The sequence below is a fragment of the Gobio gobio genome (assembly GCF_949357685.1).
Source record: "Gobio gobio genome assembly, chromosome: 6".
NCBI classification, from domain to species: Eukaryota; Metazoa; Chordata; class Actinopteri; order Cypriniformes; family Gobionidae; genus Gobio; species Gobio gobio.
Window position 1 is genome coordinate 22470681 of NC_137102.1, and position 72089 is coordinate 22542769.

Consider the following 72089-nt stretch of genomic DNA (forward strand, 5'->3'; position numbering starts at 1 on the left):
TTTGTTATGCAAGAAAACAAGTGTGCATCTATTCGATCCCATCACTGCAAGTGAGCTCCAACAAGCAGAGTTAGCCATTCTCATTTACACACAAATTGCATCTTTCGGTTCTTCTCAAGCCAAAACCACTTCCCTTCTCAAGCTTAAACCCTTCAAGGATGAAAACCAAGTCCTTCGTGTGGGAGACAGACTAATAAATGCCCCCTTTCGAGCCAAAACATCCAGTGATCCTACCTAACAATCATCACATCACCCATCTGATTATCAGTCACTACCATCTTCGTTTGGGCCATGCAGGTCCAGAGCAAGTACTTGCAGAAATTCGTCAGCGTTTCTGGATACTGAAGGGACGTGCTATCATTAACCGAACTCTCAAGTCATGTCTACAGTGCGCAAGTTAAGAGCTAAGCCACAAACTCAGCAAATGGCAGACTTACCTGACTCTAGAGTGACACCAGGTGAGCCTCCATTCACTCGTGTGGGCATAGACTACTTCGTGCCATTCTTGCTTAAGAAGGCACTCAGTGAGCTCAAGAGGTATGGATGTTTGTTTACATGTCTCACTATGAGAGCCATCCACTTGGAAGTTGTGCACACTCTCGATACTGACTCTTTTATCAATGCCTTACAGCGATTTATCGCTAGGAGAGGCCCACCCACAGAAATACGATCGGATAATGGGACTAATTTCATCAGTGGTTTATGAGAGTTGCTGAAAGCCATCAGTGAATGGAATCAACAAAGGATTTCTGATTACCTGCTACAGAACAATGTAAATGGATCTTCAATCCACCTACTGCCTCTCACATGGGTGGTGTTTGGGGGGCACACATTTTGCACCGTTCGTTCCATTTTAAACACTGTCCTGTCACAGCAGGCACAAGATGACGAGGGTTTTAACACTGTTTTGTTTTGTTGAGTCTATTGTCAATGGTAGACCAATTACTAAACTCTCAGACGACCCATCAGATCCTCTTCCACTCACACCAAATCATCTGTTGTTGCTCCGTTCCAGTCCAACTCTACCTCCGGGAGCCTATGTAAAACAAGACCAGGCCGGGTGCAATATTTGGCAGATGTCTTTTGGTGCAGATGGCTCAAGGAATACTCACCTGCACTGCAACAACGCCAAAAATGGCTGCAACCAAAAATAAATCTTCAAGTAGGAGACCTTGTACTCATTTTGCATGAAAATACACCACACAATCACCGGCCATTAGGTCTGCTTGCTCAAGTCTATCCAGGTGCAGACGGACCTGTGCGTACTGTGGAGGTGAAAACAGACAGGGGTCTTCATACGTCCTGCAGACAAAATCTGCCTCCCGGAAGCCAGTCTTTTCAGTTAAATTAGTTTAAATTAGCTTTTCTAAGAAGACATCACCCTTCCTTTGTTCGAATGACCTGTTTGGGTCATTGGGGGCCGGGATGTTGGGTGCTGCCCCTTTAAGGACATTGTTTCATCAATCGCCTAGGAAGAAACAAACGGAACTGAGAGAGCCATGTTGATCTCAAATGCAGATTTGAACTTTAACAATTCTAAAACTATAATCTAACAATCTATTCCCAGCATGGTGAGTAATGTTATGTTTAAGTGTTGTGATGGTTTGTGTACCACTATGTAGATCGCTATTTGCGATTAGCGCCTAAATGCCTAATGTTATATATTTGTTTTGTCTTAGACATTTACTGTTTATATTGCCTGTTAAATATGTTGCATTTAGTGTATAAACAAAGTTTAATGCTTAGTACACAAAATCTGATGTCACAAAAGTATTTGGCAATATGAACATTACTAGATTTTAATTGTGAATTGTTTTTGTGTTTGCAGTTTGACCACACACACACACACACACACACACACACACACACACACACACACACACACACACACACACACACACACACACACACACACACACACACACACACACACACACACACACACACACACACACACACACACACACACATAAATACTCAACTAAAAGTAAACTACAATTACAAAGACCAAATGTGTACTGTGTGAGTTATGCACAAGAGGAATAAAAGTTAAAAACAATATCTTAATGAATGTTATCATTTCATGGCTAACAGGACAGTTTGAGATTTTTAGTTGTGTGTGGGTTTTGGACCCTGCAGTACACTTTATTGTAGGCTACATGCTATATATGTGGTACTGATGTTTCCAGTGTGGAATGGAACAAACCATTTGGTTTGACTCGCACATGGAAACTGATATGCATCTTGAATTACATGACTTTCATGTAAAGAACACTAAGATGTCCTTAAAATCTACACATCATGCTAGATATCTGAGTCAGTCACCACCACATTTTTGCTATAAAATGCAAGACAAGATTTTCTTGTAAACATGCATAATATAAGCAATAATCATTGTTTGGGAAATTTTGAAAAGTTGTCATACCCTTTACCCTTTGTCATACCCTCTCACAATTTACATCCTAATGCTTGCACAGTCATTTCCTCTCATGCACCGCTATAATCAAGAATGAGAGCTGACAAAAAAATGAGTAAAAATGAGAGTGTCAGACAGGAAACTGCAACTGCAACTCCATTTGACATGGATTTAGGCTTACATTATCGGGGTGACCTGTTCATGCCCTCTTAAATATAATTTATTGATTATTTCTCACAAAAATTTCAATGACTGTATCATCTTGGAACAAACTATATGAGCAGATAGAGCCAGATCTGGTATTGGATTCCATTTGCATAATTCTGTCCATCACAGTATCAGACAGTTTCACGTGACAGTGTTCTTGCCTAAGGGGTGCACATGCCTGGAAATGTTCTTTGTACTCGATGCAAAGCAGCAGTCTCTGTACATTTGAGAAAATTGTGCCACGAACTGCATGTGTGTATTTGGGGCAGGCATCTCTATTACTATTGTTCAGTGTTTAGAGGTTTGTTAGAATATAAAATGTATCCTACAAAAATAGAGTTTTAGCCTGGTAGTAGACAATAAAGAAACGAATGAATAAATACATTATAAAAATATAATAAATTCCATAGACCAGTGGTGAGGCCAAAAAAATCAGTGGACCTTTATTCTATGGCTCTATCAAATAATATTATTCGTAATGGACCTTGTTCAGGATTCTGGGGTTCTCAGATGTGGAAGTCCTCATATTTAGATAAATATAGTGGTGGTGAATAGAACTAAAACAAATATGATTTTTGCATTTCCCATTTGATCCAATAATAAAAGAAAAGAAAAATCCAGGATAGTGTTTCTATGACTTTACAAAATAGTAAAGAAAATAGAGAGAGCTTAATTACAGAGGTCAGAAGAGAGAAATTTTCCATCACTACCACAGCCGTGGTGTTAAGAACTTATGCAGCAGCGTTAATTAGTTCCCATTCGAGGGAACTCGACGCTGCGTCATGGTGAAAAAAAAGTCCATGTCTTTAATATGAAATATGAGCCGTTTATGCATCCACTGTGGAAAAAAACTAACCAAAAAACTCCTGTACACTTCTGTAGGCTACACTGGAGAAAAACATATGGAATATCATATACATTTATTTAGAAAGAAGTATTATTTTTACCCAAAATTTAATGGAGTGATAATTAAAGCGCTAAACAAATGTCTGTTTCATTCACACTGGAAGCCGGAGGGCTCCCTCGTGCAGAAATGCCAACAATTCCTCACATGAGTAATATAACTTATGACATTAAAGGAAATCCCAAATGTGGACAAAGATATCAAGTTACCGTAGATGAATAAAAAGGAGATAGTAACGCTTTGACTTATTAAACAAGAAGACAATAAATACACGACTGCCGCAATATACAGTGAGTTCTTCAAGTATTCAAGTATTTTTATAATTTTGAAATATATTTATAATGCAATGCTAATCGACATAGCCTTTATCACTGTATACTATAAAATAATATATAGTCTACCTCATTCTATGATAAGAAGCCACATTAGCTAACAAAAGGAAGTTGTTTCAAACACTCAACTGACTGAGTTTGGAGTAAAAATATTATTAAATGTTGTCTTTTGTTGGACAACAGGTTTATGCACAGGTTTATGCTTTGCATTACAAGTTACGCAGCACATTTGAGCTTTCGCAAGAACCAATGAGGTTCATTCTCGTGTGTTACGCAGCACGTTTGAGTTTCAGCAAGAACCAATGAGATTCATTCTCGTGTGTTAGGCAGCACGTTTGACCTTCCTCAAGAACCATTGAGGTTCATTCTCGTGTTACGCAGCAATTCTGAGCTTCAGCAAGAACCAATGAGGTTCATTCTTGTGTGTTACACAGCACGTTTGACATTCCTCAAGAACCAATGAGGTTCATTCTCGTGTGTTACGCAGGACGTTTGAGCTTCCTCAAGAACCAATGAGGTTCATTCTCATATGTTACGCAGCACAAAACTCCATCAGGTCACAAAATGAAGAAAAACCATTGGGAGGCCAGTTCTCCTCTGGCCAAACGAACATAATGTGATTTATGATTCCAGGCTGCATCACAAGTCAGATTTGTGGACTCATATTATTCAAACTTTTTGCATTCAGCTCTTTCTGCTCAAAGGTCTAAATTAGGTGGACAAATGCAATTAGATTTCCATTTTTGACTTTCCAACACTATATATATGAGAGAGAGAGAGAGAGAGAGAGAGAGAGAGAGAGAGAGAGAGAGAGAGAGAGAGAGAGAGAAAGAGATATGCTAAGACAAAGCAATTCACTAGAATAAACCAAACTTTCCAATATGAAAGAAGGAGGACCGTTGAAGACTATGCGATTCACTAGAATGAATCTGATTTGCCAGATGTGCCTACATGTGAGAGAGATCCAAAAAGTATGGTCTGAATATCAGAAAACCTTAGCAAATACATTGCAACGGCCTGGCAACTATCCACAACACCCTAGCACTGTGGTAAAACAATGTGTTAACTTAGTCTAAAAATGTAGTTTAATGTGTCACTGCCAAAAAGACAATGCTATAGTGAATATTACTGGTAAAAAAGGTCCTAAGGTAAAAGCAAGCATGACATCATGTCTATCGAAACAGTCTTGTTCTTGTGACGATGAAGCGAACGTTTCCTCTTTGGATATGAATGCACTCAAAAAAAAAAAAAAAAACATAAGTGCAGAAGAGGAAGTCACCGTGGTACACAGGAGGATGCACACACACAAGCAGAAGGACATGGACACGTCTGTCTGTTACCATGTCAACCGCTGAGGCAAAGACATCCAAATATAAAAAGACCAAACAAAGTTCAGTGAAAGTGTGAAAACCAAAACCGACTTAGCGGTCGGACTACCCTTACCTTTAACGGTCTGTCTTTGTCAGTCCCGCCACTGGCTGTTTTGATACCGCGCGATTACTTTATGATGCCTGCAATTTTGTAGAGCTAAACGGGGGGAGGGGGGTTGGGGTAGAGAGAGCATTTCCTTGTGGTGCCCCCCTGAGCAGTTGGTGCCCTACGTGCAGCACGTGATGTGCGTAGTGGGAGCACTGGTCTTTGTTGTCTTAGACTTTAATCTTGAAACGTAAAACCATTTAAAAGCATGTTGACTAGCCTATTAAGCCTAAGAATAAAAAAACGAGCCACCTAATGCATCACTGACTTAAACTATACAGGCCTATTTACTGTAAGCAAGCAGGTATTGTTTTGGACATTTCTGATAAGACTCTGCTTCCTTTTTAACTTCAAACCTAGCAAGTTGTAAATGATGCAGCAGATACTTGGACCTAATTTAGATGCATTGACGGTGGTGTTCTCTTTTTAGGTTGAAAGTACATGACGTTGTTACTGGTTTCACATGAGACTGTTCCGCAGTCTTTAGGTGTGCTGATGTAAAAACAGCCACATATTTTGCATATCAATGTCTTGTAACCAATGCAAATATTTCTTAACAATTTGTACGTAGACAGGCACGTGTTTTCTCCAAAAATACTTTTGAAAAGGGAAGTTTGATAACTTTGTGTACATTGTTCTTGAGTATATTCAATTGTCCTCATGCCTTTTATTAATACAAGTCTTCTGTAAATTAAAACGAACAAGTTAAATTTAGGCCTATACTTACGAACCAGGGCCTTCATTTATCACCAGTGCACAGAAAAGGTTCTATATTTCGTCCTACGACTGAAATTTAGAATGTTTCTATATGTAGATTGCTTAATGCATACTATGACACTCTTAAATGCTTTTTATGTGTAGTATTGCTATTCTACCACTAGATTCTCTGCTTATGCATGCTCAGAGGTGTGCTTATACATTTCTACATACAAGTATAAGTTGGTAAATCCCACACTTTGCGTGAAACTGTTCTTACGCACTCACTACGCACAGATCTGTGCATATGCACCGTTGATTAATGAGGCCCCAGGTCTATCGTCCCAACGGGGCATCACCACTTGAAATATTTATAATAGAATTTTAAAAGTCCAAGGGAATATGAAACTACAATTTGACTGCTGGAATGTTAGTGTTTTAACCCCAAAACGTCTCGGGTTATGACTATAACCCTTGTTCCCCGAGAAGGGAACGAGACACTGCGTCGTCGAGTGAAATCAAGTGAAATGAAACCAAGCCAATCTGATTGGTGGTGCGTCGTGACGTAGTAGATGACGGCATACCCGGAAGATACAAAAAGGAAGCTGATGCAAACACACACTAGCTCTTTTGCGATGAAGCAAGCGCTCTAGCCGTGATAGGTGTGGCGACGAGACGCAGTGTCTCGTTCCCTTCTCGGGGAACAAGGGTTATAGTCATAACCCGAGACGTTCCCCTTCGAGGGAACTCGCACTGCGTCGTCGAGTGACAACACTCTGGGAACGTTAATACCCACTAGGCCACACCAAATCACCCTACGTCCCAGTGTGAAGCTGGGTACCCAGGCACACTTAGGACGCAAGAACTCCAGCACCAGGCATCACCGGGAGGTGCAGACTGTAGAATCTTATGAAGGTGTGCGGGGTGGCCCACCCGGCCACCTCGCATACTTCTTGAAGCGAGACGCCAGAAAGGAGGGCCACTGAGGAAGCCATGCTCCTGGTGGAATGGGCCCTCATGGCCATGGGTGAAGGCAAATTGCGCACCCAATAAGCCGTGGCTATAGCCTGGACGATCCAGTTACTGATCGTCTGAGTTGACGCAGGTAGCCCCTTCTTGGGTGAGCCAAAGCACACCAACAACTGGTCTGACCTTCTCCAATGGGAAGACTTCTCTAGATAAATACTCAGAGCTCTGACCGGGCAGAGCAGATGAAGTCTCCCCTCTTCCGCCGTCAGGTGGGGAGGGGGATGGAAAGCCTGAAGAACCAGGGACCAGGCTCCCTGAGATGGAACCTTGGGAATGTAACCCGGTCTAGGGTGAAGAACGGCCCTTACTCTGCCGGGGGCAAACTCCAGGCAGGTTGGCGTGACCGCCAAGGCCTGGAGATCTCCCACTCTCCTCAGCTCCAGTGGCTCAAAGGGGGCCTAAGCCAACCCTTCCAGAACCACCGCCAGGTCCCAGGTTGGGACTCTGGAGCGAGCTACCGGCCTCATCCTCCGAGCCCCACGGAGGAACTGTACAGCCAGGTGGTGCTTCCCCAAAGGTCCATCACCTAGAGGTGCGTGGAAAGCCCCAAGGGCAGCCACGTACACCTTTAGGGTGGACGGGGTAAGACGAGCGGAGAAGCGATCTTGGAGGAACTCCAGCAATGAAGCCACTGGGCAGTTAACTGGATCCACCTCACGCTCTCTACACCAAGTGGAAAATACATTCCACTTGAGGCTGTACAGTCTCCTGGTAGAAGGAGCCCTGGAGCTGAGTAAGGTCTCGACTACCTCTGCTGACAGGCCCGCCTCTAGGTACTGAGCCCCCTCAGGGGCCAGACCCAGAGGCTCCACAACTCTGGCCGGGGGTGATGTATTGTGCCCCCTGCCTGAGAGAGCAGATCCCTCCTCAGAGGAACCTGCCATGGAAGGCCGTCTAGCAGAGCTATGATATCCGAGAACCATACTCGAGTGGGCCACCGGGGTGCTACTAAGAGCAGGCTGATGCCCTCCCGGCGGACCTGCTCCAGAACTCCTGGGAGCAGAGCGATCGGGGGAAATGTGTACAGACGCAGCCTCGGCCACGTCTGCATCATGGCATCCAGCCCTAACGGAGCTGGATGCCTGAGAGAAAACCACAGTGGACAGTGGGACGTCTCTCGAGACGTGAAAAGGTCCACTTCCACTGGGCCGAATCTCTCGCACATGGCCTCCACCACCTCTGGGTGGAGTCGCCACTCCCCGGGCCTCAGCCCCTGCCTCGACAGGATGTCTGCTCCCTGATTTTGGTCCCCGGGAATGTACATCGCCCTGAGGGACGATAACTTCCCCTGGGACCACAGGAGGATTTGATGCGCCAGTCTGCATAGAGGGCGTGACCTCAAACCCCCCTGGTGATTCAGATACGCGACAACCGAAGTGTTGTCTGAGCGTATCAGGACATGGTGGCCGCGGAGGTCCGGGTTAAAGCTCCTCAGAGCTTTGTAGACCGCCAGCATCTCCAGGCAGTTGATGTGCCATGAAGAATGCCGGGTCTCCCACAGACCTCTCGCAAACCGCGAGAGGCATCTGTTGAAACGGCTTTCCGGCAACATAATGCTCCCAGCACTGGTCCTTGGGACAGGAACCAAGGTTTCCGCCTTATGACGAGGGAACGAAGGCATTTGCGCGTTACCCTGATCATACGAAACGGATTTCCCCGTGGGGAAAACCCCTTGGCCCTCAGCCACCACTGTAGGGATCTCATGTGCAGCAGGCCAAAAGGTATCACGTTGGACGCTGCTGCCATGAGCCCCAGCAGTCTCTGGAACTGCTTCACAGTGAGGCTGCGGCCTGGCTTCACTCTGGAGACCGACGCCAGTATGGATTCCACGCGCGCGGGGGACATTTGTGCTCGCATCGACGTGGAATCCCATACAACTCCCAGGAACGTAGTCCGCTGGGAGGGCGTCAACACGCTCTTTTTCGTGTTGAGTCTCAGCCCCAAGCACCTTATGTGGGCTAGAACGACATCTCGATGCCGAACCGCCACATCGCGCGACCTGGCCAGAATGAGCCAGTCGTCGATGTAATTTAGTATACGGATGCCCTGGAGTCTCAGTGGAGCCAGTGCTGCATCCATACACTTGGTGAAGGTGCGAGGGGAGAGTGCCAGGCCGAAGGGAAGAACCCGATATTGGTACGCTTCGCCCCCGAAAGCGAACCTCAGGAACTTCCTGTGGGTTGGAAGGATGGAAATGTGGAAGTATGCGTCCTTTAGATCTATCGTGACGAACCAGTCCTCGGACTGGATCTGACTCATGATGGCTGGAATTGTGAGTATCCTGAACCTGAATCTCCTCAGAGACCGATTCAGGAGCCTGAGATCTATTATCGGACGCAACCCACCATCCTTCTTGGGAACTATGAAGTACCGGCTGTAGAACCCGGAGTCCCTGTCCGCCAAAGGAACCCGCTCTATGGCTTCCTTGGCTAACAGGGCTTGTACTTCTTGTTCCATAACCCGAACCTGCTCTGGGCGGACCACAGTCCGGACCACCCCGTTGAAACTCGGGGGAGGAGAACCGAACTGCAGCCTGTAACCCAGCTCTACAGTCTGCAGGACCCATGTAGATACACTCGGAAGGCATTTCCATGCGCCAAGATAATCTACTAAGGGAACCAGCCTCTCGAGGCTGGCCTCGGGTGTCAACCGACCCCCTGAAGCGGCTGACCGGCAGGGAGAAGTCGGGAACGATTTTCGGTGGGTGCACACGTTTGCTGTCCAGCCGCAAGTCCTGTTGGAGGCAGCGAAGACAGCACGCGCGTGCGGGAGATCAGTGAGGCCCGAAGCGTCAGTGACGGCGGGAACACAGCACTGATCTCCCGAGAGCTCCAGGGGGAGAACGACCTCGGTCGTTCCGCCCCTGGGGGGGCAGCTCTCAGCGATCCAGCCGCAGCTAGGACCACTTGGTGGCAGCCTTCTTCGCCTGAAGGACGGTCCTCAGATCGGCCTTAGGCTTGGAAGGCTTGCCACGAGAGCGCCGCCTCTTTTGCCAAGCTCCCTCAGGAGGGGCGCGAGAAGCAACGCTCTCTTTCTGCACCTGCCGGTGCGAGGAGCTAGTAGACGGCCGAGACTTTCCCCTTGAGACAGCCTTCCCCGAGGAGCTGGACCGACGAGGGAGGTATTGCTGGAAGGCCGCCGCCTGTTTTCTCACCTCCTGGAACCTCTCGACGACGGTGTTAACCGCGCCGCCGAAAAGTCCAGAAGGCGAGACCGGGGAGTCTAGGAGAAAGTGTTTCTCTCTCTCCTTCATCCCCGACAGGTCCTTCCTTAATTCGAGGACATCGTCCGGAGACGGGCCCTCGCCCTCATCGAGCTCCTTGAGGAGGTCGGCCTGGTAGGGCTGCAACACCGCCATAGTGTGCAGGCAGCTACCAGCCCGCCCAGCCGCCATATATGCCCTACCCACCAGCGCAGATGTATCGCGCGCTTGTTTGGTAGACAACACCGGGGCCTTCAGGGAGGAAGCGGCCTAGGGAGAGAGGTAGCTCGCGAGAGACTCCTCTACCCTTGGCAGCGTCCCATAACCCTGTTCGGCCGCCCCCAGTACGTTACCGTAGTCGAGTACTGTAGGGCTGGTAAGTCTGGCCGAATAGGGTTTGTCCCAAGACCTACACAACTTATTGTGTAGGTCCGGGAAAAAAGGCAGACCCCGGCGTGGAGGTTGAGACCTGCGCCTGAAGAACCGTTCATCCAGCTTGGTGGCTGGATTTCAGGTTCTTCTTGTGGCCAATCGATGTTCAACTTGGCCACAGCGCGGGTCAAAACCTCCACTAGCTCCTCTGGAGCGGGTGTGTGAAGCGATGGCTCAGGCTCCACATCACCCGCCTCGACACTTAGCACATCCGACTCCTCGGAGCCAGATAGCTGCAGCATCGGGTTCTCCACCCCGCGGGAAGAAGCCGCCTCGCGGGAGAACATCGGACTCCTCGGACGAGGATGGGGAAAGTGCCTCAGCAGTCCCGTATCCTGTCACGAGGTCCCGTTGCGAGCCCCATGATCTACGGCGCCGCTGTGCCTCAGCAACAGCGGGCCCAGAACCCTGGGGCTCGCGGGCTTGGCCGGCCTCATTGAACACGGCCAGCCGTGAGCGCAACACTTTGAGCGGCAGCCCTCGAGAGCCGCCCTAGCGTGCTGCACACCCAGGCATTGCACACACAAAAGGTGTGTGTCCGTGCCCGAAAGGAATCGCGGACACGGATGCACACACCTCGTGAACTGTTGCCCACTAGCCATACTTTCTGTGATATATTTTGTGACAAACAACATGACATATAGCGCTTCGCTGAAGAGCAAAAAGCTAGTGTGTGTTTGCATCAGCTTCCTTTTTGTTTCTTCCAGGTATGCCGTCATCTACTACGTCACGACGCACCACCAATCAGATTGGCTTGATTTCATTCATGCTTCAGATGCGTAACCCTGAGGGCGTTCCCAGAGTGTTGTCACTCGACGACGCAGTGCGAGTTCCCTCGAAGGGGAACTCCACATGCTCGTTCAATGTATGTGGTCAGGTAAATGTGTTGACCTGTTTCCTTTACAGAGTAAATTCATAACCGTCTAAAGCATAAACCGATCGACACAGCTATATTTGTGCCCCTTTTTTGTAAACACACCTGCATTCTGTCGGTTTATTGAAGTATGCATGTGTGTGAAATGTAACAGGAATTGACCATATGGAACGTTCTTAAGGACTTCAGAGCTTAAAGGGTTAGTTCACCCAAAAATGAAAATTCTGTCATTAATTACTTACCCTCATGTCGTTCGACACCCGTAAGACCTCCGTTCGTCTTCGGAACACAAATGAAGATATTTTAGTTGAAATCTGATGGCTCTGAAAGGCCTCCATTGGCACAATGCACGGTTCACTCTCAAGACCCTTAAAAGGTACTAAAGACGTTGTTACAAAGTCCATCTCACTGCAGTGGTCATAGCAAGCGGACTCCCCGGAAGCAGGGAGGAGCCTGCGTGAACTGAATCGCGTAGCCGCGCCTGATTGTCTTCGCGACCCAGCAGGACAGCCCTGGAATCTGAAGCCAGGCTCCCAGGAACTGCACCAGCGGGGTCATTCGGACTATAGACGTACCTGGTGTGGGGCAGCGATGCAGCGTTACCGACCCGGACTAGGGAGGCTGTTGGGCGTCCGGCGTGGGGGTGCGGTTAACGGCTGCGTCCTGACAGAGGAGACCAGGGAAGGACGCGCGTTCCACTGGGGTCTGCTCTGCCAGGAGGCTGGCGACAGAGAGGGATGCGAGTGGCGGGACCCGTGGGTGGCGCACACCGTCATCACCGGTCTCTGGGTCTTCAGAGACAGGAACATGAGTTCTTCCCAAGCGCTGCTAGCCCGGGGGTGGTAAGCGGGCTGCTAACCCTCGGCGGTAAGCGGGCTGAGGTGACTGAGCCGGCGGCTGGTGCAGCAGCTGGCCGCCGGGGCAGTACGTGTTACAGCCTCAGTCTGCTTTCGGGCGGCTGAGAACCGTTGGGCGCGGTTCCCAGCCGTACCGCCGAAGAGGCCAGCCTGGGATATGGGTGAGTTGAGGAGGCGGGCCCGCTCAACGTCCTCCACATCACCAGGTGAGGCCAGGTGTTCTCCCGGACCACAGCTGTGGACATCGCCCGACCCAGGGAGCGTGTGGCAACCTTCACCGCCCGGGGGCGGGATCAGTTGCGGCATGCAGCTCATTGAAGAGCCCTGGGTCGGCTCCACCCTTGTGCATGTGCAAAGGGGCGGCGGCCTGCCCGTAGCTCTGCAGGACCACGCCACCGAAGTAGACGAGCCCACAGGCTTTGGGAGGGTGCTTAGGACAGCCACACCACGCCACGTCAAAGCCCTCTGTGGACACCGTAGTGCGCAACAGAGAGTTCAACAGTGGGGGAGAGGGGGCCCCAGTGTACCCTTAGGCTGCGGCCCCATCAAGGGCAGAGAAGGCGGAGGAGGCCACCAAACGATCGCGGGAAGCACGGGGACTTCCGGGACCGCGTGATCTCCTCATGCACCTCGGGAGCGAAAGGTATTGGGGGCGGGGCCCAACAGCTGTCGGGTGCCGCCCCAAAACCAATCGCGCAACCACGAGCACTCGCGACTGGGCGGAGTTCCACACCAGCGCGAGACTCGCAGCTGCCCGAGATAACATGGCTGTCAACTTTAGGTCGGATCAGGCAGCGCTGACACACCCGGAGGCGGAGCACAACCTGATTGTCATCCCCAAAGGACTCCAGCCCACCTTGGGATGCGGCGATCGACATCTCACTGCTATCTGGAGCGTGAACGAAACGAACGAGGCGTCAGAGACGGGCCGCTGTTTCAGTCCAGCACTCGCAGGAAACGATGTGCGAGAGGGGGGCGTGGCCCGAGGAATGATCGTCGGGGTTCTTAATACCACGGCACCGCCCTCAGGTCACCCTGGCCACCAGCCAAAGTACCACCTCTCTCGGAGACGGTAGATTGGGGTGTTCCTCACGGAGATCACTGAGTCTCGACCGCGACATCGCGATGGTCACGTTCCCGCAGTGGGAACATGACGTATCCACAAACACTGCCCGAACGTGCTGAAGCCCAAACACATCGAGCAGTGAATGTGCCCATAGCAACGGAGATCGATCGCACCCGGTGCATGGGCGGACCGTCTTGAAAAAGACGTGCCACGCGCAAGCTCTTTTTGTGAGAGGAAAGCTCTGCAGAGTGCCGAAGCGCCCAGGGAAACACACACACAGCTGTTGCAGATCACTGCACAGATCAGCAGGCAGGCAGCATGAGATTGCTGGAACGCGCCGTCACACCAACACCCTGGAGAACCGCTGGTCTCGAAGACTGAAGAGAAGACTTCAGAATTCAGGCTTGTAGGAGTGAAGAGATGTTCTTGGCTCCAAAGTAGAAACATAATGCGATGTTGCCAGCGTACTTCCTTATATACCCACACGGTGGGGCGGAGTTACGCATGCAAATTCCGCATGCCCATGGCATTGTCACGCCATTGGGCGCTGTTAAATTCTCGAAGATGATTGGCTTCTAAGCGAAACCCCCATTCGTTAGTCACTAACGTACGTCGTAGTGACTGAACGAAAGGGAAGGGTGAAAACTGATTGTTGATTTTAATTTTGCTGACGAGGAACACTGAGGACGCATCTTATTTATGTTGTCTTAAGTTTGAATAACTAAATTATGCTAGGACTGATTATTTAAGTGACTATTCTGATAAGAAATACACTATTGATGCTGCTAAAGCTCCCCAGGACATTAAAGATACTGACACATCATCATGTGACATTTCACCGGAAGTTTTCCAGCTGGCTTATCCTCCCAAGACCCGGGAAAACAAAATCTTTTGAATGTAGTATTTGTCAATACATTGTTTAAAGCATAAGAAACAAATGGATTTTTTTTTTTTTTTAAATTAGATTTTATTCAAATGTTATGCTATGTCCTCGTCCGTAGGTGCGGACACTGGGACTCAGTTGTTTTAAAAAAATAAAATGACATGAAATTACATGAAATGTAGTATTTTTCATGTCATTACATTGTTTAGAGCAGGGGTTTTCAAACTGGGGTCCGGGGACCCCCAGGGGTCCTCCAGAAGGTTCTAAGGGGTCCCCAGAAAATTTCAGAGAATAAAAAGACAAAGCAAAAATGGTTAAAGTTTGCCAAACATTCTAACTGTTTCATTTCTAAATGTTTCTCTCCTTTCTTGCAGTATATATACTTTCCGGAATTGTATGTTTGCTTTGTATCCATCTAGTAAGTTTTTCTCACTATAGTCTCTTTATCTTGCTCACTGGAGTAAGGCAGTTTGATGTTGCTGTACTACAGAAAATGTTTAATTGTAAAACTGTGTCGCCACCAAGTGGTGAAATTTATGCATTAAGTTTGCAAAATAAACAAATACATTGCTGCTGTAACCTCTCAGACCTCTTACAGTCCATTAACTTACCGTAGCTGTGTCCAGGTCACTCCCAGCTTCATCCATGTAATATAGAGCTCCTTGTGTAAAATCTATGAACACTTGCTTAAGTTATATAATGCAATGTGGACGGGACTGTGTAGATACACACTAGTTTAAATAAGGCTATAGGCTAATTTAACTAGCCATTAACTTTATTATCCACACAAGTTCATGACTATGTCAAACCAATCTCTGGGTGTAGAAAAACTTCCCAGCTTGGATGGGAGAGTTCAATGATAGCCTGTTAAAAAATAATGTATATTATTTATAATCATACCATCCATGAAACCACAAAGCTGAATAGTTAATATAGCCTATTTAATAGCTAAGGGATATTCTTTGATATCATTACCATTTTAATAAGATAAAGTACATGTGCAGTTGTTTCACAACTTTCCAGAGCCCTCTCTGGATCATTCACTCCTTCACAGTGCACTACAGTAGCCTACTGTATGTGGCATGATATACTAAAATAAAAATAAAATAAAAGTTTGTGTTTACATAATATATGTGTGTGTACTGTCTATAATTATTATGTATATATAAATACACACTCATTCATGTATATATTTAAGAAATATTTGCATGTATACCGGTATATTGTGTATATATATATATATATATATATATTCATTTTAAATATCATTTTTTTATATATAAATATAACATATCTTCTTAAATATATACATGATGTGTGTGTATTTATATACACATAATGATTATACACAGTACACATGAATATACTATGTAATCACAAACTTTTATTTTGGATGTGATTAATTACGATTAATCGCAATTCATTGATTGCCCAGCACTAAAATATATATATATATATATATACTAAAAACAATCTATATAAAGTACTCACACAGTTTTTCATGTTTTATGTTCATTTATTTAAATGTTATATATATACATATTTTTTTAAATTTTTTATATAAGCAATCCAGGGTGTTCCTGTGTAAAGGTGTCATATTTAAATGGATCTTTAAATTCATATTACAAATTTCCTCCTGACGGTCATAGCATCAATCATAAGAAAACCTAAACAAAAAATCTTTTAATAAAAAAAAAAAAAGATTTACATCATCAACATCATCATTAATGATAATAATAATAATAATAATAATAATAATTATAATAATAGTAAATTGTTTGAAAAAAAAAAAGTCTGACCGATAGTTTGCACTATTATATAAATGAATTGTAGATGAATCGGCTGTACAAGTTGAGTTAAAAAAGCAGCATTCAAATTCTCATTTTGTTATTATTCTTGATTTATCAACAGTATGCTGAAAACCAGGAAATTACTGAATTAGTTCAGGCCCATAACAGATCCTTTGAATTCCATATGGGATGATTCCTAAGATTTTTTTGCGATGCATGACTTTTTTTCTGTTAGTGTTTAATATGAGTTAAATGGTTTGATTTTCTGTGATGAGGGAAAATAAAACAAAAGGCAACAGTGCTTGAAATATATCAGAATATATCCTAATGTGACACTGTAAACATGTTTCTCCTTCAAAAAACTTGGGATGGCAACATCATGATGGAAATAAAGCTATTTCAGTGCAGTCCAAAACTAAAAACGTCTTGCTTACCAAATATAAAATCTTAAATAAAAAAAAAGTTGCTGGCAATAGTTAAACTCAATGTACCATTAGTCTTTATGCAGTCAACTCATTCCATGCTTTTGCAGAATGGACTGGTAGACGTCAGACTTCAGAAACCTGGGATAGCAGTCTCTCGCCATTAGACTGAAGATCATCTTCTGTGCAGTATCAAATGAGTTCAGGGTCGGCTCCGAGATGTTGTTTGTAATATTCGTGCGAGTCCCAGAATCAATGTTGACCTGAAAATAATGGCAATAGATTTTTTTCTTTTTTCCCCTCTTTCCTTTTACTTAAAACATAAATAAAAAATAATGAACAAATTAATAAATAACACATAAATAAATAAAAAATATCTATATAATTAACTAAACAAACAAGCAAGCAAACAAACAAATAAATAATTGTGTATTGTTTAATTTTAGCCATTTCAATGACATAGCTGGAGTTTAAGGTGTCAAGATGGGGTTAAAAATGTTTAATCATTATTTGAGAATGTTAATATATCAAACTATAATATTAAAATTTGTGATAATTTTTGTTGTTGTTGTTGTTGTGGACAATGTTGGGATAACGCATTAAAAGTAATGCAAGTTACATAAACAGATTACTTTTTTCCAAGTAACTAGTAACACATTACTCTTAAATTTACAACAAAATATCTGCAAATGTACAACTCAATAGTGTAACTTTCCCCAACACTGTTTGTGGATATAATGGGACTTAAGTAGTTAAAGGGACAGTAAGGCATTACTTTCCATAAAAAGTAACTGACACAATTAATTACCTGTTTAATGGAGTAACGCAATATTGTAACACATTACTTTTAAAAGTAACTTTTCCCAACACTGGTTGTGGATATAATGGGACTTATTTAGTTAAAGGGATAGTAAAGCAGTACTTTCCATAAAAAGTAACTGACACAATTAATTACCTGTTTAATGGAGTCACGCAATATTGTAACACATTACTTTTAAAAGTAACTTTTCCCAACACTGGTTGTGGATATAATTTGACTTACATAGCTAGTTAAAGGAAAAGTAACGCATTACTTTTAAAATAACTTTCCACAACTCTGGTTGTGGAGATAATGGGACTTATCTAGTTAAAAGAATAGTAACGCATTACTTTTCATAAAAAGTAACTGATACAATTTGTTAACTTTTTAAGGGAGTAACGCAATATTGTAACACATTACTTTTAAAAGTAACTTTCTCTGACATTGGTTGTGGATATAATGGGACTTACTTTTTAGAGAGTAGGCTAATGCATTATTGTAACATATTTGTAAGAGCCATTATGCTCTATTTAAATATCGGTTGTAGTTCCACTGTTAGACACCAGATGGAGTGTGGGTTTAATGGATATATAGGTAGCCAGAGAGGAAGTGAGGTCATGTGTAATGAGGGAAGCAAAAAATTTTGACCGTGTCAGGAGTGGGTATGAGGATTACTATGTGTTTGAGCATTGGAACTGTGACAAATAAAGGTGATAAATGCACTGCAGTACTGGACTGGAAGCGTCTTGTTTTGGATCCCATACGTCAGATAACCCTACAACACCTCTAGCCTAAGAGACAAGATGGTCCTTTGTCACTTCAATATTACTTTTAAAAGTAACTTTCATTATAACCACAACTCTGGTTATGGATATAATGGGACTTATGTAGTTAAAGGGATAGTAATGCTACTTTCCATAAAAAGTAACTAAGTAACTCAATTAGTTACTATTTTAAGGGAGTAATGCAATATTGTAACAAATTACTTTTAAAAGTAACTTTTCCCAACACTTTTTGTGGATTTAATGGGACTTATGTAGTTAAAGGAATAGTAACCCATTACTTTTCATAAAAAGTAACTGACACAATTAGGGAACTTTTTAAGGGAGTAACGTAATATTGTAACACATTACTTTTAAAAGTAACTTTCCCCAACTCTGGTTGTGGATATAATGGGACTAATGTAGTTAAGGGGATAGTAACGCATTACTTTCCATAAAAAGTAACTAAGCAACACAATTAGTTACCTTTTTAATGGAGTAACGCAACATTCTAACACATTACTTTTAAAAGTAACCCTTCCCGACACTGGTTGTGGATATAATGGGACTTATGTAGCTAGTTAAAGGAAAAGTAACGCATTACTTTTAAAAGTAACTTTCTCTTACACTGGTTGTGGATAAAATGGGACTTATTAAGTTAAAGGGATAGTAATGCATTAATTTTATAAGTACATTTCCCCAACTCTGGTTGTGGATATAATGGGACTAATGTAGTTAAAGGGATAGTAACATTACTTTCCATAAAAAGTAACTAAGCAACACAATTAGTTACTTTTTTAATGGAGTAATGCAATATTGTAACACATTAGTTTCAAAAGTAACTTTTCCCAACACTGGTTGTGGAGATAATGGGACTTATGTAGCTAGTTAAAGGAAAAGTAACGCATTACTTTTAAAAGTAACTTTCTTTAACACTGGTTGTGGATATAATGGGACTTATGGTGTTAAATGGATAGTAATGCATTACTTCACATAAAAAGTAACTAAGCAACGCAATTAGTTACTATTTTAAGGGAGTAATGCAATATTGTAACAAATTACTTTTAAAAGTAACTTTCTCTAACACTGGTTGTGGATATAAAGGGACTTTTTAAGTTAAAGGGATAGTAACGCATTACTTTTATAAGTACATTTCCCCAACTCTGGTTGTGGATATAATGGGACTAACGTAGTTAAAGGGATAGTAACGCATTACTTTCCATAAAAAGTAACTAAGCAACACAATTAGTTACTTTTTTAATGGAGTAATGCATTATTGTAACACATTAGTTTCAAAAGTTACTTTTCCCAATACTGGTTGTGAATATAATGGGACTTATGTAGCTAGTTAAATGAAAAGTAACGCATTACTTTTAAAAGTAACTTTATTTAACACTGGTTGTGGATATAATGGGACTTATGTAGTTAAAGGGATAGTAATGCATTACTTCACATAAAAAGTAACTAAGCAACGCAGTTAGTTACTATTTTAAGGGAGTAATGCAATATTGTAAAAAATTACTTTTAAAAGTAACTTTCTCTAACACTGGTTGTGGATATAATGGGACTTATTAAGTTAAAGGGATAGTAACGCATTACTTTTATAAGTACATTTCCCCAACTCTGGTTGTGGAAATAATGGGACTTATTTAGTTAAAGAGATAGTAACTCATTACTTTCCATAAAAAGTAACTAAGCAAAGCAATTAGTTACTTTTTTTTTTGGGAGTAACACAATATTGTAACACATTACTTTTAAAAGTAACTTCCCCAACTCTGGGTGTGGATATAATGGGACTTATGTAGTTAAAGTAAAATTTTAAATAAATAAAGAAATACAAATTCTGTCATCATTTACTCTCCCTCAGGTTGTTCTAAACCTGCATGTGTTTCTTTTTTCTGCTGAACACAAAAGAATGAAACCTGTAACATGTAACCAAACAGTTTCTGGTCCTCATTGACTTCCATAGTATTTTTTTTTTTTTTCATAAAATGGAAGTCAATGGGGACTAGCAACTACTTGATTACCCAAATTCTTCATAATATCTTCTTTTGTGTTTAACAGAAAATAGAAACTCGAAAAAAGGTTTAAAACAACTTGAGTGAAAATGATGACAGAATTTTTTATTTTTGGGTGAAGTATCCCTTTAAGACTGAACTAATATCTGATTTCTATCTTAAAATGCTGAATTATTTCACTTCCCCAAGGATGAAAGTGAAGCTCGCTAACACACTATTGAGCAGAAGGACCTACTAATAGATTTCCTCAGTATGACATTACAGGAGTTCAGCACAGTTCAGTCGGAGGGCTGTATTCACCTGTCTGGGTGATTCCGTTTGCACAAACTCAGTGTAGATTTGGTTCGCCATGCTGATCATCTCTGGTGTACTCGTTATCTTTTTGTATTCCTCACATGCCAGCCAGAACAGAATATTTTCCTCACTGTATTCCGACTTCAAGAAGTCCTGGAAAGCCATCTGTCCCGCTGCAGCATGACACCATTGTTAGAATATATTGTGGCAAATAGTTAAGTATTCGTTCTCCAATATGACGAAACTGACATTTTAAAAGTTTGAGCATTTGAATATAATTCAAGCAGCTAAATGTCATATAACTTACAATTATTTGATACATCTTTATACAGGAAGCAGATTGAGAGGACTTCACTTTAACATGAACCACTGACTTTAGTCAAAAATAATTTGGCTAGTGTTTACAATCGACAGACTCTTAATTTATTTGCATTATGCAACTAAACACCTGATAATCCTCAAGTCTCAAATCTTATCCTTTCTGTACAGACAATAAACACAACATAATAAATCTTTAAATGATTCTATAAGGGGCCGTTTACATGACACTGTTTTCAACTGTTTGTTTTGGTCGTTCATTTACATGACACAAATGTGAACACTTTTTTTTTTTTATTGCTGATAAAGATTGTCAAAATCTTTAAGAATAATATTTCAGATTTTTCTTAAACAGATCTCTAGTGAATGCAGCAGAATATATTATCCATTATATTGAACTGAATCCAGAACTGAATTTTCTCACCTTTACAGGACAGAAGCTTCTCGATGGACTCACCCCAGGAGTCCACATCATCAACAGGTTCCTGAGGAAAGCAACAAAATCTACCCTTGAAAATTACATGGAGATCCTTCACTGGTGAAGCTGATTGTGATATAGATTTCAAATATATTGATTACAAAACGCCTAGCATTTCAAACCAGTTGCATTCTGCCAATAATATTCCTAACTTCAAATCTTGAATATCATTTAAGAATATCATTAATAAGCAGGGACTCACTTTATGGCCATCTCTGTCAGCAGTGTCCTCTGCATGGAGTCTCCTTCACTCTCTGACTCTTTCTGGCTCTGGAGTGTCTATACACATTTACTGGCATGAATGGAACACATGGAAATCAGCATGCAAAGCTTTGGGCAGGGTCACCTCCTCAGTCTGTAAGGTCATGTAGAAAACATCTTCACCACGGAGGTGATGGCCTGCTCGTCAGTGAAAAAAGTAACTTTGATAAAATGCAAGTAAAATAGAGATGCTTATGAGAAAGTATCATATTATTTTGATACCTGCTTTCATTTGAAAATTTGTGAAAATGCAATCAAAAACAAAATGGCTTCACCATTTTTCGGTGAGGCAGTTCTTACAAATAATACATAGGTCAAATACTTAAAATTACATATCTTTATGTGTCTAGATGAGGTAGGAAAAATTCTAGGTGGATGCAGATGCTAAAATTTAAACAAGCGACATTCTTCAAAATTTCTTCTTTCATCTTCCACAGAACAAAGTCATTCAGGTTTGGAACGACACAAGGGTAAATAATGACATAATTTAAATTTTTGTGTGAACTATCGGAATGCGAAGGTCATAAGCCCTCCATAAAGTAATGTGTAGATAACAAAAATAAAAAAGTATTTTAGTGTATTGTTGTTATAGTTGATGTTTCAAGCTTCTTTTGCTTTACAAACAGTAAATGTCAATGGTAATAAATACATTTTTGTAATATATTAGATATATAATATGTTAATATTTTAAATAGTATATTTAAATATGCAAATAATAAATATTCAGTAACTGTACCCAAAATTAGTCGGGGGCAATTAATGCATTTTAATACTTCAAGATAGAAAAAAAAATGTATTAAATAGTATATTTAACTATGCAAATAATAGACATTGTTCAGTAATTGTATCTCAAATAAACCGGGGGCAATTAATGCATTTTAATACTTCAAGTTGGAAAAGAATAAATAATAAACAATATATTAAATGCTATATTTAAATATGCAAATAATAATTATTATTTAGTAACTGTATCTAAAATTAGTCAGGGACAATTAATGCATTTAATACTTCAAGATGGAAAATAATAAACAATATATTAAATACTATATTTAAATATGCAAATAATAATAATTATTTAGTAACTGTATCTAAAATTAGTCGGGGACAATTAATGCATTTAATACTTCAAGATATATATAATATATAATATATATAATATTACATGTCAAAGTATATTTAAATATGAAAATACTAACTATTCAGTATCTGTATGTCAAATTAGTCAGGGGCAATTACTGCATTTTAAAACTTCAAGTTGGACAATTTTATATAATATAATTATTTCAATTTTCAGATAGTAAATGTTCTAACACTTTTATTATATATATATATATATATATATATATATATATATATATATATATATATATATATATATATATATATATATATATATATATATATATATATATATATAATAAAAGTGTTAGAACATTAACTATCTGAAAATTTATATATATATATATTGGTTGATTATCTTGAAACCTGCTATGCAAAAGTTGCACAGTATGACACACATGGGAAAGAGCAGTTTAGGTAAGTTTTGTGCTAGATAGCCACTAAGAATTTTTCCGCATAATATTCTCTGCATTTGACTGCAAATTTCAACTTATAAAGTATTGGTCACAAAAAGCTCATTATTGTAATACATTCATATTTTTAAACATTGGGTAATGTTTCAAATAAATTTAGTTGTGCACAAATACTTAGTAGTGCTACTAGTGCATGTTTGAACTTGGCCACCCCTGGATCTGGTTGGTACCACACCAACACCTGCCTCTGTGATGGTCCAGGTGGGTCTTCAACATCACCACAAATATCCACAATATTGAAATGACAGAATGGAAATCCTGCCATAACCAAATAGCATGTGGTTGAATTAGACCTAAATTGATGCATTTGCCTATTTATGATCTAATCCTGTCAATGATGTCAATAATACCGGAATACAGGATCTCCCATGTTCAATTTTCCATCATTGCCCATAGTCAAAGCACCAAACGTATATCTCAAATATCATATCATATAACACACATGCCAAAAAGTATTTGGATGCTTTAGAAGCACTTCTGAAAGTCATTGCATTAGATACAAAACACCAAACAAAGAGGCATCTGCAAACAAATGATGCTGATGCCTTTTTGCAATGATTTGGTGATGACAAGCTGATTTTAGTGGAAGTCAGCTCTCCTTAAGTTCACACAGGTTCACACGTTCATCACATTACTTCATAATTTTTAACAGTATATCTATTGTTTAATCATTTAAAACGTAACAATCTTATTTTTTATAATGCTTTAGTGCTTAATAATGCAGAAATGTGTTTGTTTTGTTCATGACACACAAAACACAATTTAAAAAAAAGTAATTGTGGCTTATGAATCCAACTACGTCGTCTTTATCTGATTGTGCCAAAAATCAGTCCAATAATCCTTTGATTTTGTGGTTGTCTATTTGGTTTAATAGATAATGAGCTGTGATTTTGAATACTGTGGGATCAGGGGTTGCTACAGTCCTTTTTCAGGAAAAGTGGAGTGATGGTCATGGGCGGCCAGTGGAAAAGTGGTATTTAAACTTCCTACCACAGGTTATGGGTTGATTCATGGGTAATACTACATTTGAAGGTTATGGAACAGATGAATGTCCTTTTTTCCCGCACCTTTTTTGACCCCTTTTTTTCTATTTTTCGGACATAGTGCCCAAACTGCAAACGATTCACCTAACCTTTATTTTTATCTCATATAAAAAAAGAACAATTTCTATTGGATCCCCTCTGAGCTTTCCTTTATTATTGTCTCAGTCTGTCAGTGGCCATGTAAATCTCTAGAAGCAATGGAAAATCCTCTGGCAGATTTGCATGCATAATGACTTACACATGGCCAGGAGAATTTGGTTTCCAAAAAAGCTGGCAAGAGTGAGGACATGCTCACCTGTGTTGACTGCTGAAATCAAGGATATTCATTCACTCTGACGCACAAGAACACACACATTCAGCTTTATTTGTCCCTTTGCATTGTATTCAGGCTACTTTGTGCTCCTCTCATTTTTGTTCATATTGTTCATACTCTGGTTCATCCTCAAATTTGAAAGTGGAGATGTGCACAGTTTCAGAAATGGTATAACAAGATTATTAATTCATATTTTTAGATTTCCAGACTGGGTAGAATTGACTGTAATGTATCATACGTTTACACTGGGCTGTGAAGTGAACTCAGAGCTGAAAACATGTCTTTGGGACTGACTGATTTGTCTATGTCATTTGTTTGTAGCACCTGTGTAAGCTCATGTGTGTGTGCCTGACGTCTGTGTGTTTTTTGTGTTCGACAGGGTCAGTGAGATCAGGCATTCCCTTTGTCAAGCTTGAAAACAAGAAACTAAATTTAGAATTCTCTTCGGGAGAATCCAGATAGAAATCAAGCTGTGCCTGCCAAACGTTGGGTGGTAATAAGAAGTAAAGTCGGGCTGATTTGGTATCATGAAATGTTCAGTCTGCCCATATATAGTTCAGTCTGTCTAAAAACTCCTGATCAAACAAAAATGCATATAAATTTATAATTGAACATTTGCGCATTGTTCAATATATTATATAAAAGTTCAGGCGATGTATACCATAAAGCAATTTTGCAGGATTTCTAACCAAGTATTCATTAAATGTTCTTTCAGACAATGGGATTGTATTGGAGTCCTAGGCAGATTAGTTTCAATGGATGCCAGCACAGAAACACTGTCAAAAAGAAAAAAAAAAGAGAGAAAGAAAAAAAGAAAGAACCATACCTGACAAACGCATAGACTTTGGTAATATTTTTATCTTTACAGTATTTGCTTGTAATTTTTTTGTTGTTGTTAAATTAAATATATACATTTTGTTACATTTTATACATCGATCAGGCATAACCTAATATTGTGTTGGTCCCTCTTTTGCTGCCAAAACAGCCCTGACTTGTCGAGGCATGGACTCCAGTAGACCCCTGAAGGTGTGCTGTGGTATCTGGCACCAAGATGTTAGCAGCAGATCCTCTAAGTTCTGTAAGTTGCAAGGTTGGGCCTCCATGGATCAGGCTTGTTTGTTTAGCACATCCCAGAGATGCTCGATTGGATTGAGATCTGGAGAATTTGGAGGCCAAGTCAACACCTCAAACTCGTTGTGCTCCTCAAACCATTCCTGAACCATTTTTGCTTTGTGGCAGGGCGCATTATCCTGCTGAAAGAGGCCACAGCCACTAGGGAATACCGTTTCCATGAAAGGGTGTACATGGTCTGCAGTAATGCTTAGGAAGGTGGTACGTGTCAAAGTAACATCCACATGGATGACAGGTCCCAAGGTTTCCCAGCAGAACATTGCCCAAAGCATCACTCTGCCTCCGCCGGCTTGCTTTCTTCCCATAGTACATCCTGGTGCCATGTTTTCCCCAGTTAAGCGATGCACCCGGCCATCCACGTGATGTCAAAGAAAATGTGATTCATCAGACCAGGCCACCTTCTTCCATTGCTCCGTGGTCCAGTTCTGATGCTCACGTGCCCACTGTTGGTGCTTTCAGCGGTGGACAGGGATCAGCATGGGCATCCTGACTGGTCTGCGACTATGCAGCCCCACATGCAACAAACTGCGATGCACAGTGTATTCTGACACCTTTCTATCAGAACAAGCATTAACTTCTTGAGCAATTTGAGCTACAGTAGCTCGTCTGTTTGACCGGACCACACAGGACAGCCTTCGCTCCCCACGGGCATCAGCCTTGGCCACCCATGACCCTGTCACCAGTTCACCACTGTTCCTTCCTTGGAGCACTTTTGATAGATACTGACCACTGCAGACCGGGAACACTCCACAAGAGATACAGTTTTGGAGATTCTCTGACCCAGTCTTCTAGCCATCACAATTTGGCCCTTGTCAAACTCGCACAAAATGTTCACTTGCTTCCTAATATATCCCACCCACTAACAGGTGCTGTGATGAAGACATAATCAGTGTTATTCACTTCACCTGTCACACATAGTGTATTATGCCTGATACACTACCATTCAAAAGTTTGGGGTGAGTAAGATTATTCTTTTGAAGGAAATTTATACTTTTATTCAGCAAAGATGCATTAAATTGGTCAAAACGTGACAGTTAAGAGTCAAGACATTTATAACGTTACAATACATTTCTATTTAAATAAAATGTAATGTTTTTAAATTGTCTACTAATCAAAGAATCCTGAAAAAATGTATCATGGTTTCCACAAAATATTGATCAGGAATAAATTACATTTAACATTTAAAAATATAGTTTTTACTTATTTTTTTTAAATTAAATTAATGCAGCCGTAGCGGGCATAAGATTTTTATTTCAAAAACATTAGAAAATCGAAAGTATTCCAAACTATTCACTGGTAGTTTTTCATAATTCATAATTCATTCATAATGACACTTGGCCTAACTCATTATTATGTAACTTGTTGCACTCAGCACTGCCTATAGATTTGTTCTGGATATTATAACCAACCAGGGGTGCGATTCCCGTACAACGATGTAACTCACTGCTCAACTACGATGCATCGTTGAAAAAATCAAATAGCTACTGACGACTGTTTCGCGAAACCGTATTGTCGCAAATTTGTCGTTCAACCACGTGGGTTAATGACGTCACACATGTGGTGGAGTAATAACTTCCTTTAATGGATCTGTTTAAGGTTGAATTAATGCTAGATTTTTTACTATAAATTATGAACATGGCATCTGAGGACTAATTCTAATTTTTCTCAGTTATTTTGCTTTATTTCCAGATTCAATCATTGGCTCGTCCTTACGTACTAGAGCACGTATGCACATGTGCACTCTTTAAAAACGGTGCTTTAAATCTCTTGACGAACTAAAAAACGTAAATTACATTTGTATGTATTCTAAATAAAATATACAGATTGTACTGAATGTCAGCTTGATTATTTTGCTTAAGATAAGGATTTATTAAGTCTACAAGTCATGCAAACAAGAAACTATGCTTCTAACAACAGGTCGAGAGCTGTCGTTCCAACCACACGAGTTTGCGATACTGTTTGCGAATGTTTGTCGGAACTATGGTTTCGAGAAACACAGACTTGTTGAACTATGTTGATAATGACGGAACTTGCGACCATAGTTGGCTAACAACGCTCACGGGAAACGCAGCCCTGTTTGATTTTCTATGTCTCCCTATGTCTGTCTCTGCACAATATTTTGTCTTTCAGAATAAGATACTGTCTGCTGATACTATTTGCACTGACAGCACTTCCTGCTGTGAATTGTATTGAAAAAAAAAATTGCTCTGGGTTCAGGCTAAATTCTGAGCTTGGAGCCCTCTCCTCGGACAGCATGTCAAATACTCATATTTTATATTATATCTGATTATAAGTGTGAACTTGTGAAATCGAAGTTAAACTGTTTTGAAACAGCCCACGTTTAGCAGGTCAATTAGTAATAGGTGAGCGTATCATGATTGGGTATAAAAGGAGCATCCACCAAAGCAAAGATGGGTCATGGCTCACCTCTTTGTGCTAAATTTGAGGAGAGAATTCAACGATTCATAAATCACTGATCTCAATGCAATATTGCAAAGTATTTAGCTCTTTCACCATATATAATATTGAGAAAAGATTCAGGAATCCAGAGATTGCCTGTGTCAGAATGTTGAATGTGGTGACCTTTGACCCCTCAGATGGCATTGCATGAGAAACTATCATGCTGCTGTGTTAAAAAATAGCAACATGGGCTCGGGAATACTTGAAAAACCGACTGTCACTGAACACAGTCAGCCTCTGCATCAAGGAATGCCACTTGAATTACACAAGGAGTAAAGCTTTACACCTGTTCAATGCAGAGATGCTGCCATGTTCCCTGCGTCCGAAATGTAGCCATTGGAAATGTGTGCTGTGGTCAGATGAGTCCATGTTTCAGCTTGTTTTTGGGAAAAACTGACATTGAGTTCTCAGTCCCAAAAACGAAAGGGAGCATACAGACATTCATCTGTGACAGGTACAAAAGCAAACATGTGTCATAGGGATGCATCAGTGCAGACGGTATGGGTGACTTGCATGTGTGTGAAGGTACCATTGATGTGGAGACATATTGCCATCAACATGTTTCCTGGGAAGCAAGACAATGCCAAGCCTTATATTGCCTTCTAAGACTATACAAAGTAGAGTGGATATGCTTAGATGTACCAGAGGAACGTTTTCATAGTTCCCATAACTATTGGCGGAAGAACATGCTTTTTGCCGTCTTCATGCCACAGGAGGCTAGGAACGATTTTAGTTCTAGAAATTTGGAGGGACTAATTTAGCTCCTACTTCAGAGTAGGGTCCAACACAGGCAGCACAATAGGAACTACAAGTGACGTAAGTGTACATTCATTAGCTGAACACATGCCATACGAAACAATACCCACCATTTTTAAAAAGCGGCATAAACACACAGTTCACATTATATTTACTCCACTAACAAACTCCACAAACATGGACAAAAAGCAATAGCCATATTCCAGGCACTTCTCAACCTTTACGCTACAGAGTTGTTGGCGTTGTTGAATGCCATGCTTAAATGATGTTGCTGTCACCTGGCTCATGCCACCTCAGAGTTCCTACTGGCGGTGTGAATGCAATCAGGAAAATGGGGGTCTAAAACGTTTTGAGCTTGTCCACTTTTGACCACTTCCAGAGGAAACCGGATTGATTTCATAGTGTAAACACTTATGTGGTCAAATGTGTTCGAACAGCCACAAAAGACGCCTACTCTCTGCCTACTGCCCTAATGCGTAACCATTATGGGAAGCGTGCTAGCCAGACGGGATTTAAACTCTGAATTCCTAAAGCCTCACTTTACTGGCCTGATCTGTCTCCTATTGAAAATGTAAAGACAACGATGACCACAGACTGTCTTGTATCAGGTGAGATTGGGCAAAAATTCCACTTGCAAAACTGCAACAATTAGCATCCTCAGTTCCCAAACAATTAAAAAGTGTAATTAAATGGATGTGACACAGTGGTAAAAATGCCTTTGTCCCAAGAGAGTGGAGAGTGGAGTTTTGGAGAGTGTGGCAGCTGTCAAAATCTAAATTTGTTTATATTTACAAAATACAATTAAGTTGTTCAGTGAAAACATTGGATTTCTTTTCTTTGTACTCGTGTCAGGTAAATAAAGTTGAAAGAGAATTAACAATTCATAGATTCTTCTTTTATTGCATTTTACAAAATGTCCCAACTTTTCTGGAAATGGGATTGTATAAACCACCACCAGAATAAAGTATTTCCCCAACTCCAAAATCACATTTAACCATTTGACCAAAAACTGTTTATGGCACTACAGTCTAGCATTTGCTAACTTGAACTACCTTCATGTCCTGTGTCCAAGTGTACATACTCTGTTATCCAGCTGGGGGAGCTGTGGTTCCTAAATGAACTTCCCCTCATCTCTGTTCCTCTTGGCCTGCTGCGCAGTAAGCATCCACGTGCACAACACCCCACCCCTCCACTCTTACAAGCATCAACAGAGATTAATTTGTGTTATCAGTGCATCACACATAAAAAAGCAAAAGCATCACACACTGCCATGCCATCTGTCTGGTAATGTTACACAAACAAACATAAGGTTGAAGTTCTTGTGTGTTGATTTTCTGTTAGCGTCAGCTAAAATATATCATTAACTGCCTATATTCTGCTGCATAACTATATAATGGTGGTGGAGAGATGATGTGCCGTAAGTGTTTATTAGTCTGCTCCAGGGTGACAGCAAAAACACCCATAACCCTTTCTACATTTTTTCATTTGTGTAGCTTAGCAATATGATGGTGGTATAAACTTCATATAGAGGAGTAAATAGCCTACTTATGCTTTCATTTCACAAAGCAGAGAGGATATGACTCAATTTTTTTTATTTATTTTTATATTTATTGCTTATTTATAAATGTTTAATTGTGTCATCATTTACTCACCCTCATGCCATACATGTTTGACTCTCTTCTGTGGAACACAAAATAAGTAGTGTTTCAACATTTTATTTTAATGCAGTGAAAGTCAATGGGGTCCAAACAACATTCAACACAATTGACTTTCATTGTATGGACAAAGAAAAAATCCACTAAGATATTTTTCATTTTCCAAGGAAAAAATAATGTCAAACAGGTTTGGAACGACATGAGGGAGAGTAAATGACAGAATTTTTATTTTTGGGTGAACTATCTCTTTAAGCTTTTCTTTCCCGTCAGGGTCAAATGCTTTTGCAGAAACATCTGGTGTATCTAAAAGTAGCACTGTGGGGTGTTAAACACAACAACACATTTGATCATATCACTGTAACACTTGTCTCTATTACACTTCCCACAATTAAAGTTTTGCCACTCTCAAATGCAAAAAAAGCTTTGTTTTTAATATGTAGAGCAAACATCCATTTAGGTTACCTTATGGTAAGACATATTCTGTACAGTCTGAGCTATAATCAGTCTTCTGTGTTTGTACTGATGACACATTTCTGCCCGATCTCACACAGCTCATGAAACAGTTCATTAGTCAACATCCATTTATGATTCATGAAACCTCAGTTCTTTCACTTTAATAGCTATTAAAAAAATCGCTCGATTTTAGGGCTAATTATGATGATTACGATTTTATGGTGTTAGTCTAATTAACTTTAAGATTGATAATGCTTAAGGCTTTATTAATGATTTATAGACTGCATCCTTAAGCTTCTAATGGGGGACAAGAAATTGTACATGCAGTTCAACAATTTGTGGTTAACACGTTTTTTGTAACCCGAAAATGTTAGTTAATGTTATCGCATTGGACTAAAAATGTTTGGATATTTTTTTACTTTTGTGGTATTTTCCCCCCACCTTGTTACACTTGTGGGGCCCAATTTTAATGATCTGAGCACATGGTCTGAAGTGCACGGCCCAGGTGCATTTAGGGCATGTCTGAATCCGTTTGTGCTAGTTTAACAACGGAAAAAACGGTCGGTGTGCCAGGCGCATGATCCAAAAGGGTTGTACCTAGTGTCTTAATGAGTCATGGGTGTGTTTTGTGTGTAACGTGCAATAAACCAATCAGAGTCTCATCTCCCATTCCCTTTAAAAGCCAGTTGCGCTTGCACCATGGCGGATTCGCTATTTACATGGCAGAATTTGCGAGCTGAAAGACTGAACGCTTCTCCAGAGAGGAATCCTTTTATTTTTAATATTAAAAAAATTGGAGTGCTGCTGTGCGGACCTGTGTGTGTAATAAGCAGAGTGTACGCGTATTGTGCACCCGCCTTTTGGCGCATATTACTAACTCGCCCTTTAAATAACACAAAAATACAGCGCTATTGACTTTACCAGGTTTGTTGGTCAATGGCGCAGTCGTTTACAGTTGCCTCAAAATTGCAATGCGCCAACAATACGCTTGAACACACCTCGTTTTCAGACCAGCACGCCCATGGGTGAACAGATGTATATGTGCAGATGTGCATTTGCTATTTAAACAACGGGGCGCTGGACATGATAATAATAACTGCGCCGGGCTGAAACTAGCAAAAAACGTATGATGGTGTATGATGACCCCATGGTGTTCCCGGTCAAAAATGACCAGCCTAAAAAAATATATATATAGCCTATAAATCTCTCGCTATGCTATATTATCACCAAATATCGGAATTTTTGTCAACTTGATTTCTTTCAATTAGGACAGGTTTTGTATTTATTTTTAAAACTGACTGATTGGAGGCCTCATTGATCTGCGCTTATATTGGTAAAAAATGACTATCCATTGAAAACGAATGGGGGAGATTGAAAATTAGAGAAACATTTAGTGTTCAGGAGCATGTTCATTATCTTCGTTCACGTGTGCTTGCAAACATATTGGCCTCAGACCTGTGTGCATGCATGGATATATGCACACTCATGTGACACACACACACACACACACACACACACACACACACACACTCATGTGACACACACACACACACACACACACACACACACACACACACACACACACACACACACACACACACACACACACACACACACACACACACACACACACACACACACACACACACACACATTTGAATGCTTTTATTTGGATCTGAAAGACATTGCAAAGAAAACAAGATCCAAATACTCTGGGAAGAGTCATTGACAAGGTGACAGGTCTATAATTCATAGCTCACATACTTTTACAGGTCCTTCCATTTACAATACTTAACACATTAAGGATAAACAAAACATCTCCGTCTCCATATTTGCATGCTCCCTATGGTGGCTGAAACGGAGCAACATTTTGCAAGCCTTTTTGCCTCCTTTTTTTGCAGCCCCCCTAACTGCATCCCCCTGACCACATTCTTATGAACATGGCCTAAACTTCCAAACACCAGAGTTATTAATTTACAGTTGTATCCAAATCGGTGAATGAGATCTACCAGTGGTTGATATTTCAATAGTTTGGAATAGTAACAAGTATCCATATACAGGTCAAAACAGCAGCCCACCTCAAAGATACATACAGATTTCATAACCTCTTTTACAATTACAATGTCAGGAGTATTTGGAATGTTTTTAAAGTAGTCACTGTCAGATGTATTCTGATGAAACCAGTAAACCTGTACGGTGCTATGCTTGTAAATCTTACTATCATGTCCATAAATTATCTTTCGCAAGTCCTTTGCAACCAGATCAACCAGACGGTCATGTCTGGCCACATAAAGTCCTTTATAATTGTAGCATCTGTTTAGTATGTGAGCAACCATTTCATTTTCCTGCTGAGTTGGGTGTAATATACAGTATTACACACACACACACACACACACACACACACACACACACACACACACACACACACACACACACACACACACACACACACACACACACACACACACACACACACACACACACACACACACACACACACACACACACACACACACACACACACACACACACACACACACACACACACACACACACACACACACACTAATTTGAGTATTACAGGCTTTCTTTTTCACGGAGATGAACTTTATCCTAAGATCAATAAGGCCTAGAAACACAAAGAAATACAAAACCTGTCCTAATTAAAAGAAAACAAGTTTGATTAAAAGATTGAATCCAATATTTGGTGATAATATAGCAGAACGAGCGATTTACAAGCAATTAATTTTTAAGAGGCCAGTCAGTTTTTACTGGGAACATCAAATGTGTTTTCAACACATCATAAGGGTTAAATGTATGAATTTGTGTGATTTCATTCATTTCATGAGTTCGCACTTATATAAAATTAAATAGAGTAAAGGTTATGGGTATTTGGTGTGCTGTCTGAGGGGAGGGATCAGAGCTTGGAAATTGGCCCGAACCCCCATACAGGTTGAGATAGGAATAGTTAGAAGTGAGGAGATGGGTGGTAGAAGAATGCTGGAAAACTGTCATGGAACAGAGTCAAGTCTGCTATTTATTCCTCTTTTCTTGTTAATTGAGATGATTAACTGAATGTGCTCCTTGCGTGTTAATGAGGTTAATTATGTGAACGTTCTCCTCCCGAACTTTGTTAATAAAACATAATTTCTCTACAATCTGCTTATGCCTCCATGACGGGGTTAGGGACGGGTCTTGCTGCTTATTTATTTTCTAAAAAAATGTCATATATATTTTCATATCATATGAATTCATATGAAACTGCCACTGTGTAAAAGTAACGTTTTCCTGTGAGATCGGGTTGGTACTATTTGGTATTCACCTTTTACTTGAGACCATACACTTTTTCAAAATAAATGGTTCGCAAAATTATTCTGCAGATTCATGCTGCAAATAGAAACTGAGCAATATGATGAATTTAAATATTTTTTTAATTCCAATCTGCTTGGTGGAACCCAAAGTGAGACATTATGCATTCCAGTAGTCTGTCTGCGCATGCATAATTGATGTCTGCTATGAGACACTAGCAGTCTGATTTGATAGGATGACAGTGGAGCAGACGTGGGACTCGCTGAAGACAGCTGGAAGCCTGACATGAGCTCTAATGATTCACATCAGGAGGTATATGTGGCTATCTCCAAGAAAGTGATTTGTAGGGAAGAAAGAATAAATCACTGGAAATGGGTTGAAATCTTGACAAATTGCAAACATTGAGTACCTGTTTGTCATGTTTGCACAGCACAACTAGTCGCAGCCTCAGGCGGCACACCTGCACTGCCGAAAACCGACTAGACACAAAACCACTGCGAGCTCCAATCAGATTTCGTTCATTGGTAAAAGTGGCCGGTTCGTGGCAAAAATGAGCTGCAGTAGAGTACAGCAGGGATGATGTATCTTTCTAGGCCAATGAGTTAGCATTTTAGCATTGTCCCAAAGTCAATGGGTTTTTTGAATGGGAATGCCTGAAATAAGGTCTGTGGTAAAGCTTTTTTAAAGGATTATGATTTCCCTTTTTAAACTTTAGTTTGTGTGTAATGTTGCTGTTTGAGTGTAAACAACATCTGCAAAGTTACGACGCTCAAAGTTCAAAGCAAAGGGAGATATTTTCTTTTACATAAACCCTGCCCCCGGGAAAACGCAACAAAGGGGGTGAGGCCATGTTGGGCTGCTTTAGAGAAGAGGAAGAGTTGTTGTAGTAGAGCACATTTGGGAGTCTGCTCAAGCTGTCGCATCCGTCTTTTCACATTTATTGCAATACAGTATGTAACATAAGTGCAATAGCATGTCATAAAAGCAAGATGACAACATAAGTTATAACCTTAATTAAACTAAAATATACCTGTTCTGTCTTACAACAGTTCCCATACAAGCAATTTATAGATTATAATGACAGAATATGCTAATCGATGACTTAGTTAACCACATCAGCTACATAAATTCATCAACTAACCATTCAGAAACATCCTGTTGCATTCATGTTGTCACTTCTTTAGTGAGTCTCTCCATTATTGTCCGACTCCGGTTTGAACATAAAAGGCTGAACAGTTTCTGACCTTTTCAGTACGTGTCATTAAACGTCATCACAGCGACTCACTAGTCTACTTTCACAGCCTCATTGTGTTCATAATTGTGCTCTAGCAAACTATTCTAACTCAAACTTTTAGGGAAAATGTTTTTATATAAAGTTGACGGAAGCCTAATGGTGGTGTTGTTGAAGTCATGTGACAGTGGTGTACTAATTCGTTTATAGTGTACGTTTAGCTTTTTACTTCTGGTTATTTTAAGCTTCAAAATTCTTAATGAACATTATCATGATGAACAAAACCTATAATAATCATTTTGTTGGTTACAGAGCTAATTTTCTGCAATAATCCAAAATCCAATGGAAAATCCTATTGGGAACTATTTTTGTTGAGGGAACCAAGGTGATGCTAACTTCCGGGTTGGCCTACAAAAACACATCATCACTGCAGTTCTCTGGAGTGCATTATTGTCCGCCCCCTTTAACAGCAGTGCTATTCTGATGCTTTTGATTGGTTCTCTTGTTTGAATTTGCAGCGAATCACATCTGCCACTCACATCAAACCACATTGCCACTGAACGCTTTAGGCTACAAACTAAAAAAAGAGTTTCCACCATGGTGAGTGATTAAAAAGGATTAAAGGGGTCATGAACTGGCTTTTAAAAAAAAATGCATACTGTTGTCTGAGGTCAACTTAAGACGTTTGCGTGGTTTTTACATTCAAAAACATCATAATGAATAAGTAATAGGAAATATTCTGCCTTGGTTTTGAGGCTCTCTGAAAAAACGTTCGGTTTCTATGAGCGTGCCGCATTGAAGACTTGGAAGTAAACACCCACGGCTAGGATTGGATAAGATTTGCATATTTAATGAGCTTCAGCTCCCCTCAGTACATGTGGGGATTGTTTTGAAAGCGTCTGGGGAAACGCTCACAGGACTTGCAAAATATCTTTATCAAACAAACACAATGATTCATCTCTCATCCACCCGCGATTTATTGGAATGTTATTTTTTTATTGCTTGTCCGGCCTGATCAGTGAATATAACCGCGAACCGTACACACACACATACACACACACACACACTAGCACGGAAGAAAGGAATGTTATTTTACTATTTAAGATAGCCCGTTGGCAGGCCGGTGATACGGTTTGGTAGCCTGTCTGAAAAACACATAGGCCCGGGACGTTGGGCTTTGCGAGCCCTGGCCCATAATGTTATAAGTCAGAGTCTGATCACGAATTAACCAATAACACCTCAAATCAAGGAGCCTGTGACAGCGTGATAAGGTATGTAATCAGTACATATCAAACGATCTGTAACAATGCAATACTAACACATATAAAAAACATGTTTTACTCACATAAGTGTGGCACAGCATTGTGTTTTAATCTCAATATGTCTGCAAATCCAGTCTCGACCTGTATCTTGTTTACAATTGATTTCGCCGTGAAATGAAGCGAACAAACGCGCAATGGCTTACGCATGTGAGCTGGAACCGGCATGTTTATTGCTCGGTAGCTTAGCTCCGTTTAGCTCCACGAGTCGGTGGGCGGGCTTGAGGCGGCGCTTCTGCATTCTAAAGGCCTGTTCACACCGGGACGATTTTTGCGCACGTTTAACGCCGACGTTTAATGCCTCGTGACTAAACAAAGGGCGCCAATGTGAGTGTGCACACCAACACGCAAAACGCCAGGCATAAAAGCATAATTTTAAAAAAAAACGCCTCAGGTTAGTTTTTTTATTTTGCCGCGGCGCGTTAAAAACTGGCCGACCAATGAGATCATCGCTTTTGTTCATGTGCCTGGAGCTGCTGAAGTGACAGTAAAACACGACTTGGTGGCGCTCAAGCACAAAACAGTCTTGCGGAGCCCACATTGATATGACGAAGAAGTAGTAAGTAGACAAAGAAGAAGATGAGCTGCTAATGCTGCCTGCCAGTTAGCAAAAAGTGTGTGAATGGTTTTGGCCATAGACATTATATATCTGTGGTTTTGGCAAGCACATAAATACTGTCTCTCTTCTTCTTCTGTGTGACAAGCGAGTGTCAGAAGCGTAAAGTGCCGCAGCATCACCTTGTGTACCGGGAGCGCTATCTACTGAATGTGCACGTTCACTCGGCGCATCGCCAGTGAAAATCGCTTGGGTGTGAACACTCAAGACGCGCCGAAAAACGTCACGAAAAACGCTGGCGATAAGCGCGCGCGATGTTCGTCCCTGTGTGATATTCGTCCCGGCCTTAAAGGGTTAGTTCACCCAAAAATGAAAATTCTGTCATTAATTACTCACCCTCATGTCTTTGGACACCCGTAAGACCTCCGTTCATATTCGGAACACAAATGAAGATATTTTAGTTGAAAGCTGATGGCTGAGAAAGGCTTCAGACAGGCCTCCGTTTTCATTCAGTACATTGACACTTCCAAGATCCATGAAAGGCACTTAAAACGTCGTTACAAAGTCCATTTCACCACAGTGGCTCTACAATAATTTTACGATGCGACGACAATAGTTTTTGTGCGAAAAAAAAATCAAAATAACACCTTTATCCAACTTGTTCTCGACTTCCGTGTATGCCTCCACGACGCATGCGCGAGAATATGACGCAGATCCGGCTTTCGGACATATGACCCAGAAGCGATTTGTCACCCTTTAAGATGTCACTGGTCGACATATTCTGAGATCTCTCGTTTTCTGGGCCTGGTGTCAATAAAAGCTTTTCTTTGACTAACAAGGAAGTTTTCAGCTCCGAAACTTACAGGATATTCTTATATCACGATTAACTTTTATATATCAAAGGCTCAAAGGAAAGTTGATTTCTTAATTCACCACCCCTTTAAAAATCATTTAATCCAGGAATTAGAAAAGGGCGCAACTATAACAGTTCAGTGCAAAATATGTTTGCCAACTATTAAAATTCTATCGACATCGAAGGTTTCAATGTCGAAACTGAGGACGCATCTCCTATGATGAATGTTAACCTGAAGCGCCACCTAGTGGACAAATCTCTCTATTAGTTTGTCCCATTTTGACTAGCAAAATAGAGCCATTTAACTACACAACAATTGGTAATTGAGTCTAAACAATATTGTAGGTGGAATATAACTTTATTAAAAAAAAAAAAAAATACCATTCTATGACAGCTACACTTAGTCTTTTTGGGTTGCCAGTGAATAAGAAAATATAATCTAATCTTACTTTGTTAGTGAGAAATCAATATCAGGCCATACATGGTATAATGTTTTCCCTTCACGCACACACATAGTGGTAAAAAAGAATAGTAAGATTTTTTAAAATTTTTATATCATTTTTTTTTTATATCAGTAGGAAGAAAAACATTGTGTTTTTACTACAGTATAATGATCTAGAATTGTGTTTTCTCTTAAATATAATCTAAATATAACAGTTTTTTTTTAGAGGTTAAATGTTTGAAAATGATCAGTTGAAAACATTCTTTAGAAAAGTAATCAAAAAGTAATCAAATGTAATCAGTTAGCCTACATTACTTTAATAAAGTAATTGAAATAGTTACACTATTACATTTTCAATATAACTTCCAAAACTTTCCAAAGTAACCTTCCCAACATGAACCAAGTCAGGCGAGGTGAATCACAACACTACAAATGTTGATTTGAAGCAACAAACTTTTTGAAAACCGGACAAAAAGACAGATGTACAACATTGCTTTAGTGAGGGAAAGAACTACAATCCCATTAAGCATTATGAACAGCATAATCGAGTTAAAAAAGATATATAAAACTGCTCATGTACAAATGTTGATTATATAAAAACAATATACTGTAAGTTCATTGCAAAATATGCATATGTGTATATATATACACACACATTTAAGTATTTTGAGAGCGTATAGAGATTGACTCGATTACCCCATTTGCAGTGCTTCATGGAAGTTGGCTCGTGCTGCTTTTTCCACTCTCTGATTGGTGTAATTTTCTGTACAGGATCATGGGTAATGTAGTTTTTCACAAGGAATTCCACTGCTAAACATGATTATTTAAAAAATAAAAAAGCTGAAATAATGCAGGCTAGCATATTCAAAAGATGCAAACATCATCGATTAACAACCTCTTGGCTCTCAGGTCTGTCTTTAAAGGTTTATAAGAGATTGTTCAAAATCAATTTCCCTATTGAGAAAATGAATGGAGTTTTTACTTCTGGAACCTGACTGTTGCACTCTATTGGACCAGATTTTATAATCAAAAGTCTGGCAACGATCAAACTTCATTGAGTTCCACCTCACATTTTCCTCTGAAATCTGGTTTTACTTTTCAATTTTTCTAAGTTATTGCTCTTTACTGTCTTTGATACTGACACAATTAGCTTTAGGCCTATAATGAAATGGCATTTATATACAGTTTATTATACACACCATTATCATTAAACATTTATTTACAGTGTTTAGGCATTTTAATCATATAGATTAAATTAAGATTTGCATAAAATCCTTCAAGCAGAACCAAATGTTTCAATAATAACAGAATGATTAGTATTTAAATACCAGCCCACAGGAAATATGTTAATAAATAGCTATAATGTGTCACTTGATCAAGTGCTATTGACAACATAAAAAAAAAACTAGCATTACAGTACAAATCTACCAGGCAGCTGTGCCTTCGGGGCGCTCATTGAAAACGAAGGAGCGGGACCTTCTCCTGGTCATACTGGGTGGGCCTGTCCTCTTTGTCAGGGTCAAGTAGATGTCGGAGGTGAGGAAACGTGGGTAGCAGTCTCTTTTCATCAAGCTGTAGATTTTATCTTGTGCTGCGTCAAAGCAGGACGTAGTTGGCTGGAGGAAGTTCTTCTCAATGGCGGCCTTGGTTGCGTGGTCGATGTTGATCTGAAGGGTTAAAGTGCAAAACGTAAAACACGAGGCCATCAAAAATTCAATTTTCAGGAATTGCACACTGTGATGAAAGACAACATATTTGGAGTTATGCAAGAATTTTTGTGGGTCAACTATGATTTCGCCATATTGCTGACCTGTGTTTTCTTCTGCTTAATGAAAATGTTATGAGCAGGAGATTCTCAGTGTTTTGTCTTTCAGTCCTTTAAGTCAGATTGTTTTCATGTGAAAAAAAAAAAAAAAACTACTGTAAAAGTCTGAGACAACACTAAAAAACTGGTTCCCTTTCGAAAGGGAACTCTCGCTGCGTCAGCTGACGCTATGGGGGGAACGCCTCCAGCGTGACAGGTGTCTGAAGCTACTATCGAATCACGTCAATCCTATTGACCGGTGACAGCCCATGATGTCATCAATGTGCGACCCGGAAGTATATAAGGGCACCTTGCAAACACATACACAACTTTCTCGTCTTCAGGGACTGTCTGTTTGAAGTGCTATACGAGTTAAGGTAATACAAATTCATTATTTAATACACACGAGTGTCCCGCTCATGCCGAGGCTGAGCGCTGGCATACATCATGGGTTTTCTCAGATGCAGCTCGCCGATCGTCGCGAGAGGTTATATTCCTCTCAGACGATCTGGCGGCTAACGAGACTTATCAGCAAGTGCTCTTAGCGATGGCTGGTGAGAGTGGTATGAATCCTTTCCGCCACCCTGACCGTGTATGCTGAGCTGATGAATGTTATGGAACGTGCTGCAGGCAGGCTGCGGCTGCCATGTTGGCGCTTTAGAGGAGAGATCGCTCGTGATAAATTGCACGATCGATTTCTCCTTGGCCATAAACCATCAGCTCAGAGGAGCCTTCCATTCCTTCCTGATCTTCTGACAGAGATCGAGAGGGCATGGAAGAATCCATATTCGACCCAATATTATCATATTCATCAACATCAGCGTTTTAACTTCGCTGATGTCGAGGGGATAGGGGAATATGGATATGTGTTGATGCTACAGATTGACGAGGAACGTTTGCGAACTTTTCTCGCATTTTGTTGGGCATCAACACTGAGAGCTCAAACTCTGCCATCTACCTCTCTAAATCATGTTGTGCTTTAATGGCAGGGCATACACGGCAGCTGGTCAGGCTGGTGCTGCTTTTCACACCATGGCTGTGTTTCAGGCATACCAGGCAGATCTGCTGGGGGATCTCGATCAGGGGTAGGTTTTTAACCCCTGATGCGGTGGTCGAACTGCGCCACACCACAGGTCTAGCTCTCTGTGCCACCAAGCAAAACAGCTGCCGCGATCGGCTGATCGTGGGCGGCGATGGTGGCCTCGGAGAGACATCTGTGGTCGAACTCGGCGGATATCGTGGAGAAAAGAAAGAGCTTTCTCCACGATTCGCCAGTTTTGCCTTGCAAACTTTTCAATAAAAGTTTGGAGAGGCGAAGGCACGTTCGGCAGCGTTTAACCTGCGTACCGCTGAGATCCGGATCCGCGCCCAGGCAGGCGGGAGGGCCTGGTCCATCATGGCCTGAGGGCTGGAGACAGGGCCAGAGTACCAGTATTGCCTTTCGTGTGCCCCCTCATAGGAGTAAGTCGCAGAAGAGGCTGGTCTCCCGTAGGATGAAGGATCCCTCATAGTTTTTCTTCATAGAGCATTTCTCCAGGTGCTTCTTACATCAGGCCTGGGGCGGCCCGCCTTGGCTTGATCAGTGAGAGCGCCCCTTTCAGGCACGCAAGGGCGGTAGAACACCGCGGTCATATGAGAACTGTGTGGTGAGTCTTCGCTCTACATGCCGCAGGTGAGAGTGGTCTATTTTGTGTGATAACACTAAAATATTTATTTCTTACAGACCTTTGTTCTCTGTATAAAGTGTGGGTTTACGCAACCATTAGGAAGGAGGAGTTAACTGAAGTTTCCCCCTGTAGGTGGCTTATTGCAGCACCAGGAGCTGGGCTGTGGAGGTGAGCGTGTGTTGGCTTTCCCTTGGCGGTCAAGATATCGCAAGGCAGGCCACCACTCATGGTATCATATGGTGAGAGTTGTGTTGAGGCCGCCGCTCATTTCTACTGAAATGTTAGCGGAGTACTAAGCGGTAGGACGTCCTTCTGGGAGAATGCTACCACTTAGGGTTTTTACTATGTGTCTTCAGTTCCCCTAAGCCACCGCAGGTTAGAGTAGTTTGTCTCTTCTAGAGTGTGTTTACTAGAGACTGACGCTGGAGCTTCAGTTGGGTATATTTATATGGATGTTGGAGGTGCGTTGCTAAGGCACTGTCACCTCTGGCTGTTCACTATGTGAATCTGAGCCTTTATACCATCCCTGTGTTTTCAGCCTCCTCTCATGTGAGAGTCGCTCGGTCAGAGCCAGCCCGTTTTTGCTACTGTCTGGGTTCATAGTAGCTGTGACCAGGTAGCTGCCTAAGAGGCATCCTGTGGGCGGCCCCAGTTTGTGTGAATTGGTGTGGTATGCTTCCCAGATATGTTGACTATTGTGAAGACTCGTTACCAGCTTCTAGGCTTTACAAAGCCTCCCTGAGGGCGAGTCCCCATAGCAGTGCAATGGGTAGTTATTAGTCAACCAGTAGTCTAACTGTCAAGGGTTTCATGGCAGTCAGTTGTAACTTGCTATCATGTGGTAGGCCTCACCAGGCCTCCTTGAGGGCGAGTTATGATATTTGACATCGGTACGGCTAGCCTGATTGGCTATCAGCTGGTAGGCCTCATCAGGCCTCCGTGAAGACGAGCCCCCACGGTCTCTTTTGTTACTCTGACAATTTTCATAATGGTTGTCAGTTGGCAGGCCTCTCTAGGCCTCTCTGGAGGAGTGCTCTGAGTCTCAGTCACTTGACGATTAGCATGGTAAATGCTAGCAGGTGGTAGGCCTCACCAGGCCTCCCTAGTAGGCTTGCTATCAGATAGAAGGCCTCGCTAGGCCTCTTTTTGAAGGTGAGCTCCCGAGGTAGGATGCTCGGGCAGCTAGCATGACTTGCTATTAGGGTAGGCCTCACCAGGCCTCCCTGAAGGCTAGTACCGATGTATGGCATCAGGGTAACTAGCCCGGCTGGCTATCAGGGTATAGGCCCCATTGAGCCTCCCTGAAAGTTGGCTGTCAGGTGGAAGGCCTCACCAGGCCTCCCTGAAGGCAGGTACCGATGTTCGGCATCGGGAAGAATTGCCTGCTGACCATCAGGTTTTAGGCCCCATCAAGCCTCCCTGAAGGTCGGCTGTCAAGTGGAAGACCTCACCAGGCCTCCCTAAAAGGCATGCTATCAGTTAGAAGGCCTCACCAGGCCTCACTGAAGGTAAGTACCGATGTTGGCATCTGGTTAAATAGCCTGGCAGGCTGGGGGGTGGTAGGCCTCATTAGGCCTCCCTGAAGCCTTGCTATCAGGTAGGAAGCCTCATTAGGCTTCCCTGAAGGCAAGTACCGATGTTCTTCAAATCCGGACAGCTAGCCTGCCGGATATTAGGTTGTAGGCCTCATCAGGCCTCCCTGAAGGCCTAAGGCTGTCAGTTGGAAGGCCTTGACCAGGCCTCCCTGAAGGCGAGCACTGGCGTCCGGGTATGCGGCCTAGCAGGTTATCAGGTGGAAGGCCTTATTAGGCCTCCCTGAGGGCGAGCTCCCAGGTCGCGGTCACTTGAACAGTTAGCATGAGTTGCTATCCGACAGTAGGCCCGCACCGGGCCTCCCTAGAGGTGACCTCAGCTATTAGCATGCTTCGCTGGCAGGTAGTAGGCCTTACCAGGCCTCCCTGGAGGTGAGCTTGAACGCTCTAGAAGCCGGCATAAATTGCTATCAGGTGGTAGACCTCTCCAGGCCTCCCTGAGGGTGGATTCCCGAGTAAAGATGCTCTGGTAGCTAGCATAGCGTGCTATCAGGTAGTAGGCCTCTGTAGGCCTCCATGAGAAACTGGCTATGAGGTAGTAGACCCCGCGGGGCCTCCTTGAGGGCGAAGTTCCCAAGTTTTAGGCACTTCCCTGTTACCAGTTCTATGTGAGTAGAACCTATGGTAGCTTAGCCTACAGCTGGGGGTTACCCGCCAGGCAGGTTCAGCTGTGAGCACACAGCCGCCTGAGCCTGGTCAGACGGTCGCAGGCCTCTCGTGAGGCCTCCCTGTTAGATCATTCCGTAGGCCTCTCCGGCCTCCCTACTGCTTTGAAACACAAGTACTTGGTAGATCCTTGATTTGAGCAGGCAGACTCCCCTCGCTAGCAAGGGTTGTAAAGCGCTACCCTGAGTGTTGCTCTCTGGGATAACCCATCTCTGTGTTCCGGGCTAAGTAGGACTGCCAGTTTTTCAGTCCCTTAGTCTGGATGCCTTCTGGGGCACCATCTGGAGGCTCTGTTTCTGAACAGACAGGGTTGGCTAAACTGAAGTGTCCATAACACTTAGGGCACCAGGTCAGGCCTCCCTGGTGGCACTCGGGAGAATTTGTTTCCCGAGTAGTGACTAGCTGGGGCTCCTTCGGGTCCCCTAGCCACATTCCCATAAAGGGACCACTTCTGTTGAAGTAGTGGTCCCGGGCCTTTGAGCAGTCTAGATAGGACCTCATGCAGTTGCATTAAGGTCCCGGTCTTAGGCGTATAGCTTGGGCTATGACTGTAGGGGATGCTGTCACTGACAGCCCAGTGTGACCTGAGGGGGAGTGGCTCAGGTTTTTCAGTTGAATTTACTTGTGCTGACAGTTGTCACTGCCAGTGGGCAGACACTCCCCTCAGCATGGTGGCGTGGGTATATCGTTCCCCATAGCGTCAGCTGACGCAGCGAGAGTTCCCTTTCGAAAGGGAACATCTCAGGTTACATATGTAACCTCTGTTCCCTGAGAACAGGGAACGAAACGCTGCGTCTCGTTGCCATGCCTCGGGGCCTGTCTGCCGAACAGTCCCTTCAGACGAGAGGATGTGTATGTGTTGGCAAGGTGCCCTTATATACTTCCGGGTCACACATTGATGACATCATGGGCTGTCACCGGTCAATAGGATTGACGTGATTCGACAGTAGCTTCAGACACCTGTCACGCTGGAGGCGTTTCCCCCATAGCGTCAGCTGACGCAGCGTTTCGTTCCCTGTTCTCAGGGAACAGAGGTTACATACGTAACCTGAGACGATTTTTTAAATATCTGAACCTCGCAATAGACAAAGTTTTAGTATTTTAAAAACAAAACAAAGAAAGTATTGATAACCCTTTAGTTAATGATGAACTAATAATTTACAAAACATGACTATACATTCATAAATAATTAATAAGTGGTATGCTAACAATTTATAAATGTTTTGTTAATTTAGTTATAAGTCATTTATTAATTATTAGTAATTGATGAACTAATCATTTTGAAAGCATGACTATATAAATATAACTTATTAATAAGTGGTATGCTAATGATATACAAATGCGCTGTTAGTTATCTTAAAAATTGTGTAAATCATAAAATAAATCAAACAGATCAATAGTAGATGGTTGATGAGTTGTTAGTTGATACACTATTTATCACTTATAAATAATTGAAGTATTTATGTCAATAAACAATAAAACAACGGTTAATCTTGAACAAACTATGAACAGACCATTAGTTAATGATCAGTATAAACTGGTCTGTGTTCAAAAGCACAAACATGCAGGATGCTAAAACAGCATTTTGTAAGAAGAGTAATTTATTGTTTTCAAGGGGGTAAACATTTATAAATGGCTTACAGTCAGGGGCTTCCAGTGGGTTTAATAAATACTTTGATCTAGTGATAATGGGAACCAGTTCCACCATCCACTGAAGATCACATCAGCTGCACAGTGTTTCAGGACTCCATTCGTGTCAGAGAAGACAGTCATTCCCTCACCAGTCAGCACTTACACTGCAGTACACACTGCAATGTTCAACGCCTGTTATAAATGATGTGTAAATCATTTACAAAGCTTTCTGCATCCCCTAATCTAAAGCGTAAACCATTCATCACTTGTAAATGTGTTACATTTGTAGATCTTGCTTACAGTGGCGGCTGGTCAATAGAGGGCGCTGGGGCGCCGCCCCCATCACAATTCCAGAAATATACATGTATACAAAAATGATATAAAAGTGAAATAAAAATAAAATAGTTTACTCATACGATGTGCTGGCTGTTAGTAAGAGCCTCAGCATTTAATAAAAACTGGCTTTGATGGGTTAACTATTTTATATGTTCTTCAATATGTTTCATGCGTGAGGGACGCCGGACAAATGGACGTCGATCTGAGTCTAAAAATATACGGGCATCATGTGACCTGAAGCTGGTCTCTAATTGGTTCTTAAAGATCCTCCTCCGGACGCAGGTCATTGCGTCCCTGGCGAATCAGAATTGGATGCGTGTTATTTTATCCAATCTGATTGGTTCTCGTCACCTGTCATTCAACTTTACACTCTTGGCCACTAAAGCGAAAGTGCGCGGGGGCGACACAGTCACTCCGACACCGCCAAAACCTTATTAGGATGATCAGTTTCGTAGAGATGGCAGCAGTTAAACCAAATTCTTTCACAAGGCGTTCGGACCAACGGGATTTATAAATCCAGCAGCCGGCCAGTGACAGAGGATGAAGCTGCACTCGGAGCGCCACGCGCTTGTCATGAGAAACGTAAGTTAGGTGGCTGGCTGGATGTGTTGTTAGCAATGCCCTTTATTGCTTTCCCTGTCTTCTATTTAAAAGTGTTGGTACTGAAGTTTTGTGGACAACAACGGGGGTAAGAGACCTCAATTATATAAGTGAACAATGCAAACGTCATGACACTGCTGAGATGACTGACTTTAATCAGAGAGTCATTGAGAAATTTGCAGGCCAGAAAGAAAGGAGAGCAAAATTTATGTTCAAGTAGTCAACATGCTTTTTTATTCTTTTTTTTTTCCTTTCCTCATTCAATTATATGTGGGAAATGAATGTGTATAAAGTGTTACCATATGCGGTAAAAAAAATTAAATATATGTATATATATTTTCAATTTAATGACTGTAAAAATTAATTACATTATCTTAGTCATTATTTTCAATAATAATATCAACAACAATAACAATAATAATAGCAATAATGTTATATTAAATATTTAATAATTTAATCATATTCAATTATATATTATATATAAGCATTTTAATATCCTCAAATAACATATCACACATTACAAATAATATCACAAATTATTAATTCATAATATCATTACATTTTTGGGAGTGGACAACATGACAGTTTACAACCTGAACTACATTCGCCTTGTCCTGAAAAGGTCAAATTATGATATGCATTGTTAATAAATTTTTGTGAATAAATTAACAGATCAGCCCAATATAAGAGCATTATGTCATTAACCCACTCATGTAAACCATAACGATCAAAATAATTAATTGGTTTGAGTAGAGCCAACACAAATTAAAGTTAGTTCCATCAAGGTGACGAGTGAAGCATGAGCTTAGTTTGAGAACAGATACACAGCATGTTAAATGTTCTATATTTCTGTATTCATTCAGCAAGTGCTATGCTAATGCTATCAAAGCATTGTGTTACCAATTAGCAAGGTAGCATTTATTGAATTATCTAGTTAAAGCTAGCCAAGTTTCCACTACTAAACATGTTAATATGTTTTTTACTTACTGTAGTCTTTATCCACTACAGTAAAAGACCTGGGTGTTATATTAGACCGCAACTTGTCTTTCGAAAATCATATTTCATATGTTACAAGAACGGCATTTTTCCACCTTAGAAACATTGCCAAGCTACGTAACATGCTATCTATCTCTGATGCAGAAAAGTTAGTTCAAGCATTCATGACCTCGAGACTAGATTACTGTAATGCTTTATTAGCTGGTTGTCCTGCATCATCAATAAACAAGCTACAGTTAGTCCAAAACGCAGCTGCTAGAGTTCTTACTAGGTCAAGAAAATATGATCATATAACAGCAATTTTATCATCTCTACACTGGTTACCTATTAAGTTCCGTATCAATTACAAAGTATTGCTACTGACCTATAAAGCCCTAAATGGTTTAGCTCCAGTGTATTTAACGGATCTTCTATCGCCCTACAATCCATCGCGCTCTTTAAGATCACTAAACTCGAGGCTTCTGGTCATTCCTAGGATATCTAAGTCCACTAAAGGAGGGAGGGCATTTTCACATTTAGCTCCTAAACTCTGGAATAGTCTTCCTGATATTGTTCGAGGTTCAGACTCGCTGTCCCAGTTTAAAACTAGATTAAAGACGCATCTCTTTAGCCAAGCATTCACATTATAAATACGTTTTATACTACAGTTAAATCGCACCAACAGCATTAATATTCTGAACAGCAGCTATGCTAATTATTTCCCATCTGCTTTTCTGTTGTTATCTCGGGACACTAGTCCCGAGGTAACTAGTTCGTCAGCTCCAGTTTGTATCCAGCCTCTAATGGAGACTTCAGATGCCCCTGTGATGAGACGACTCGACGCCTGTGAAGAGACGAATCAACGCCTGTGAAGAGACGACTCAACGCCAGCGTTGTTATGGCCTAAAATAATACATGATTGATTAACTTATCCTAACATTTTTCTTTAACATTCTCTTTCTAACATTTTTCAATGTACATTTATGAAATGCACTTTCTGTGAAGCTGCTTTGAAACAATGTGTATTGTGAAAAGCGCTATACAAATAAATTTGAATTGAATTGAATTGAATTAATATATAGCTTACTCAAATATTTGAAGTTAAGAGCAATTCATATGTATAAGTACAAAATAAAAATCTGCAAGTCTTGCTTACTTAAACTTTTAATTTCTTAACTTAAAAAATTTGATGTAACCCATTGCCTAAATATTTTTTTTTTTTGAGTTTTGCCAACTTACTCGGGTTTACAGTGCTAAATACTAAGAAAACCGAATACTAAGTGCATGTACATTTTTAATTTACACTTAAATATTATTGTGCTGATGATATTATTTATGCCAGATGTTAAAGAAAAAAATAAAAAGTCATAGTCAGGCTCCCATTGACCACAGCAATTCAACTGACTCCCTCTCTCTGTCCAGGCCACAGTTGCTACTTCTTAAAAAGCATTTCTCCAAAAGTATTACATCAGACTAACACACGTGCACTTCTGCAGTGTTGAATTCTCTCAGATCTTAATATAGGGTGCTAGAAGCTAATTTTATGCTGTACTGCTCCTCTTTTACGATACAATATTAAGGTTTTCCTTTAACAGCTCTGATAAGAAAAAGTAGCCTTTCAGTGTGCTGCTTTTCAGTCTTAGATGTTTATTTTCTCTCACTTTGGTCAGACTAGAGCAAGTGGTCCCACTGCCTCATTTTTACTTCTCAGTTTTTCAGAGTCTATTTTCTCAGCTGTGTGGGCGTCTGAGGGGGAGTTTTGAGCCAAACGCAGGAAAACCACACGGTCACATATCTACCCCCAGTCATGCGGCCGGGGGCCGACAATGGCCTCTGCACAGACACAATGGTAGGTCTCTGATGCTGATGCAGAGCTGCACTAAACCGCAGATATCATTCAATTGAGACTTGTTTGTTTTTATTACGACCCCCCCTTGAGGTTACCCAAAGCGCTGCTAACCTCAACTCATTGTCGTTCGTCACCAGCAACAAGGTGTTTTCCAAAATGACATCTGTTTAATTTTTGTGAGGTCTGATAAATGTTGTAGTCTGTGTTAAGACTTGGAACATCGTGCACAAGTTGCATGGACCATTGGTATGATATGTTTGTGGTGAACACTCCATTCTTCATTTGTATTAATTGTACACACTTAAAAATAAAGTTTCCAAAAGGGAGTTTTTGCAGTGATGCCTTAGAAGAACCATTTTTTTTTCTCAGTGTGAAGAACCTTTTAATAATCTAAGGAACCTTTTTCCACTATAAAGAATATTTTGTGGAATTGAAAGGTTCCATGGATGTTAAAGTGTCATGAACAGATAAATAAAATTACACATATAACAATACAATAAATTAAATAAATGCTTATATGCACATATTGTTACATGTATGCCCTGTCTTGTGTGTTTTGATTTAGTTTCTATTACTCTGTTTTCCTCAGTTTGGTAATTAGTCATGTCAGTCACCTGTGCCTCGTCCACCACCTGCACCTTGTTATCCTAATCTGGTCTGTGTAGTAATGCTGCCTTCACGTGCTATCGGAATTATCATAAATACGAGTTTCCTTGGTAAAAATTGCACATGAACGCCCTCTGATGTCGTGTTTACCACTGGGAAGTTCGGAAAAATTTTTGATACCCCAATTCCCGAGATGGGCGTGTCATAAACTTTAAACATGGTGGCGGGGAGAACTAGACTGCTGTGGCAAGTGTGGTTTTATTGGTTTTTTTTTCCAAAACAGCTTGGTCGTCGTCTTGACATGAATGTAGTACATATTTACATGCAAGAGTAATCATATGAAGCGTATTGTATGTTTGGTACACAGTGAAAATAGCCTGCATTTGACTGAAATTACAGAATCAGCAGAAAGCGGACTATCTGGAATGTTTATATGGTTGTCGGTGCATGGGAGACTATATGATGTTGGTTTTAATAAGATTTTCCCTATAAATAGGCAAGAATAACCTGGTGTCCACCATGATTCCTGTTCACTCCGACAACAAAGCACTTGAATGCAACAAGCTCGTAATCACGACTTCTAAAGTGGGAATTAGGAAATTTCCGATAGCACGTGATGGCAGCATTAATCCCTCAGTTTGCCCTCAGTGTTTGTCGGTTCGTGTTATGTTGTACGTGTCCGTTGTGTTCCTGAGTTTGATATTAAAAGTTCCTGTTTCCTGTTCTCCTGGCTACCCTCGTCTCTGTGAGCTCATTGCCTGCACGTGAACTGTAACAACTGTAACACATATAAGAAGTCATCATACTAGAAGAATATTCTGTAAGTTTCACAACTGAAAAACTACCTTATTAGTCTAAAAACAGCTTTTATTGTAACCAAGCCAAGAGAATGACTCATTGTAGAATGTGATGGACTGCCTACTTCATTGGCCCTGTCCCTAAACACTCTTAACGGACACGCGACCAAAAGTGCATATAAAGTGTGCCATTTGGGACATGGCCATTATTGCAACTTTGGCCCTGCCCACCGGTATGCTAGGAGAGAAGAGCGATACAGGATGGACTACAAATAACATTACCTTCCAAAGAATCCTAATGCTAGGAATGTGATTATTTATTTTCAACAATGTGAATGTCTCAGTTGAGCATTATTTATTTGTATTCTTACATTTCACAGTGGATTCTCTGGTAAATCAGTCGCAATTTGGGCACAGGTTTTGCAAACAGACTTTTATGATATGGACTCGACAGTAATACCACAACATGTAAGTATCCGTGTTAATTCTAATGCCTGATCTGTGACCAGTTATTTCTGATACAATGATTCATGTACCGTCAGTAAATCAAACCAATGTCTAAACGGTAAACTTTACATTGTTTCTCTTAGTAGGATGAAAATAATCTGTTATTTAAACTGTGATTAAATTATATATAGAAAACGATCAAACAATGATCCCCTTGCAGTTGCTGGAACTGTCAAGCACGAGTTTATCAATGACCGAGTTCTGGACACCAAAACTCCCGTTATAATCAACAAATCTCTTTACATTGTGTCTGCACTGTTAATTATAATGTAAGCATTTAGTTAGTGTGCAGAAATCGAGTTGCAATGACGAGATCGATGCATTCATGTGCTCAACATGTCTGTGATCGGCTACAATGCTCATCTCTGCAACCTTTCATGCCACGATCTGAATATAATAATATACACTGAATATATTTGAAGAGTTAAGATGGAAAAGCCTCTTAAAGTCACTTTGGTCAAAAATGAGATAACAATACTGAATGAATGCTCTCTGCATATAGTATACGTTCATAAAATACTTTCACTTCATACATACTAAATCGCAGCCTCAGCCCATTCAGAAGTACCGGTACTTAGGTAGAAACCTATACATAGAAGCATGACAAATTCTTATTTTAAAGAAAAACGTCAGACGGACTTAGAGGCTTTTGCATCTGAAGTCTTCATATACTTTTCACGATTAGTTAACCTTGACAGCTGTAAGAGTAAAAACGTGCTAAAACTTTGAGAGAGTTACACACGTAATATTTAGCTATTTCATATGCAAAGATGTTAGCCAATCACAGCAGTGGGCGTTTACTCTGAAGTCTCACAGCAGACACGCCCCTTCAAACAGAGCGTTCAGAGCAGAGGGCTAAAATCACGGTAGGAAAAAATGACTTTTATTGATAAATTATGACAATTTTTGATGTAAAAATCATACATTCAAATTTCAACATTAAAAAAAAAATCAACATTATAAGTGCACACCAGGAAACATTATAAAACAATAAAACAATGCAGATCATGACCCCTTGTTCCTCATGGAACCATTAATGCCAATAAAGAGTCTTTATTTATGAGTGTATGGAAAAGAAAGACCAGCACATTCTTAAAAAAATAAATAAAAATAAAATCTCCTTTTGGTTCCACAGAAGGACGAAAGATTGGAATGACATGACGGTGAAGGTTTTCTTGTTTTTTTGTCCACTAGGAATTTTTTTCAGTAATTTGTCAGTTGGACAAAGTGCACAGGTACAGTAAAACGTACAACTATCTGTTTATAGCTGCAATTTTTATCCTTGGTAACACTTTATTTTACAGTCATGTTCCTTGCTTATTATGGTTATTACAACAATAACTAGGTACTAACCCTGTAATATAAGTACCTTATATTAACCAGTACTTTCTTAGGTAAGTACACTGTAAGTACACGTACTGTAAAAGTGCAACCCCATCCTTTACGGCCTCTTTTTCATTTGTGCAAAATGGTAACCACTCTGATTAAAGTCCTTACAGTTCATAATGCAAATATGTGCTTACCTCTTTGGGGGCTTCTTTATCGATGAAAATTGCATGTATCTGTTTGGCTTTAGACTGCAGTTTGGTTGAAGACTCAGTGGTTTTGAAGTCTTCACAGGCTAACCAAAACTCAATGTTCTCCTCGCTGAACTCTGTGCGCAGAAACCGTGTGAAGACTTCAACTCCATCTGAAACAAGATTCATTACTAAATGCATGATTTACACTTACATACAGATGAGTAAATTATATCTGCAACACTTTTGTACAGTGGACACAAAAAATTATAAAAATTATTGTCACATTACCCTGATAATACAACGAAATTGTTGTTGCAGTATGACCAACTGGTCTAAAATAATAAAACGGAATGGATAATAGTATATTTCATGACAGCCTTTGAATTACTTCTCATAAATTCACCACCTGCAGTAATAAGACTAAATCTGCACATGTCACTGTTTATAGATATATTTATTACTATTATCATCTATACAACTATGCTCGTAGACATAGACATGCACATACACACCCACACAGACAGGTGACACAAATCAAACAGTGCTTGTTTGTTGAATCAAGCTATTCGTTGTTTAGAATCACATGAAAACCAAAAAGAACACTGTGTTGTCGCATGCAGGTTTTCGCATCCTGTGGTTATGATGGGATGCACACTTCTACTTAACATAGTATGACAAGCATTCAATATGCTAACTACAGTATAATGCAAAGATGAGGTGATCATACCCACGTGACTCAGCAACTCCTCAAATGAATCACTCCATCTCAGAGCCATGTCCGGTGCAATGCTGTTAAAATCACAAATAAGTGATGTGTTTTAGTGATAGAAAGGTGCTTCATGAGTACAGTCACATTTAAACAGCTGAATCATCTGTGTGACTTCACGACATTCAATAACAACATTTCTTGATTAAGTAAAATATAGAATCATTGTGTAAACATCATAAAGGCTTACTGGTTAGGTTTGGCTGGTGGCCTCTTCTCAGGACTGACATTTTCATGTGACCCAGACTTTGTCAGAAGAAGACTGAGTCGACTTTTTTTATTCCTACAAAGAGAGAAAGCAAAATATATCAGTATCTATCTATCTATCTATCTATCTATCTATCTATCTATCTATCTATCTATCTATCTATCTATCTATCTATCTATCTATCTATCTATCTATCATCTATCTATCTATCTATCTATCTATCTATCTATCTATCTATCTATCTATCTATCTATCTATCTATCTATCTATCTATCTATCTATCTGTCTGTCTGTCTGTCTGTCTTTCTGTCTTTCTGTCTGTCTGTGTCTACAACAAACCCAAACTCATGATATTAAGAAGTATTAGGAAATTAGGTCAAGGCATCATGTTGTATTTAGCATAAATATATATGCAATTAGACACCGCTTGTGTTACTTCCACCAGGAACATGCTAAACCGAACATTCGTGCCAACATATGACAACTATAAGGGGAAGTGTTACCACAGTGTTAGCTATTGGTATTGAAGCACAAAAGTCATTTTGATCAACAGCTATGAAGAAAAATAGCTATGATGAAAAACAGCAAATAAGAGTAAATATGAGTTCTGACCATTCAACAGACAAACAAAATGGCTATTGCTTTTTTACTTGACTCTCATTACTTTACATGCATTTCTAGTTAAAGCAATAGTTTTACTCTTGGTTCTGACTTTAACATGTTTTCATCTTATCAGACATAAAAAAAGGGTTTAGATAGAGTTGTGGTTCAGATATTACCACAATTATTCTTAATATAAGATATAATTATAAAACAAGGTAACGTGAAGTAGACACAACAACAGGTGCATTTTGCACTGATCTACATTCTTTAGTTTAGGACGATATTCTCTTGCCTTTTTTCACTGAAGTGAATAAAATGTTGCTTTATTACATCCCAAAAAAGTGAAATTACAATAATGAAAGACAAATAGATTTGTGTTTGCTCACAACGTTTAGCTCCAGAAATAAAGGAAGTCACTCACAACGAAGAGAAGCCTAACCAAAATTAAGTTCAATGTACTTGCTAAAAGAATGTTCAAAAGCCCCAGAGGGTTTATATGCAAGATAACATCTCTCCCTCGCAATGCTTTCGGTGTTAATTTGAGAAAAGTGTAAGGGAAAAAAACTGTACCTCAAGTGGGTCTCTTTCATTCTGCAGGCGAGCAGCTCGTCCTCACTGAGCATTTTGAAATATGCTTCCTCCTTGGGGGCAGAGAAGTTGAACTGAGGAAACAGAAACACAAAAATCTTCATGCTCTTCCCTTTCGTTGACACTCACAGATCAACACAGCAGGTCCTCAGTCTAGTGTAAACTACCAAAACCTGGAGCTCATATTTGTGTGTTAAGTGTGTTAAGGGGTCATTTCCCATACCTGTCAAGATGACTTCCTGTCGGGGAAACTACCCAAAGTTTACTGTAATATCTCTCTGCTCAAGTTTCCTTGCAGTGGAATATCTAGAATAAAGTTTACATATACTGTACATTTTTTGTTTATTTTCAGGCACATTCTTTGGTCAAATGTGTCCTAAAAATGTCCTTGACAGCTGGATGGTGGGCTGTCACCATGTGGTTTTCCAATGTATTGGGGGAGGACTGAAGACACTCAGGGCTGTGTTAGGATTTGTAACAAATCAGCATATGTCATCACAGCAGTCATTATTCATTGCTTATATGCCTATCTATTGAAGAAGCAAGGATTGGTGTAGTGCTGAATTTATTTTCTTGTAAAGGTGAATGAGAAATATGTCTGAAAATTATCTGAAAATAATAAGTAATTTTCCTGTCCTTAGAAAAGCATTGTATTCAAGGTACAGTAGTTGCAAATGTTTTGAGTTAATCACTAAAATGCCAAGTAAAAATGTCTCTTTTTTGATACGTTTTAAAGCTTTAAAAAAATTTGCCAATGATTTACTCACACTCTAGCCATCCTATGTGTATATGACTTTCTTCTTTCTGATAAACACAATCTGAAACCTCAAAACCACTTGGCAATTGTTCACCGAGGGGAAGGGGGGATGAGAGGGGATGAGAGGAGTAGAGAGGGGAAGAGATGGGAAGGGGGCAGAGAGGGGTAGAGAGGGGAAGAGTGGGAAGGGGGTAGAGAGGGGAAGAGAGGGGAAAGGGGTAGAGAGGGGAAGAGTGGGAAGGGGTAGAGGGGTAGAGAGGGGAAGAGAGGGGAAGGGGGGATGAGAGGGGAAGAGGGTTGAGAGGGGTAGAGAGGGGAAGAGAGAAGGGGTAGAGAGGAGTAGAGAGGGGAAGAGAGGGGAAGAGGGTAGAGAGGAGTAGAGAGGGGAAGAGAGGGGAAGGGGGTAGAGAGGGGTAGAGAGGGGAAGAGTGGGAAGGGGGTAAAGACGGGTAGAGAGGGGAAGAGAGGGGAAGAGAGGGGAAGGGGGTAGAGAGGGGTGGAGAGGGGAAGATAAGGGAAGGGGGAAGAGAGGGGAAGGGGGTAGAGAGGGGTAGAGAGGGGAAGAGAGGGGAAGGGGTAGAGAGGGGTAGAGAGTGGAAGAGAGGGGAAGGGGGTAGAGAGGGGAAGAGGGGAAGGGAGTAGAGAGGGGAAGAGAGGGGAAGGGGCTAGAGAGGGGAAGAGAGGGGAAGAGGTTAGAGAGGGGAAGAGAGGGGAAGGGAGTAGAGAGGGGAAGAGAGGGGAAGGGGATAGAAAGGGGTAGAGAGGGGAAGAGAGGGGAAGGGGGTAGAGAGGGGTAGAGAGGGGAGGAGAGGGGAAGGGGGTAGGAGGGGAAGAGAGGGGAAGAGATGGGAAGGGGGTAGAGTGGGCAGAGAGGGGAGGAGAGGGGAGGAGAGGGGAAGGGGGTAGAGAGGGGTAGAGAGGGGAAGAGAGGGGAAGTGGGAAGAGAGGGGAAGGGGGAAGAGAGGGGAAGAGAGGGGAAGAGAGGGGAAGGGGTAGAGAGGGGTAGAGAGGGGTAGAGAGGGGAAGAGAGGGGAAGAGAGGGGAAGGGGTAGAGAGGGGTAGAGAGTGGAAGAGAGGGGAAGGGGGTAGAGAGGGGAAGAGGGGAAGGGAGTAGAGAGGGGTAGAGAGGGGAAGAGAGGGGAAGGGGCTAGAGAGGGGAAGAGAGGGGAAGAGAGGGGAAGAGGGTAGAGAGGGGAAGAGAGGGGAAGGGAGTAGAGAGGGGTGGAGAGGGGAAGAGAGGGGAAGGGGATAGAGAGGGGTAGAGAGGGGAAGGGGGTAGAGAGGGGTAGAGAGGGGAGGAGAGGGGAAGGGGGTAGGAGGGGAAGAGAGGGGAAGAGATGGGAAGGGGGTAGAGTGGGTAGAGAGGGGAGGAGAGGGGAGGAGAGGGGAAGGGGGTAGAGAGGGGTGGAGAGGGGAAGAGAGGGGAAGAGAGGGGAAGGGGGTAGAGAGGAGTAGAGAGGGGAAGAGGGTAGAGAAGGGTAGAGAGGGGTAGAGAGGGTTAGAGAGGGGAGGAGAGGGGAAGGGGGTTGGAGGGGAAGAGAGGGGAAGAGATGGGAAGGGGGTTGAGAGGGGTAGAGAGGGGAGGAGAGGGGAAGGGGGTAGAGAGGGGAAGAGAGGGGAAGGGGGGATGAGAGGGGAAGAGGGGGGAATGAAGAGGTAGACCTGGAGTAGGATGTGGCCAAAGAAGACGGGGACCAAATTTATTAGATGCGATTCGGGCAACCTTGGTACCCATGGGTACTACTGAGTACCCATGGAGTACCCATGGGTTGACATTGAGAGAGGCTGGACAGAGACTTCAGCTCAACCTCAGCAGATATAAAAAACAAATATTTGAAAATGCATGAATGAATCGAATTATTTTACAATGCGGAGAGAAATAAACATGCCAATTTTCATTTTAAAGTGAACTAATCCTTTAATCATATCAAATATATTACTGTCAAATGGTATAATCCCAGGAAGAAAAAAAATTCATGATGTATATTCACTCACCGGCCACCGGTTTGGACCCACTTTTGCCTCCAGAACACTGTGGTCATAAAGGGATGGAGATGGTCAGCAACAATACTCAGGTAGGCTGTGGTGTTTAAATGATGCTCAGTTGGTACAAAGAGGCCCAAAGTGCCAAGAAAATATCCCACACACCATTACACCAAATCAGCCTGAACCGTTGATACAAGGCAGGATGAATCCATGTTTTCATGCTGTTTACACCAAATTCTGACGCTATCATCTGAACAAATATCGAGACTCATCAGACCAGGCAACTTTTTTCAAATCTTCTATTATCCAATCTTGTTGAGCCTGTGTGAATTGCCTCAGTTTTCTGTTCTTAGCTGTCAGGAGTGACACCAGTGTGTCTTCTGCTGCTGTAGCTCATCTGTTAGAATGTTTGATGTGTTGTGTGTTCAGAGACGCTCTTCTGCATTATTTGAGTTACTATTGCCTTTCTATCAGTTCAAATTAGTCTGGTCATTGTCCTCTGACCTTTGGCATCAACAAGGCATTTTCGCCCACAGAACTGCCGCTCACTGCATATTTTCGGACCATTCTCTGTAGATAGATAGATCTTTAGATCTAACCATAGATAGATAGATCTTTTCTTTAGAATTTTACTTTCAGTATTTTAATATTTTAAAACAAATCTGCTTCACTGATTTAAAATAATATTACAATATTATAACAAACTACTTTATAAAGTTTTTTTTACCCCCCAAAAAAACGAAATCCGACGATTTTTAAACTAAAGAGAAAGACAACCTCTTTTACTGAGGCTTTTGCTTCTGCAGAACCATTATAATGATGGACAAATCCATTTCGGCACAATAAATGAGAGGAGGGGATAGAAATGTTCTCAGACAGAGACAAGGGTGACATCTTCATTTAATCAACAGCCATAGAGGCACACAGACAAAACCACACAATCCTCAGAGTGTCCTTTTGAGGTCAGGATCTCAAGTGGATCACTTAAAGGCTCTGGGCATGCAGTGGTTAGTATATATTTTTTTATTTGCATACACAGACATCAGCCATTCACGCATGAGCAGAATTAAACACTTCTTGCTAGTTGACAAATGTATCGATCTTTAGTTGTTTCCAGGCCAGGCCAGCCCATTCGTCAAAATATTTGGCAAATATATTAAAATATAACAAAATAACCCTGAATTGAAAATATACTTTGTGTAAACACCAACATTTTTAAATATATTTGACAATATAAATATAGTTTGATTGAAAATATAATTAAGCTATACTAGCAATGTTTTGACCATTGTTTGTATATTTTGTAATAGATTTCAAAGAATACATCATAATATATATATATATATATATATATATATATATATATATATATATATATATATATATATATATATATATATATATATATATATATATATATATATATTACAAACTTTTTAAGACTTATTTATTAGGACTCTTTGGTAAAAGTATTGCTAAACAAAACATTTTTTACAGCAGCGTTTCATTTTATTGTCATGTCCTGATGTAAACGCTAAAAGCATCTATTACCATAAAACAGCTTTTCGTGAGGAACTGAAAAACAAATAGATTTAAACTGTGAATGACAATTGACACCTTATAATTTGGAAAAGATTGTAAAGTAACGTTTATGTACACAGTGAAGAGAACATCTTTTCTTTCTGTTTGCATAAAAAAACTAAAACACTTTAGGTGTATGATTAAGCTATGAAGAGTTTTAATCGGTCAATGAGTATAACCATATAAGAAATGTGTTTTTATTATGAAGTAGCTTTAGACTGAGTTATTCAGAAGCTCTCCTCCCAGGATGTTGTTCATCAGTCTTTTACATCAAAGTTTTACTTAAGTGTGATTCATTTGTTACAGTCGTCAGATTCTCATAAGCTCTTGACAAAAAGGGAAATGCGAGAGAGACAGAAATTGAAACTGAAATGCGTTGACGAGAAGAGCTACTTCCTGTCTTTAGCGCTGTTGAAAATACATCTACTGACACTGTCAAATGCCCTTAGCACCTGATTTGCATTCCAACTGCAGTGAGTTTTGCAGTTTCAGGATTGTGCATTATTCAAAAGTGAATCATGAATGCCTTTCAAATTCCAGTTCACATCCTGAATTGAATTTTAATTCAGTCAAAAATCAAAAAACATGAATTCATTCAAATTAGAATTCAAGGAAGTAGGATTAAAATGGTTGAAAATCAAATAATTACATATATCTACTTTAAATAATATTTCATTTCTGTACAAAATTACCTGTAAACATGTTGGCATGCATCAATTATTTCCAGAATTTGGGATATTAATAATTAGTGTTTTGAATGCCACCTATAGAAATTTGCATTTAAATGCAAATAAAAAAAGGTCATTCTGAAGAGCTCAGTGAATTCAAGCGCGGTGCTGTGATAGGATGCCACATTTGCAATAAGCCTGCTCGTGAAATTTCAGTCAACTGTAATTGGTATTATTAGAGAGTGGAAGCGTTTAGGAACATCAGCAACTCAGCATGAAGCGGAAGACCACGTAAAGTCACAGAGATGGGTCAGCGAGTGCTGAGGCGCATGGTGCATAAAAGTCACCAACACTTTTCTGATTCCATCACTGAAGAGATCCAAACTTCTACTGGCATTAATATGAGCACAACAACTGTGTGGCGGGAGCTTCATGGAATGGGTTTCCATGACCGAGCAGCTGCATGCAAGACTCAAATTATCAAGTACAATGCAAAGCATCAGATGTTTAAAGCATGCCATCATTGAACTCTGTGGAAAAGTGTAGAGTGACGAATCACGAAGAACTTGGCTGAAGTGGTTTTGTGGAGCAGGGATGATGTATGGGACTGTTTTTCAGGGGTTGGGCTATAGGTCCAGCATAACTGTGCCCCGGTGCACAAAGCCAGGCCCATAAAGACATGGTTGGATGAGATTGGTGTGGAAGAACTTCACTGGCCTGCACAGAGCCCTAACATCATTGACTGACCTCACAAATCTCCCAAGGTTTATTTTTCTCTATTATGCCACCTGATGGAGTTTTGGTTCCTTGCCACTGTCGCCTTTGGCTTGGCTTGCTCAGTTGGGGACACTAAATTTTCAACTAAATATCCAAATAAATGTAATTACTAAACTAAATATATCAACTAAATTACTGATCTGCCCACATTGTCACTATATGATAATTGAAATGAGCTAGATGACATCACTGTTTTCTCCTGAGCGGCTGTACAGCTGAATCAAATTCTGTTGCCTTATTTTCCTGTTTAACACTGCAAAGGTGCTTTGAAACAATCTGCATTGTAAAAAGCGCTATATAAATAAAGTTGACTTGACTAATGTACTTGCTCTGGCTCTTGTTTTATATGATTTTGTTCTGTTATTATGCTTGCTGTTTGTCATCTGTTGATTTTGTACAAGCAGAATGTGGCAGTTGGTCAGCATTGTAGTTGTTCAGTCACAGTGATGAGCGCTGCATTTTACCCAAAGTTGAACATTCGTGAACTCTCGAACGCAGAAGTTACGCTCCTGGCATTTTAAAAATGCGGTGCTCCCATTGAAAACAATTGGAAAAATATGCTAACCTCTGGGGAAAAACGCTTTGGTGGACACAGAGCCTTAAAGCTGCAAAGGCAACATGTTCTCACTCCCACTTGTCACATATTGGCGGTTGGTCAGGACCCTTCGGCGTCACATTTTAACGCACAGGGCAGAGTGCTGCACGGGTTCGGGTACTACTGTGGTAACAAACCAAGCACAAGCAGTTCTATCGAACAGTATTTTTCAAAAGGAGACAGAACTGAATGTGCCTCGTAGAGATGATAAGGACACATAACCATGTTTGACAGCTTCGGCTGAAGTCGTCCTTGTGTTAATGGTCGTGTAATAACTTCTGTATGCTGGCAATAAACATTTTGGTAAGTGTGTCTATAATGTGATATGTTAAACTGATTTTATTGCTTGTGCGGGTCGGGTGTCGGTTTTAAGAACTGCGGGTACGGGCGGGTGCGGATTTACAAAATCGGACCCTTGCAGGACTCTGGCACAGGGTGCCCCTTTAGCGTAATTTTTCGGCATGCAGGGTACTCCATTGATTTCAATGAGAAACTTTTGCCGTCATACACAGACGCGTTAGGCATAGGAATGTTTCCGTCATGATGAAATGATTACATATTATTTTTTATTTACGCTATTTATTAAACACGTTTGAACACGTAACCCCATTCCCAAACCTACCTATTTGTGTATTATTTGATATAAAACACAGGATAGGCAGATATGACTGCAGGCACAATTTATTCAAAAAGGCTTTCCTGTGGCTCAAACAGTAGAGCATGGTGCTAGCAACGCCAAGGTCATGGGTTCGATTCCCAGGGAAAGCAAGAACTGACAAAATGTGTACCTTGAATGCAATATAAGTCGCTTTGGATAAAAGCGTCTGCCAAATGCAAAAATATAAATGTAAAAAAGTACAAATATTCCAAGTGTTCCTAAATTAAAACGATTGATTTGTGTGAAAACAATGAACAGCTGTATTTTTATTAACTAACGTTAACCAAGATTAACAAATACAAATGTATTGCTCGTGGTTATGTTAGTTAATACATTAACTAATGTCTAATGAAACCTTATTGTAAAATGTTACCTATTTTATTATTATTACCATTGTTACTATTATTATTGTTATTATTTTTAATACGTTTAGTGTTTGTGTTGAATTGAAATTTTGAATTCATTTTTCATTCCAGTTCAGCTTAGATGTGTATATCAGATTCATGAATCGACAGGAGGCCGATTCTTGAAGTTGGAATAGGGAGCTTGAGTATTCTGTATTAACAGATCTTCTTCCTCAGTGGATCACTTTCATTCCTCAGAGAGCAGAAGTGGTTTCAAACTGAATGGTTAGTGGCCTGTGGTTAAAGAGACCCTCATGTGGTAGAGCCTGGCCAACTGCTCTCATCTATTCAAGGGCACTACAACATCTGTGATCATAGACTTCCTACTGTCTCCTTTCTCCACAACTGCCTTTTCATCATACATTTGTTCTAGCATTCCCTTTCTCCTTATTGCACATGCTGATTAAAGGCAAACAGGGCTGGCAGTAGGGCATGTGTCTTACTTCTGGTGCTCAGCCCCGGCTGAGGGAATTTCAAGCCTTGAGTGGATTTACATTCATGAGTCATCAGCTGCTTTAAATATTATTTGCCAGTCATTATTCTGAAACAACATACAATTCTCTGCAAAGGAGACAAATGACTTTTCAGTTCATTCTAATTTAAAAGAAAGCTATAAGGTACATGACATCTGTCAAACTGAATTCATACTCACCATGCCCTTATAAAAATGTCTTATAGAAGTATAAAATGATGTTATAATATTTGAAATTGTGCTAAATGATTACCCTATTTTGGCACTATGGTATTTACATGTTTCTACAAAGGATACCTGTGGCAGAGGGGGCGTGGTTTAGCAAAGTCTGCACGGAGAGAGAGAGTCAGGAGAGTGACGGTGAGTAAGTAGGTCAAGTGCATAATGAGAAACACCTGTGTCTAATTGCAGTGATTGGCGCGGAGAGACGGTATATAAGCCAGATGGGAATGGGCCACTGGGAGAGAGACACTGGCTGGGAACTCGTGGTCGTGAGACGGACTGGACAAAGAAAACTATACAAATTATTTGAGCCTGAGTTATTGGAAGAGCGGTGTGCGCACGTTTATGTTGTATAAAGAGAAGTTGAATAAAAACCACGAGTACCAGTCACGCTGACCCTGCCTTCTTCCTCCTTGTAAACAACTAATGTTTCACTACAGTGGTGCCGAAACCCGGGAGGAAGAAGAGTGCCGCTGCCAGGATGCAGAGCCCGTCAGGATCGCCATTTGCGGACATCATCGCATCACTCGCGGGCCTCCACCAGGAACATCATCAGGCGCTCGTGGACATGAGAGAGGATCAGGAACGGCGGTTCCAGGTCCTCGTCCACGCCCAGCAGGAGGACCGCGAGGCGTTCCGGAGCTGGATGGGCCGGGAGGTTCGGGCCGAGCCAAAGCCATCAGCAGACCCACCCACGCAGCTGCCTCTCACCAAAATGGGCGCAGAGGATGATCCAGAGGCGTTCCTGGACCTGTTTGAGAAGACGGCTGAGGCCAGTGGGTGGGACGAGGATCATTGGCCGCTGCGCCTAATCCCTCTCCTAACAGGGGAGGCGCAAATAGCGGCCCAACAACTGCCGGTCCCAAATCTCCTGGTGTACCAAGACTTAAAGAAGGCCATCCTCCAGCAATCCCTCTCCTAACAGGGGAGGCGCAAATAGCGGCCCAACAACTGCCGGTCCCAAATCTCCTGGTGTACCAAGACTTAAAGAAGGCCATCCTCCAGCGGGTCGGCCTCTCCCCTGAGCAACATCGCCAGCGGTTCCGATCGCTGGACCTGGGGGAGAGTGGCCGGCCCTTTGTACTCGCACAGCAGCTCCGGGACGCGTGCCGCAAATGGCTGATGGCTGAGGGAAGCGACACGGACAAAGTCGTCAATCTGGTGGTGCTGGAACAGTTTATAGCCCGACTGCCCACGAAGACAGCGCAGTGGGTCCAGTGCCACCGTCCGGAGTCGCTGGACTTGGCCATCCAACTGGCAGAGGATCAGCTGGTGGCGTGCCCTGGGGTCGGCGGACCCCTCCCTTCAGTCTCTCTCTCCACCCCTTCCCCTGTCTCTCACTCTCTCTCTCTCCCTCACAGGCCGGTCCCGTTGCCACCGACTCGCCGGAGCCTACCACCGGGAGTCCCACCACGATGGAGGTCTGGGGGGAATAGGGAGTCGCCGAATTCCGTTCCCGCTCCACCCCGGGAGGCGGGGCCGACCCATCCGGGACACACTTTTAACCCCATTCCTTCCTTCTCTCCGCGTCAATCCCTTGACCTGCTTCCTACCCATAGAGTGGCGGGGAGGCCCGGGCCGGCCTGTTGGCGTTGCGGGGATCCGGGCCACTTCGTCGATAGGTGCCCGGTCATGGAGGTGGGGACGCTGGTCCGGGTCCCGGACGCCCCGCAGGCTGCCCTCGATCAGGCTGGGTTGTACCAAATACCTGTGAGTATTGAGGGGGGTACTTATCACGCTTTGGTGGATTCCGGTTGTAACCAGACCTCCATCCACCAAAGCTTGATGTATCCGGGGGCATTGGATAGTGGCCGCATGGTTACGGTAAGGTGCGTGCACGGGGATGTTTTGAAATATCCACTAATGACAGTCACTATTAAGTTTCGGGGTCAAAAGCATAAAGTGGAGGTGGCGGTTAGTTCGCACCTCCGGCATCCGCTAATTTTAGGGACGAATTGGCCGGGGTTTAGGTTATTATTGGGAATGTTATGTGCGGATGTCTCCTGGGAGGACAGAGAGCACGGAAGGGGTGCGGCGGTACAGGTGGGCGAGGCTGAGCCGGGACCTCTGGGAGTGGCTGCAGGGGAAAGGAGCGCTGTTGAAAGACTAAACCTTTCGGAGCGCGATGATTTTCCCCTGGAGCAATCCCAGGATGAATCGCTAAAAAATGCGTTTGATCAGGTCCAGTCCATCGACGGTCAGCCTGTCCACCCTGCACGGCCGCTCTCATATCCGTATTTTGCTATTTTAAAAGATAAGTTGTATCGAGTGACCCAGGATGCTCAGACAAAGCAGGATACAACTCAGTTGTTAGTACCCAAAAACCGCCGGGAAATGCTTTTCCAGGCGGCTCATTGTAATCCGATGGCTGGGCATTTGGGGATGACCTCCACATTAAATCGTTTAATGACCCGATTTTTCTGGCCGGGCATTCACGAGAATGTACGTAGATGGTGTGCTGCATGTCGGGAATGTCAGCTGGTAAATCCGCCGGCCGCCCCAAAAGCGCCATTGCGCCCCCTTCCTCTCATGCAGGTCCCCTTCGAGAGAATTGGTATGGACCTCATCGGGCCATTAGAACGATCTGCACGAGGACATCGATTTGCATTAGTCCTGGTGGATTATGCAACTCGATATCCTGAGGCAGTAGCGCTCCGCACCATTTCAGCGAAGAGTGTGGCGGACGCACTGTTTAGCCTAATCTCCCGAGTGGGAATCCCGAAAGAGATTCTCACTGATCAAGGCACGGCGTTTATGTCACGTGGGTTACGCGAGCTATACGAATTATTGGGCATTAAATCGATTCGCAGCAGTGTCTATCACCCACAAACAGACGGCTTGGTGGAACGATTTAATCGCACGTTAAAAACAATGATTCGTAAGTTGTCCAGGATGACGCCAAAAATTGGGACAAATGGCTTGAACCCCTGCTATTCGCGGTACGTGAGGTCCCGCAAGCCTCCACGGGGTTTTCCCCCTTCGAGCTTCTGTATGGGCGTCAACCACGGGGGGTGCTTGACGTCATGCGAGAGGCTTGGGAGGAGGGACCCTCCGAGAGTAAAAACGAAATTCAGTATGTGTTGGACCTGAGAGCAAAACTCCACACTTTGGGGCGGCTCTCGAGGGAGAATTTGCTACAGACCCAAGACAGACAGTGCCGCTTATATGACAGGGGAACTAGGATACGAGAATTTACACCGGGAGAGAAGGTACTTGTATTATTGCCCACGTCTAGCTCTAAATTACTCGCCAAGTGGCAAGGACCATTTGAGGTCACACGACGAGTTGGGGATCTCGATTATGAGGTGGTTAGAACGGACAGGAACGGGGCACGTCAAATTTACCACCTTAATCTCCTGAAAAAGTGGAGGGAGACGGAGTCAGTGATGCTAGCGACGGTGGTGAGTGGAGAGGAGGATCTCGGGCCAGAAGTGAGTACCAAAGTGCAATCCCTTGCTCTGGCCCCAGGGGGAGATCACCTCTCACCTTCGCAGCTCACTGACGTAGCCCAGTTGCAAGCAGAATTTGCAGACGTGTTCTCGCTCCTGCCCGGTCGAACAAACCTCATTCATCACCATATTGAGACAGAGCCGGGTGTTGTGGTGCGCAGCCGGCCGTATCGCTTGCCTGAGCATAAAAAGAAAATAGTTCAGGGAGAATTAGAGGCAATGCTGGACATGGGCGTAATAGAAGAGTCCCACAGCGATTGGGCGAGCCCGATAGTTTTAGTTCCTAAAACGGACGGCTCGATCCGTTTCTGAGTGGACTACCGCAAGGTGAATGCTGTGTCAAAATTTGACGCATATCCAATGCCTCGGGTTGACGAGCTGCTTGATCGACTAGGTACGGCTCGCTTTTATTCGACATTGGATTTAACAAAAGGGTATTGGTAGATCCCTCTGACACCATTATCCAAGGAAAAGACCGCTTTCACAGTCTTGTCCCAGGAGGTGGGGGGTGAGGAGCGGCCGGTGCTGTACGTTAGTCGTAAGCTCTCTAAGAGAGAGACTAAGTACAGCACCATAGAAAAGGAGTGTTTGGCCATTAGGTGGGCCGTCCTCACCCTTAGATATTACCTCCTGGGAAGGGAGGTCACCCTCTGTTCAGACCACGCGCCCCTGCAGTGGCTCCACCGTATGAAGGATACCAACGCGCGGATCACCCGTTGGTATCTAGCTTTACAGCCTTTTAAGTTCAAGGTGGTCCACAGGCCGGGGGCCCAGATGGTTGTAGCTGACTTCCTCTCCAGAAATGGGGGGGCGGCTGCAGGCCGGATGGGTCCTCGGCCTGAGTCGAACGGTGGGGGTATGTGGCAGAGGGGGCGTGGTTTAGCAAAGTCTGCACGGAGAGAGAGAGTCAGGAGAGTGACGGTGAGTAAGTAGGTCAAGTGCATAATGAGAAACACCTGTGTCTAATTGCAGTGATTGGCGCGGAGAGACGGTATATAAGCCAGATGGGAATGGGCCACTGGGAGAGAGACACTGGCTGGGAACTCGTGGTCGTGAGACGGACTGGACAAAGAAAACTATACAAATTATTTGAGCCTGAGTTATTGGAAGCGCGTTGTGCGCACGTTTATGTTGTATAAAGAGAAGTTGAATAAAAACCACGAGTACCAGTCACGCTGACCCTGCCTTCTTCCTCCTTGTAAACAACGAACGTTTCACTACAATACAATATTCCAATATGCAAAAAAAAAAAAATTGGTACTCCTAAGGTACTTTTTGTTAGTGTATTGATTTAGTAGACAGTAAAATCATAACAAAACAGATATTATCACATCGGATTTTGAGAAAAGTTAGTTGTGTTATTATCCTCTGTGTGCTCATAAGAAAACCAGTGACTTCCAGTAAATTCATTTCCTTAGCAGTTCAAAGTAACCCAAGACACCTGCTTAACAACAGCATTAAGACAGATTCAAGTGACATCACTTCCTTGCCAACACAGATTTGGATACAAAAAACCCACTAGGCAGGATGCAGGGTTTTTCTCACAGAAAACTGAAAAAATTTAGATGTATAAAGCTACAATATCATATGAGTAGGGGTTTTTCATGGATATGACACCTGATGAAAAACACCTTTTTCTAATTTACTGGAACAGATCAAATTCTTGGCAAATATGGGCCAACTTTATTAATGGTACTGGCTGACACCATTAATACAAGCTGATGTTTAGAAATACACTGATGTGTCAGGGACTCTTCAACAAAACCTCCAGTTATACACTGATGCAGTGCAACAACACCTAATCACCTTTTCTCTTGGCTTCCCTTGCCATAACAAAAGTGCTTTATAAACACACAGTTAAAGCAGCCAGAGAAAAACTAATGTTAAAAATGTATGGGTCAAGAGCCCAACTAAAGCAAACACTGAACACCATCATGGTTTTTATTAAATTAAATCATTATTTTCATTAAAACAGAAATGACAGAAATAATGTCAGTCTGGTTAGTAAAGTGTGAAGCTGGTAGTGCTGTTTGTGGAGTTGTTTAATCATCTTCTGATGAGATCTTGAGATATTTAATGTCTTATTTTATCTTCAGTTGATTTCATCTAAGGCTGTGGCTGAAGTCAGTTGTAGTTCTTGGCTGCGTCCGAAACCTGTAAAATTCTGCCTTCGGAGGACATATTTCAAGGCAAGAAGGCACCAGGGCGTGTCCGAATCTAATGTTAGCTTCACTTCCTGTCTCCTGAGATACCTTCATCTGATCGATTTTTGAAGGCAGCATATTTGTTCTGTGACAGTTGAGCTGGAATAAAAAGATGGTGTCCGAAAGTTGCATTGGCTGGTCAGTTTATGTATAAATGTAAGTTTTTTTTTACCAACATTTCCCACTTCTGATGTAATTTCTAGCAAGAAATTACTAATGTAGTAATTAAATATTTGTTTACTCACCAAAGCTCTCTCTATTTGGCTGTAAATCATTAAACGGTTACACTGCCTCAGAAGTCTGTCCTTAGAAATCAGTTTCGTGAGGTACCTTTCATGCACAAACGCTGCCATTGTCTGATAAGGCAGTGAGGCAACGAGTCAGCTGCCTAGGTTTTCGGATGCAGCCCTTGTGTTTCTCTTTCCTTAAGTGATTCTGCTCATTATCATCAGGTGTTCATCATTAATGGCCAATCATCACTTAATTATCTCATTAACTTCAACACTGCTTCAATGGTACTTTATCTCAGTAGTGAGCACACACATGAACACTAGGAAGAGTTCATTTAACATGGGCGTTTTTCTGTGAACTATTACATAAATCTTACCTGTTTCATTTACATATAACTGGCATATATGAATCACATTCAGTTTATTAATACAATTACATAAATATTACCTGTTTCATTTATGTATGACTTACAAATATGAATCCTATTAAGTTTATTAATGTGTTTATGTTAAAATTATGTAATCCAAATGCATGGGAAATTTATATGCAATTCAAATATATAAATTTTATGTTTAGACATGATTTTTTTTTAGTGTATATTTATATATATACCGATCAGGCATAACATTATGACCACCTTCCTAATATTGTGTTAGTCCACCTTTTGCTGCCAAAACAGCCCTGACTCGTTGAGGCATGGACTCCACTAGGACACTGAAGGTGTGCTGTGGTATCTGGCACAAAGATGTTAGCAGCAGATCTTTTAAGTCCTGTAAGTTGTGATGTGGGGCCTCCATGGATCGGACTTGTTTGTCCCACAGATGCTTGATTGGATTGAGATCTGGGGAATTTGGAGGCCAAGTCAACACCTCAAACTCATTGTTATGCTCCTCAAACCATTTCTGAACCATTTTTGCTTTGTGGCAGGGCACATTATCCTGCTGAAAGAGGCCACAGCCACCAGGGAATACCGTTTCCATGAAAGGGTGTACATGGTCTGCAGCAATGCTTAGGTAGGTGGTACGTGTCAAAGTAACATCCACATGGATGGCAGGACCCAAGGTTTCCCAGCAGAACATTGCCCAAAGCATCACACTGCCTCCGCCAGCTAGTCTTCTTCCCATAGTGCATCCTAGTGCCATGTGTTCCCCAGGTAAGCGACGCACCCGGCCATCCACTTGATGTAAAAGAAAATGTGATTCATCAGCCAGGCCACCTTCTTCCATTGCTTCCATTGTTCCGTGGTCCAGCCTTCGCTCCCCACGTGCATCAATGAGTCACCGGTTCACCACTGTTCCTTCCTTGGACCACTTTTGATAGATACGAACCACTGCAAACCAGGAACACTCCACAAGAGCTACAGTTTTAGAGATGCTCTGACCCAGTCATCTAGCCATCACAATATGATCCTTATCAAAATCGCTCAAAATCGCTCCTTACGCATGCCCATTTTTCTTGCTTCTAACACATCAACTTTGAGGACAAAGTGTTCACTTGCTGCCTAATAAATCTCACCCACTAACAGGTGCTGAGATGAAGAGATGATCAGTGTTATTCACTTCACCTCATAATCATAATGTTATGCCTGATCGGTGTGTGTGTATATATATATATATATATATATATATATATATATATATATATATATATATATATATATATATATATATATATTAGTGCTATCATAGTTAGCTCGTTAACACATGCTATACATTTGTTCAGTTTAACACGTTAAAAATATTTAACACAGAAACGTTTTTTTCTGTCATCCTTGGGTACATTATATGATCACGCTCTTATTCATGCAAATGCTTTTAAAACATTTAAGTGTGACAAGACAAAAGATAACGTGCTGTCTGTGAATGTCCAGTCTATGTGACACACACACACACATTGCTCAGAAAGATGCGCGGCAGTATCGTGAGCACAGACCAGAATCGAGTTCTCTTTCACGCTTGAATGAACAATAACACAAATAATTTTGTCAAAATGTCGAGTATTCTCACAAGAGCAGTCTTAAGTGACGTCTTGAATGAACGTTTGTGAGAAAATGAGATGCGCATGACAGTGCGTCAGATCCGCGTCATGTTTGGCAGTGGCATCAGCCAAATAAACCTGCTGTGATGTCTGTCATTAATTTAAATCAAAGAACAAAGGTAATAGAGAAAATTGTAGCTTTAATAAGGATTAATCTATGTGGCGAGCAGCGAGGCTGAGGGACCGTGAGAACGGGCCGAGGTCGCGGTCATTAGTGATGATGAAGCGGAGTGACGGGAGTATAAAGGAGGAGAGACGACAGTGAAGCCCTCGCTGCTGAGGGGGATCGCGGTGCTGAGGAGTTCGGGCAGCGCGGAAGAGAGAAGACCGCGAGTGGCTGCCCGAGGCAGTGGTGCTGGAGCGAGTACAGATCCGGTGGGACGGAGAGCTCGCTGCCGTGCCCCTGGGTCGAGGTGGGGTGGCTGCCGTCCGAGAGGGAGCGGAGGAGTCGCCGGTGCTTGCCGTGAGCCGGAGCCTGCTGCCGTCCGCCATTAAGGGGAGGAGCAGGGAGCACAGGACTCGCTGCCGGCTGCCCTCAGTAGGAGGAGCCACTGCCGGCCGCCAGGGGGCGGAGGAGGATCGAGCCATCCACCAAGCGTCCAGTACCATCGCATGGCACCACGAGGAAGAGCCTCTCGGCTGGCTGACGAGCGGCAGTGTGTCCGGGAACCGGACTAATTTTGTTTTTCTTTTTTTTCCCTCTC

At 41.8% G+C, this 72089-nt stretch overlaps 2 protein-coding genes across 2 annotated transcripts; both read right to left on the bottom strand.

The window, feature by feature from the left end:
* Positions 1 to 16672: 16672 nt before the first annotated feature.
* rgs1 (regulator of G protein signaling 1) lies at positions 16673 to 21491 on the bottom strand (the record flags this gene model as incomplete). The annotated part of the gene is made up of 4 exons (XM_079820437.1): positions 16673 to 16849; positions 20465 to 20631; positions 21201 to 21280; positions 21457 to 21491. The coding sequence occupies 4 exons, from the start codon at positions 21489 to 21491 to the stop codon at positions 16673 to 16675; spliced, it is 459 nt and encodes a 152-aa protein (XP_079676563.1).
* Positions 21492 to 38527: 17036 nt separating this feature from the next.
* On the bottom strand, positions 38528 to 55569 carry rgs18 (regulator of G protein signaling 18). The gene is made up of 5 exons (XM_079818387.1): positions 55327 to 55569; positions 54136 to 54228; positions 53907 to 53968; positions 53183 to 53349; positions 38528 to 40295 (listed from the first exon to the last, which is right to left on the bottom strand). Exons 1-5 carry the CDS (start codon positions 55446 to 55448, stop codon positions 40053 to 40055), a joined length of 687 nt encoding a protein of 228 aa, XP_079674513.1. The 5' UTR covers positions 55449 to 55569; the 3' UTR covers positions 38528 to 40052.
* Between the last annotated feature and the right edge of the window lie 16520 nt (positions 55570 to 72089).

Excerpts from the sequence above, each read along its gene's own strand:
- rgs18 (XM_079818387.1), bottom strand. The coding sequence starts at position 55,448 with ATGAAGATTTTTGTGTTTCTGTTTCCTCAGTTCAACTTCTCTGCCCCC. Across the intron at positions 53,969-54,135 it reads CCACCAGCCAAACCTAACCA|CATTGCACCGGACATGGCTC; the intron begins GTAAGCCTTTAT and ends TGATTTTAACAG. Across the intron at positions 40,296-53,182 it reads ATAAAGAAGCCCCCAAAGAG|ATCAACATCGACCACGCAAC; the intron begins GTAAGCACATAT and ends TTAACCCTTCAG.